Source organism: Budorcas taxicolor, chromosome 7 (genome assembly GCF_023091745.1).
Source record: "Budorcas taxicolor isolate Tak-1 chromosome 7, Takin1.1, whole genome shotgun sequence".
Classification (NCBI taxonomy): domain Eukaryota; kingdom Metazoa; phylum Chordata; class Mammalia; order Artiodactyla; family Bovidae; genus Budorcas; species Budorcas taxicolor.
Genome location: NC_068916.1, coordinates 5,103,294 through 5,175,382, shown reverse-complemented (window position 1 = coordinate 5,175,382; position 72,089 = coordinate 5,103,294). Strand labels below are relative to the sequence as shown.

Genomic DNA, 72,089 nt, shown 5'->3' with positions numbered 1-72,089 from the left:
GTTAAGTCTTCCTCTTGGATCGATCCCTTGATCATTATGTAGTGTCCTTCCTTATCTCTTGTAATATTTTTATAAGGTCTATTTTGTCTGATATGAGGATTACTACTCCAGCTTTTTTTGCTTCCCATTTGCATGGAATATATTTTCCCATCCTCTCACTTTCAGTCTGTATGTGTCTTGAGGTCTGAAGTGGGTTTCTCATAGACAGCATATGCATGGATCTTGTTTTTGTATCCGTTCAGCCAGTCTGTGTCTTTTGGTTGCAGCATTTAATCCATTTACATTTAAAGTAATTATTGATATATATGTTCCTATTGCTATTTTCTTAATTGTTTGGGGTTGATTTTGTAGATCTTTTTTCTTCTCTTGTATTTCTTGACTATATAAGTCCGTTTACCATTTGTTGTAAATCTGGTTTGATGGTATTGAAGCCTCTTAACATTTGCTTGTCTGAAAAGCTTTTTATTTCTCCATCAATTTTGAATGAGATCCTTGCCAGGTACAGTAATCTTGGTTGGAGATTTTTCCCTTTCAGTACTTTAAATATATTGTGCCATTCCCTTCTGGCCTGCAGAGTTTCTGCTGAAAGATCAGCTGTTAAATGTATGGAGTTTCCCTTGTATGTTACTTTTTGCTTCTCCTTTGCTGCTTTCAATATTTTTTCTTTGTGTTTAATCTTTGTTAGTTTGATTAGTACTTGTCTTGGTGTGTTTCTCCTTTGGATCCAGGATAATTTGAAGGGGAGACGGAATTGGCGTCCTAGGAAAAAACTTATTTAATTACATATATAGAGAGAGATTAGAAATGGATAGTGTAGTAGGAAATATTAGTGGAGAAAAAGAGGCTGAATAACTTGGTTTACGTGGAATACCAATCACCACCTACGTAGGCCACAGGTGTCTTTCCATTCTCCCAAAGGAGAGGAGGCACTGAGGCCTCCCTGGCCTGATCTTAGAAACGCAGGCAAAATTAGCAGGCTTGGTGAGTACCCACTTTCCAGATGGGAATTCAGCCAGAAGGGGAAAGAAAGAAGGACACGAGGGAATCAGTCTTTCCAGAAACTGATCCCATTTCTTTATTTTTCAGGTTTGTTTATATACTTTTTGTTATACATAGGGATGAATACAGAGTGACGCGGGGGTCAGCAGACCTGACCCTTGTCAAAACCAGGTGCTTCATATAAAATTATACAACGGTCTTAGGGGTTTTGCATCATCTTCTGGCCATGAGGCCTGCTGACATTTTATGGCCCTTTTTGATAATGGTCAGTCAACCAGAAAACTTATTTTTCCCAGGGGTGATTTTTTTTCTTAAACCAGGCGCCACCCTCCAAATCAAGTTGCATCCCTATAGGGTGAGGGTGTAGTGGGTTATGATCAAGAAAGGAATTTACTTAGCCTAAGGTTTAACATGGTTAATCTTAAAGGTTAATACTTATTTTTCCTATCTGCTAGTTATATTCATTATAAGGGCAGGGAATATGAAAATTTAGCAGCAAATATTTGCTCAACAAACGAAAAACCCTTCACCAATATAATTTCTAATCAATCTACTATACTATACTAATAATTTTCTAACTTCTCAAAAGAGTCTGTATTTAGAAAGTTTTAAAGCATCTCGTGCCTCGCATGGTTGAGAGGCTGTAAACAATCACATGTGGCCAGAGTAACGCACTCAGGCAGGCTAGAGAACCTTCAGAGGAGTTTGTAAGTTGAAACACTTTTGTCACACCCAGGAATTTTTATTAACTGGAGCTGCAAGTTAGCTCCTTCTCTGAGAGAAATGGTGATGGGGGAGAGCCTTCCTTAAAGTCAGAGGTGTAGGTGAGAGCATAAGTAAAGTAGGCAGACTCTGGTTTGGGGGGTAGATGCTCGGGAACAGGGGGTTTCCTGTGGCTCAATCCCGCCTTTGAGTATGCCGAAGCCTCCTTCCTCATGACCTTTGCCATGGGCAGAGTTCCTCATGTTGGCTCCCGGCAGGTTTATCCTCTATGGACTTTTTGTGCCTCTTGGACTTGATTGACTATTTCCTTTTCCACATTGGGGAAATTTTCAAGTATAATCTCTTCAAAAATTTTCTTATACTCTTTCTTTTTCTCTTCTTCTTCTGGGACCCCTGTAATTTGAATGTTGGTGTGTTTGACATTGTCCCAGAGGTCTCTGAGGCTATCCTCAGTTCTTTTCATTCTTTTTACTTTATTCTGCTCTTCAGAAGTTATTTCCACCATTTTATCTTCCAGCTCACTGATTTGTTCTTCTGCTTCAGATATTCTGCTATTGATTCCTTCTAGAGTATTTTTAATTTCAGTAATTGTGTTGTTTGTCTCTGAATTTTTATTCCTTAATTCTTCTAGGTCTTTGTTAATTGATTCTTGCATTTTCTCCATTTTGTTTTCAAGGTTTTTGATCATCTTTACTATCATTATTCTGAATTCGTTTTCAGGTATTTAGGCTATTTCCTCTTCATTTATTTGGATTTTTGTGTTTCTAGTTTGTTCTTTCATTTGTGTAGTATTTCTCTGCCTTTTCATTAAAAGTTTTTTAACTTATTGTGTTTGAGGTCTCCTTTTCCCAGGCTTCAAATTTGAATTCTTTTTTCCTTTTGGTTTCTGCCCTCCTAAGGTTGGTCCAGTGGTTTGTGTAAGCTTCTTATAGGGTAAGATTTGTGCTGAGTTTTGTTTGTTTGTTTGTTTGTTTTTTCTCTGATGGGCAAGGTGGAGTGAGGCGGTAATCCTGTCTGCTGATGATTGGGTTTGCATTTTTGTTATGCTTGTTGTTTAGATGAGGCGTCCTGCACAGGGTGGTTGGGTGATGCTGGGTCTTGTATTCCAGTGGTTTCCTTTGTGTGAGTTCTCACTATTTGATACTGCCTAGGGTTAGTTCTCTGGTAGTCTAGGGCTTGGAGTCAGTGCGCCCACTCCAAAGGCTCAGGGCTTGATCTCTGGTCAGGAACGAAGATTCCGCAAGTGGTTTGTTATGGCGTTAAGTGAGATTAAAACAAATATCCAAGAACGAGAAACCAAAGATGAACCCCAGACAAATGGCAGTTACAAAATAAGGCAAATTATAACTAAAATAATGGAATACATACATATACATATACACCCAAAGTCAAAACAGTCCAACAAAAATAAAGTATAAGAGATTGACCCAGTGAAGAAAGGAAATAAAAATTATATTTACCATTAAGAACAAAACTAACTAAAGCACAAACTGGAAAACAAAAGTAAAGCAAGGTGCCAAATGGGGAATAAAGCAATGAAAACAAAACTAACAAATATGTTGAGAGGAGAGGGAAAAAAGGAAAGAAAGAAAGAATAGATATGCAAAGTTAAATAGAGGTAGATGAAGATTTAGATACATTAAAGATTAACTACAAGGAGAAAATAGCAGTAGGAAAGGCAAACAAAAGAATGCATGAAAAATAGAATATGTTTTAAGAAATAAAAGTTAAAATTATAAAAAAGAGAAAAGAAAAGAAAAAAAACCAGAAAAAGGGGGAAAAAAAATGAAAACTCCACCAAAATGCAAAAGCCCAATGGAGATGCAGAGGTTTATAACAACAATAAAAAGTGTGACTGAATATACACATGTACATATACACCCATAAGCAAAATCAAAACAGTCCAACAAAAATAAAGTATGAACAAAGGAACAGTGAACAAAGGAAACCAAAAATTATATCTACCAGAGCAAAACTAACTAAACCACAAACTGGAAAACCAAACTAAAGCAAGGTGACAATTGGGGAATAAAGCAGTGAAAATAAAACTAACAAATATGTTGAGAGGAAAGGAAAGAAAGAAAAGAAAGAATAGATCAGTTCAGTTCAGTTCGGTCACTCAGTCGTGTCTGACTCTTTGCGACCCCATGAATCGCAGCACGCCAGGCCTCCCTGTCCATCACCATCTCCCGGAGTTCACTCAGACTCACATCCATCGAGTCGGTGATGCCATCCAGCCATCTCATCCTCGGTCGTCCCCTTCTTCTCCTGCCCTCAATCCCTCCCAGCATCAGAGTCTTTTCCAATGAGTCAGCTCTTCGCAAGAGGTGGCCAAAGTACTGGAGTTTCAGCTTTAGCATCATTCCTTCCAAAGAAATCCCAGGGTTGATCTCCTTCAGAATGGACTGGTTGGATCTCCTTGCAGTCCAAGGGACTCTCAAGAGTCTTCTCCAACACCACAGTTCAAAAGCATCAATCCTTTGGCGCTCAGCTTTCTTCACAGTCCAACTCTCACATCCATACATGACCACAGGAAAAACCATAGCCTTGACTAGACGGACCTTAGTCGGCAAAGTAATGTCTCTGCTTTTGAATATACTATCTAGGTTGGTCATAACTTTTCTTCCAAGGAGTAAGCGTCTTTTAATTTCATGGCTGCAATCACCATCTGCAGTGATTTTGGAGCCCCCCGAAAATAAAGTCTGACACCGTTTCCACTGTTTCCCCATCTATTTCCCATGAAGTGATGGGACCGGATGCCACGATCTTCATTTTCTGAATGTTGAGCTTTAAGCCAACTTTTTCGCTCTCCTCTTTCACTTTCATCAAGAGGCTTTTTATCTCCTCTTCACTTTCTGCCATAAGGCTGGTGTCATCTGCATATCTGAGGTTATTGATATTTCTCCCGGAAATCTTGATTCCAGCTTGTGCTTCTTCCAAGTCCAGCGTTTCTCATGATGTACTCTGCATAGAAGTTAAATAAGCAGGGTGACAAGATACAGCCTTGACGTACTCCTTTTCCTATTTGGAACCAGCCTGTTGTTCCATGTCCAGTTCGAACTGTTGCTTCTTGACCTGCATACAGATTTCTCAAGAGGCAGGTTAGATGGTCTGGTATTCACATCTCTTTCAGAATTTTCAACAGTTTATTGTGATCCACACAGTCAGAGGCTTTGGCATAGTCAATAAAGCAGAAATAGATGTTTTTCTGGAACTCTCTTGCTTTTCCCATGATCCAGTGGATGTTGGCAATTTGATCTCTGGTTCCTTGGCCTTTTCTAAAGCCAGCTTGAACATCAGGGAGTTCACGGTTCACGTATTGCTGAAGCTAGAGGTAGACGCAAACTTATATACATTAAAGATTAACTGCAAGGGGAAAAGAACAGTAGAAAGGCAAACAAAGGAATAAATGTAGAAAAAATATAATAGGTTTAAAAAATTAAAATTATAAAAAAGAGAAAAGAGAAAAAAAAGGAAGAAGAAAAGAGAAAAGGAAAACTCCACAGAATTGCAAAGGCTCAATTTAGAGGCAGAGGTTTATAACAACAATAAAATATGTGAATATACACATATACATGGACACTGATAAACAAAATAAAAACAGTCTAACAGAAATAAAGTACAATGGACTGATCCAGTGAACAAAAGGAACCAAAAATTATGTCTACCAGAACACTAACTAAAGCACAAACTGGAAAACAAAACTAAAGCAAGGTGCCAATTGGGGAATAAAACAATGAAAGTGAAACTAACAAATACATTGAGATTAAAGGAAAGAAGGAAAAGAAAGAAAGAATAGATATGCAAAGTTAAATAGTGGTAGATAAAGAAGATTTATATATAACAAAGATGGACTGCAAGGGGAAGAGAACAGTAGGAAAAGCAAAGGAATAAATGTAAAACAAAACAAAACAATAGGTTAAAAATATATAATTTAAAAAGAGAGAGAGAGAGAGAGAGAGAGAAAAAACCTCCCCAGAACTGCAAAAGCCCAACATAGAGGCAGAGGTTTATAACAACAATAAAAAATGTGACTGAGAAAAAAAAGGAAAAAAAAAAAAAGCTCAAAAGCTTAATTAGATTTCATAGTGCCAATAAAATCAACAACTACAACGGGGGTGGGGGGAAGGGAAAAAAAGAAAGAAAATCCATAAGAATCTACAGAACAAGTCAAAACATAATAATAATAACTGTTTTTCTTGAGTCACTGTTGTCAGAGACCTCTCCCTCCTTGGGAGTCACAGTCCACCTTACCTCCCTAGGATGCCTTCCAACACGGTGCTGACCTCTGGACCTGTTGTGGGAACGGTTCAGATTTTGATCTGGTCCTACTCCTGTGTGTTCTTGCCTCCAATGTCCACAGCTATCAGAACTAGTGCGTTTTCTTTTGTGGGAGCTCTCAGTAACCTTTTATATATTCCATAGACACAGAATTCGCCTAGTTGATCATGTGGATTTAACCTGCAGCTTGTACAGCTGGTGGGAAGGTTTTGGGTCTTCTTCCCTAGCCACACTACCCCCGGTTTTCAGCTGTGGTTTTATTTCCACCTCTGCATGTGGGTCGTCCACTGGGGTTTGCTCCCAGGGCTGCCCTGGAGGACTTGGGTTTGCCCCAGTGAGGGCCAGGTGTGGAGGTGGTGCAGCTGCTTGGGTTGCAGGGGTTCTGGCAACACCAGGTACTCAGGGGGGTTGGCAGCTAGGGCAGCAGGAAATATAGTGCTCCAGTAAGGTATGGCAACCAATATTGGCCAATACACTCCAGTATTCTTGCCTGGAGAACTCCCCTCCGTGACAGAGAAGCCTGGCAGGCCACAGTCTACAGAGTTGCAGAGTCGGACACGATGGAAGTGATCCTGCACGCATAGACACAAGACTATTTTTGCCTGTGGCAGCTCAACAGTGAGAGTTGAGTGTGAAGCTGCTTGGCTTGCGGGGACCCTGGCAGCCCCAAGTGTGCAGGGACACAGACTGCCTCCACCAGAGGAGTTAGGGCCCTATCAGAGTCTTTTTTTGAAACTCTTGTAGCTGGTGATCAGAAGGCCTCTTTGGCCAGTCTTTCTCCATACCTCCACCTGTTCAGGCACTTAGAGGGCTTTTTTGCCTGGGGTCCTTCTCTGTTGTTTGGGGCATCTGGGTGGGGTCCTACTCTGTAGTTCAGTGCATCAGGCATTTGATGGGCCAGCCTCTCTATTGTTCAGCTGCCAATGCTGGCAAGTGGGGGGGAGAGAGGCTATGGTGATGGCTCCATCCCCTACGCATGACTCAGCAGTATCGCCTTGCTTCCATGGCTCCTCAGCTTTCCTCCACAGGCATTTCCAACCACAATCTCCTCCCTCACATCCCCTCCATCACTCTTTCCACAGTCAAAAACAGCCCTTGCCCTGGGATTGCTCCCTAATCCCTAAACTACAGCTCCCAGCCACTGCACTGTCTGGGGTATGTATGGCTGTGGCAAGGACTGTCTGATTCTCATTCCATTTAGGCTGCCACAGATAAGCTGTTTCACTCTCAGCCTTAAATGGTTCTCCTCTGACTCAGACAATTACCCTGATGTGGGGATCGGACCCCTGCTTCAGTTCCCCCACCCACCGAGGGCAGGTCCATTCTTACTAACACTGCTGTTTTTTTCCCCTAGTTCCTTCCTCCTACCAAGTTTTGCATGGGTCTATATATTCTTTTCTGCTGGTCAGTTACTCCTGTCCACTCTTAGCTGGTGTTCTACATGCACTTCTGTGTCTGAAGATGTATCTGTGGAGAGAGATGTACTCCACGTCCATCTACTCCTCTGCCATTTTGTTCTCCCTCTTTTTTTATTTAACTATAAAGTCACATTTTTATAGAAATAGCTATTATAAAAAAGTAAAACAAAATTTATATCAATGACTAAACTAGGACCAAATATTAAAAAAAATTAAATATCAGATATAAAGCATTATTATTTAGTTCTACTATGTAAACTGAAATTTTGTTATTTCACTGTGTGGTACATACTATATTAAAATTTTTTTCTTTTCCTTAAAATTGACTCAAAAAACAATACAAAATATGAATACATCTGCAACAAATAAAGAGATTGAATTAGTAGAAACTTCATAAAGAGTCAGACACAACTGAGCAACAAACACTTTCACTTTCAATAAATGTCCAGGCCCCAAAGACTTCAATGGTAAATTCTGTCAGAGATAAAAATCAAGACCTGTACTCAGAAAACTTAAGATACTGATTTTTGTTGTTCAGTCACTCAGTCATGTCCAAATCTTTGTGACCCCCATGGAATGTTTAGGATCAATTTCCTTTAGGATTGACTGGTTTGATCTCCTAGCAGTCTAAGGGACTCTCAAGAGTCTTCTCCAATACCATACCTCAAAAGCATCGATGTTTCTGCAGTCAGCCTTCTTTATGGTCCACTCCCACATCCATACATGACTACTCGAAAAACCATAGCTTTGACTAGACAACCTTTGTTGGCAAAGTAATGTCTCTGCTTTTTGATACGCTGCCTTTTAATACGCTGTCTGGTTGGTCATAACTTTCTTCCAAGGAGCAAGTGTCTTTTAATCTCATGGCTGCAGTCACCATCTGCCGTGATCTTGGAGCCCAAAAAGTCTGCCACTGTTTCCATTGTTTCCCCATCTATTTGCCATGAAGTGATAGAATGGAATGCTATGATCTTCGTTTTGCTTTTTTTTTTTTTACACTTTATTTTATTTTTACTTTACAATATTGTATTGGTTTTGCCATACATTGACATGAATCCACCACGGATGCACACGTGTTCCCCATCCTGATCTTCGTTTTTTGAGTGTTGAGTTTTAAGTCAGCTTTCTCACACTTCTCCTTCACCTTCATCAAAAATACTGATTAAAGAAATATAAAAAATGATACAAAAAAATGGAGAGATATACTGTGTTTTTGGACTGGAAAAATCAATACTGTGAAATATACTACCAAAGCAATCTATAGATTCAATGCAGTCCTTATTAAATTACCAATGGCCTTTTTCATAGATTTAGAACAAAAATTTTACAATTTGAGTGAAAACACAAAAGACAAGAATAACCAAAGCCTTCTTGAGAAAGAGGAACAGGGCTGGAGGAATCAGGCTCCCTGACTTCAGACTATGCTACTAAGCTACAGCAATCAAAACAGTGTGATAGTGTCACAAAAACAGAAATATAGATCAACAGAGCAGGACAGAAAGCCCAGAGATAAGCCCACACACCTGTGGTCACCTAATCTGACAAAAGAGGCAATAATACACAGTGGAGAGAAGACAATCTCTTTAGGAAGCTGTGCTGGGAGAACTAAACACTGTATGTAAAAGAATGAAGTAATTAGAACACTCCCTAACACTAGACACAAAAATACTCAACATGGATTAAAGACCTACGTGTAAGACTAGATACTATAAAAACTATTAGAGGAAAATATAGGCGAGCGCTCTCGGACATAGATCACAGAAAGATCTTTTTCAATGCACCACCTAGAGTAATGAAAATAAAAACAAAAATAAACAAGTAGGACCTAACTAAACTTAAAAGCTTTTGCACAGCAAAGGAGCCATGAACAAAACAAAAGAGAGGCTAAAGAATGGGGGGAAATTTTTCAAATGAAGCAATTGACAAGACATTAATCTCCAAAAGATACGAACAGTTCGTGCAGCTCAGTATATATATATATATATATAAGCAACAAACAACCCAATGAAAAAATAGGTGAAAGAGCTAAATAGACATTTCTCCAAAGAAGAATACAGATGGCTAAAAAGCACATGAAGAGATGATCTAACATCTCTAACATCCCTAACTGTTAGAGAAATGCAAATTAAAACTGCAATGTGATATCACATCACCTCACACTGGTGAGGTCCATCATCAAAAAAAAATCTGTAAACAATAAATGCTGGCCAGGGTGTGGAGAAAAGGGAACTCTCCTACACTGTTGGTGGGAATATAAATTGGGACATCCACTGTGGACAACAGTATGGAGGTTTCTAAAAAAACTAAAAATAAGGCTACCATCAGTTCAGCTCAGTTCAGTCACTCAGTCGCATCCGACTCTTTGTGACCCCATGAATCGCAGCACGCCAGGCCTCCCTGTCCATCACCATCTCCCGGAGTTCACTCAGACTCACATCCATCGAGCCAGTGATGCCATCCAGCCATCTCATCCTCTATCGTTCCCTTCTCCTCCTGCCCTCAATCCCTCCCAGCATCAGAGTCTTTTCCAATGAGTCAACTCTTCGCATGAGGTGGCCAAAGTACTGGAGTTTCAGTTTCAGCATCATTCCCGCCAAAGATATACCAGGGCTGATTTCCTTCAGAATGGACTGGTTGGATCTCTTTGCAGTCCAAGGGACTCTTAAGAGTCTTCTCCAACACCACAGTTCAAAAGCATCAATTCTTCGGCGCTCAGCTTTCTTCACAGTAAAACTCTCACATCCCTACATGACCACTAGAAAAACCATAGCCTTGACAAGATGGACCTTTGTTGGCAAAGTAATGTCTCTGCTTTTGAATATACTATCTAGGTTGGTCATAACTTTTCTTCCAAGGAGTAAGCGTCTTTTAATTTCATGGCTGCAGTCACCATCTGCAGTGATTTTGGAGCCCCCCAAAATAAAGTCTGACACTGTTTCCACTGTTTCCTCATCTATTTCCCATGAAGTGATGGGACCGGATGCCATGATCTTCGTTTTCTGAATGGTGAGCCTTAAGCCAACTTTTTCACTCTCCTCTTTCACTTTCATCAAGAGGCTTTGTAGTTCCTCTTCACTTTCTGCCATAAGGGTGGTGTCATCTGCATTTCTGAGGTTATTGATATTTCTCCTAGCAATCTTGATTCCAGCTTTTGCTTCTTCCAGCCCAGCGTTTCTCATGATGTACTCTGCATATAAGTTAAATAAGCAGGGTGACAATATACAGCCTTGACGTACTCCTTTTCCTATTTGGAACCAGTCTGTTGTTCCATGTCCAGTTCTAACTGTTGCTTCCTGACATGCATACAGATTTCTCAAGAGGCAGGTCAGGTAGTCTGCTTTCCCATCTCTCAGAGTTTTCCACAGTTTATTGTGATCCACACAGTCAAAGACTTTGGCATAGTTAATAAAGCAGATGTAGATGTTTTCTGGAACTCTCTTGCTTTCTCGATGACCCAGCAGGTGTTGGAAATTTGATCTCTGGTTCCTCTGCCTTTTCCAAAACCAGCTTGAACATCTGGTAGTTTACGGTTCACATATTGCTGAAGCCTGGCTTGGAGTAGTTTGAGCATTACTTTAGTAGTGTGTGAGATGAGTGCAATTGTGCAGTAGTTTGAGCATTCTTTGGCATTGCCTTTCTTTGGGATTGGAATGAAAACTGACCTTTTCCAGTCCTGTGGCCACTGCTGAGTTTTCCAAATTTGCTGGCATACTGAGTGCAGCACTTTCACAGCATCATCTTTCAGGATTTGAAATAGCTCTACTGGAATTCCATCACCTCCACTAACTTTGTTTGTAGTGATGCTTTACAAGGCCCACTTGACTTCACATTCCAGGATGTCTGGCTCTAGGTGAGTGATCACACCATCATGATTATCTGGGTCGTAAAGATCTTTTTTGTACAGTTCTTCTGTGTATTCTTGCCACCTCTTCTTAATATCTTCTGCTTCTGTTAGGTCCATACCACTTCTGTCCTTTATCGAGCCCATCTTTGTATGAAATATTCCCTTGGTGTCTCTAATTTTCTTGAAGAGATCTCTAGTCTTTCCCATTCTGTTGTTTTCCTCTATTTCTTTGCATTGATCGCTGAGGAAGGCTTTCTTATCTCTTCTTGCTATTCTCTGGAACTCTGCATTCAGATGCTTATATCTTTCCTTTTCTCCTTTGCTTTTCACTTCTCTTCTTTTCACAGCTATTTGTAAGGCCTCCCCAGACAGTCATTTTGCTTTTTTGCAAACCCCATGCATAGTATGAAAAGGCAAAATGATAGGATACTGAAAGAGGAACTCCCCAGGTCAGTATGTGCCCAATATGCTACTGGAGATCAGTGGAGAAATAACTCCAGAAAGAATGAAGGGATGGAGCCAAAGAAAAAACAATACCCAGTAGTGGATGTGACTGGTGATAGAAGCAAGGTCTGATGCTGCAAAGAGCAATGTTGCATAGGAACCTGGAATGTTAGGTCCATGAATCAAGGCAAATTGGAAGTGGTCAAACAGGAGATGGCAAGAGTGAATGTCACCATTCTAGGAATCAGTGAACTAAAATGGACTGGAATGGGTGAATTTAACTCAGATGACCATTATATCTACTACTGCAGGCAGGAATCCCTCAGAAGAAATGGAGTTGGCATCATGGTCAACAAAAGAGTCTGAAATGCAGTACTTGGATGCAATCTCAAACACGACAGAATGATCTCTGTTTGTCTCCAAGGCAAACCATTCAATATCACAGTAATCCAAGTCTATGCCCCAACCAGTAATGCTGAAGAAGCTGAAGTTGAACGGTTCTATGAAGACCTCCAAGACCTTTTAGAACTAACACCCAAAAAAGATGTCCTTTTCATTATAGGGGACTGGAATGCAAAAGTAGGAAGTCAAGAAACACCTGGAGTAACAGGCAAATTTGGCCTTGGAATGCAGAATGAAGCAGGGCAAAGACTAATAGAGTTTAGCCAAGAAAATGCACTGGTCATAGCAAACACCCTCGTCCAACAACACAAGAGAAGACTCTACACATGGACATCACCAGATGGTCCACACCGAAATCAGACTGATTATGTTCTTTGCAGCCAAAGATTGAGAAGCTCTATACAGTCAACAAAGACAAAACCAGGAGCTGACTGTGGCTCAGATCATGAACTCCTTATTTCCAAATTCAGACTTAAATTGAAGAAAGTAGGGAAAGCCACTAGACCATTCAGGTATGACCTAAATCAAATCCCTTATGATTATACAGTGGAAGTGAGAAATAGATTTAAGGGCCTAGATCTGATAGATAGACTGCCTGATGAACTATGGATGGAGGTTCGTGACATTGTACAGGAGACAGGGATCAAGACCATCCCCATGGAAAAGAAATGCGAAAAAGCAAAATGGCTGTCTGGGGAGGCCTTACAAATAGGTGTGAAAAGAAGGCTACCATATGATCCAGCAATCACACTCCTGGGCATATGTCTGGAGAAAACCATAATTCAAAAAGATGCATGCATCTAATGTTCACTGCAGCACTATTTACGATAGCCAGGACATGAAAGAAACATATATATCCATCCACAGCGGAATGGGTAAAGAAAATGTGGTACATGTATACAGTAAAATATTACTCAGCCATAAAAAGAATGAAATAATGCCACTTGCAGCGAAATGGATGGACCTAGAGATTGTCATACTGAGTGAAGTAAGTCAGGAAGTAGAGAAGGAAGAATATCATCTGACATCCCTGATATGTGGACTCTACAAAGAAAGGATACAAATGAACTTACTTACAAAACAGAGACTCAGTGTCTTATAAAATGAATTTATGGCTGCCTGGGGGAAGCATGGAGGGAAGGGATAGTTAGGGAGCTTGAGATAGACAGGTACACACTCTATATTTAAAATTGGTAACCAACTAGGACTCACTGTATAGCACACGGAACTCTGCTCAACGTTATGTGGCAGCCTGGATGGGAGGGGAGTCTGTATGGCTGAGTACCTTCGCTGTTCCCCTGAAACTATCACAACATTGTTAATCGGCTATACCCCAATACGAAATAAAATTTTTTAAAAAAACAATGAAATGATGCTATTTATTGTTTCTAGATATTTATTATGTCTAATAACATGGATAGACCTAGAGATTGTCATACTGAGTGAAGTAAGTCAGAGAAAAACAAATATTGTATGATATCACTTACATGTGGAATCTAAAAAAGGGTACAAATAAACTTATTTACAAAAGAGAAATAGAGTTACAGATGTAGAGAACAAGCTTAGTCAGTGAAGGGGTAAGAGGGATAGAGAGAAACTGGGAGATTGAGATTGACATATACACACTATTATATGTAACAGATAACTAATAAGGACTTAATAGCACAGGGAACCCTACTCAATACTCTGTAATGGCCTATATGGGAAAAGAGTCTATGAAAGAGTGGCTATATGTATAACTAATTCACTTTTCTGTGCACCTGAAACACAAATTACAAATCAACTATACTCCAATAAAAATTTCTAAAAAATCAACATCAGTGCTTCAGAAACTCTTTAAAAATAGAAGAGGAGGGAACACCTATAAACTCATTCGTTGAGGCTAGAATTTCTCTCACATCAAAATCAGATATAAACATCACAAGAAGACACAAAAATTCTCAACCAAATGCTATTAAACTGAATTCAGCAACTTAGTAATGGGATTATACACCATGACCAAGTGAGATTTGTCCTGGAAATGCAAGGTTAGGTTAATATCCAACAACTAACTAATATAATACAAACAGGTTAATAGAAAAAAGGCCAAAAACCCACATGATTATCTTATACGTGTAGAAAAAGTATTTCACAAAATCCAGCGCCCTTTCATGATTTAAAAATCTCAACAAAGTAAGAATGTAAGGGAATTTTCTCAACTTGATAAAGGGCATCTAGGAAAAACTTATAGCTAACACCATAGTTAATGATGAAAGACTAGAAGCTTCCCCCAATATGAAAAAAAGAAATGAAAGACAGTTAAATTTTTAATCCAGATTGGAAAGGAAGAAGTAAAATCATCTACACTTAGAGATAACATGATCTTATGTATACAAAAATCCTAAAGAAGCCACTAAAATCTGTTATAACAATAATAGCTGTAAGACATAAAATCAATGGACAGAAATCGATTGTATTTCTGTACATTAGCAACAAATAATCCAAAAATGACATTAGGAAGATAACTCAATTTATAATTGCACTGAAAAGAATAAAATATTAAGGAACAAATGTAATGAAAGAAATGTAAGATGGGAGAAATCTTGAAAGAAATTAAAGATCTAAATAAATTAAAAGTTGATCATATTCATGGGTCAGATTTAATATTATTAAGATTGTGTATTACCTTCATAATCCTGATCTATGAGTCTTAGTTCCACGGAGAGAGATGCTTCCATAAGGAAACACAGCAGTGATGCCATTGAACTGGAATTTAAGACTGCCACCCAGCTAGGTTTTGCTCCTCATGTTTCTGAATCAATAGGCAAACGGAGGAGTTATTGTGCTAGCTGGGGTGATTCAGCCTGATTACCTAAGGGAAATTGGACCACTACTTCACAATGGAAGTAAGGAAGACTATGTCTGAACCCAGAAAATCTCTACAGTATCTCTCTGTATTACTATGCTGTGATTAAAAATCAATGAGAAACTACAGCAATCCAATTCACGTAGGACTAGTAATGGCCCAGACCCTTCAGGAATGAACATTTGAGTCATCTATGGCCTATGAAGTAAAGAAGCATAACCATCTCAGGGCGCCTGCAGAGGGCAAAGGAAATATGGGATGAGTAGTAGAAGAGGGAAGTTATAAACACCAGCTAGGACCATGTGACCATGTACAGAAGTAGGACTGTAGGTATTATGAGTATTTTTACTTTATTTTGGTGTGTGTGTGTGTGTGTGTGTGTGTGTGTGTGTACCTTTCAGGATGCCAAAGAGAAGAGCCAACATCACTCAAGGACTTTGTATTCTCTCCTGGGAAAAGAGTTTCTGCATTTTCAGCTGTACTCAGGATGAATGCATCATGTTAGAAGTATAACTTTGCTGTTGTCTTTATTTGGGGGTTAATATGGTTGTGCATGGGCTTCCCAGGTGGCACTGGTGGTAAAGAACCTGCCTGCCCATGCAGGAGATACAGGAGACGCAGGTTCAATCCCTTGGGTTGGGAAGATTCCCTGGAGGAGGGGATGGAAACCCACTCCAGTATTCTTGCCTGGGAATCCCATGGACAGAGGAGCCTGGCAGGCTACAGTCCATAGGGTTGCAAAGAGTTGGACACCACTGAAGTGCCTGAGCTTGCATACACAGGGATATGTATGGGTGCCAAGTTGACAAAGGAGGACTGTCACAGTTAATTTTATGTGTCAACTTATTCAAGTTATGATGCCTAATTGTTTCTTCAAATGCTGTTGAAATGTTTCTGTGAAGGTATTTTGTAGATATAATTAATATTTATAATCAATTGACTTTAAATAAAGGAGATTACCTTTGATATGTGAGTGGGCATCATCTGGTCAATTGAAGGCCTAAAGAGCAAAAATCTGAGATTTCCTAGAAAAGGAGTTCTGTCTCAAGATGATAACATATAAATCCTATCTGAGTTTCCAGCCTGCTGACCTCCCCTACAGATTTCAGAGTCAAGAAGATAGCTCCAGCTCTTGCCAGACTCTCCAAGCTACTGCTTGCCCTGTAGACTTTGGCCTTGCCAGATCTACTCCTATTACCAAAATCTACATCAGTTTCCAATGGCTGCCATGACAAAGCACCACATGCTTGATGGCTTAAAACAATTGAAATGTATTCCATCACAGTTCTGGAGGCCAGAAGTCTGAAACCAAGGTGTCAATAAAATTGGCTCCTACTGAGGTCTCTGAGGGAGTATCAGTTCCATATGTTTTTCCTAGTTTTTGGTGACTGCCAGCAATGCTTGGCATTCCTTTGCTTTTAGGTGCATCACTCCAATTTCGGTATCCATCTTCACACTGCTTTCTCTGTGTGTCTCTGTGTGTTCACATGGCTATTTTCTCCCTACATGCCTCTCTCTTTGCTTCTTACAAAGACAACAGTTATATTGGATTAAGGTCCCATCCTACTCCTGTTTGACCTCATCCTAACTGTAATTACATCTGCAATAACCCTATTTCCAAATGAAGTCACATTCTGAGATACTGGGTGTAGGATATATTTATCCAGGGATACAATTCAACCCACAATAGATGGTAATACTCTCCAAGTTGATCTACAGATTGACTGAATCCTTATCAAAATTTCAGAAGAATCTGCTACATAAATTAACAAGCTGACCCTAAAATTCATATGGAAAATGACTCAGACTAATCAAAAAAAAATCTTGAAAAAGAAAAAAGAAAGTCAGAGGAGTTAAAGTTTAATAATTACAAACTTACAAGACTACAGTAATTGTGACAGTGTATAACTGGCATAAGGATAGAAATATATGGGGGGAAACTCCTTACATTTATTGTCAATTGTTTTTTAGCAAGGATCCAAGAAAACCAGTGAGAAAAGATGAGTTGGTTCAACAAATGATGTTGCATGAGTCGGTTCAACTCATGCAAAAAAATAAAGTTGGACCCCCAACCTCTCATCATAATACAAAATGTATCTCACAATCAATCTCAGACCTAAAAGTAAGAGTTAAAATGATAAACTTCTTATAAGAAAACATAGCAGAAAAAAAACAGAAGCAGAAGATATTAAGAAGAAGTGGCAAGAATACACAGAAGAACTATACAAAAAAGATCTTCACGACCCAGATAATCACAATGGTGTGATCACTCACCTAGAGCCAGACATCCTGGAATGTGAAGTAAAGTGGGCCTTAGAAAGCATCACTACGAACAAAGCTAGTGGAGGTGATGGAATTCCAGTTGAGCTGTTTCAAATCCTAAAAGATGATGCTGTGAAAGGGCTGCACTCAATATGTCAGCAAATGTGGAAAACTCAGCAGTGGCCACAGGACTGGAAAAGGTCAGTTTTCATTCCAATCCCAAAGAAAGGCAATGCCAAAGAATGCTCAAACTGCCCCACAATTGCACTCATCTCACATGCTAGTAAAGTAATGCTCAAAATTCTCCAAGCCAGGCTTCAGCAACACATGAACTGTGAACTTCCAGATGTTCAAGCTGGTTTTAGAAAAGGTAGAGGAACCAGAGATCAAATTGCCAACATCCACTGGATCATAGAAAAAGCAAGAGAGTTCCAGAAAAACATCTATTTCTGCTTTATTGACTATGCCAAAGCCTTTGACTGTGTGGGTCACAATAAACTGTGGAAAATTCTGAAAGAGATGGGAAGACCAGACCGCCTGACCTGCCTCTTGAGAAACCTATATACAGGTCAGGAAGCAACAGTTAGAACTGGACATGGAACAACAGACTGGTTCCAAATAGAAAAAGGAGTACATCAAGGCTGTATATTGTCACCCTGCTTATTTAACTTCTATGCAGACTACATTATGAGAAACACTGAGCTGGATGAAGCAGAAGCTGGAATCAAGACTGCTGAGAGAAACATCAATAACCTCAGATATGCAGATGACACCACTCTTATGGCAGAAAGTGAAAAAGAACTAAAGAGCCTCTTGATGAAAGTGAAAGAAGAGAGTGAAAAAGTTGGCTTAAAGCTCAACATTCAGAAAACTAAGATCATGGCATCTGGTCCCATCACTTCACGGCAAATAGATGGAGAAACAGTGGAAACAGTTTGCAGATGGTGATTGCAGCCATGAAATTAAAAGACGCTTACTCCTTGGAAGGAAAGTTATGACCAACCTAGATAGCATATTCAAAAACAGAGACATTACTTTGTCGGCAAAGGTCCATCTAGTCAAGGCTATGGTTTTTCCAGTGGTCATGTATGGATGTGAGAGTTGGACTATAAAGAAAGTTGAGCACTGAAGAGTTGATGCTTTTGAACTGTGGTGTTGGAGAAGGCTCTTGAGAGTCTCTTGGACTGCAAGGAGATCCAACCAGTCCATCCTAAAGGAAATCAGTCCTGGGTGTTCATTGGAAGGACTGATATTGAAGCTGAAATTCCAATATTTTGGCCACCTGATGCGAAGAGTTGACTCACTGGAAAAGACTGATGCTGGGAGGGATGAGGGGCAGGAGGAGAAGGGGACGACAGAGGATGAGATGGCTGGATGGCATCACTGACTCAATGGACATGAGTTTGGGTAAACTCCAGGAGTTGGTGATGGACAGGGAGGCCTGGCATGCTGAGATTCATGAGATCGCAAAGAGTCAGACACGACTGGACAACTGAACTGAACTGATTGAAGAAAACATAGGAATAAATCTTTATGACCTTAGTTTAAGCAATGGTTTCCTAGGTATGACACAAAAAGCACAAATGGCAAAAGAAAATACAGAAGTTGGACTTCTTTAAAATTAAAATCTTAGTGTGTCATAAAGCACATTCAAGACAGTGAAAACACAGTCCACCTACCGTGAGAAGATATTTGCAAACCATATATCTGATGAGATGTATCAATAATTTATAAAGCACTCTTACAACTAAATAACAAAAAAAGTATCAATGTGAAACTATCACAAACTGAAAGAATATTCAGTAAAGTAGAATACAAAAACCCAATAGCCTGCATATGTAAAATAATAACATTAAGGAATTTCTGGGTGCTCCAGTGGTTAGGACTAGGCACTTTCACTGACGAAGCCTGGGTTCAATACCTGGTCAGGAAGCTAAGATCCCACAGGCTGTGCAGCAGAGCCAAACAAATAAAATAAAATAAAAATATGTTAGAAGATACCAATATCAGGAACAAAGATGAGTGATTACTATGGGCATTGAAAGAATAATAAGGAAATATTTACTAACTTTATAGCCATAAATTCAATAATTCAAGTGAAACGGACAGCTTCCTTAAAAGATAAAAAGTACCGAAACTCATTCAAGAAGAAACAAACCACTGGAATAGTCCTACATGTATTACAGAAGTTGAATTCATAGTTAAAAACCCTTCAGAAAAGAAAATTCTAGATTCAGTGATTTTACTAGCCATCACATGGATAAATCTCGAATGCATTATGCTAAGTAGAGGAAGTCAGACTTAAAAGACTACATATATGATATTCTAGAAAAGGCCAAACTATGTGGATGGAAAAGTAGCTTAGTGGTTTAAAGGGGCTGGGGGGAAAAGGAAGGCTTGACAATAAAGGTGCACAGGGAAACTGGTGGTAGGGTTGAGGGGTACAAAGGAATTCTATAACTTGGTGGTGGTGGTAACAGGATTGTATTTATTTGTCAAGACTTGCATGATTGGATACAATTACTATTTGTATATTATATCTTAATCAAAAAGGTTTTGACAAGTGGATGGCAGATCTATACATAGTGATTTACTTTAAAAAATTGAGTGGGCTATGAAGAAAGGCAAAACCATAATGATCTATAACACAGAATTTTCAAAAAGAAACAGTGTGTCTAGATCTGACTAGGAAGGAAAGAATATTGGAGGGAAAGCTGTTTTAGACAGCTATATCCCTAAATCTCCCTATTCCATATCTCTAGGCTAATATACCTTACTGACTATTGCAAAAATCTGAAGTTTTGTTTTCTGCTGGGAGTAAAACAAGTAATTCACATAGAGGAGTCTCAGGCCAGTTCAGGGCCCTTAGATGCCAAAATTGGAGGATTAGGAGATGGCTTACTTAATGAAGAGTACGCCACCTTTGACCTGAGTTGCCAGAACCCTGAAGTAAGACTCCCATCATTTAAGAAGGAGTTTGGGGTCCTCTGGAGAAGCTGACAAGCCCAAGAAATATGTCCTAAAGATACTGACATCAGCATCTCTCCCATGACTCATCCAGTTCTCTCCCTAGCAAGTTCAAAGTAAACAAGCTAGGTCCACATCCCAGAGTTTCCAATCATTTTTTATTCCAACACTCATAATTTCAAATAGAAGGCCAGACATCCAAGGAAAGTCTCTAAACACAGAAAATAAGCATCAAATCAATCAAGTTGAAAACAGCAATTTGTAGGAAACAAACTCAGCTGGGAGAAGAAAACAAAAGTCATTAAGGATTTCGAGTTCTTTAAAGTTTAGAAAAAATGAATACATTTCACTTTATTCCTCTCAGTGACCACAATGCCACAAGCCACTTATCATTAGATTCTGAAAGGTGGACAAAAGGAGGCAAATTAGCTAGGGACCTCAGGACTCAAATAACAACCCAGTGGGGAGTTTCCTGGGGTTTTCTTTCCTCCCATGCATCCAACTTGAGGTTAGGGAAGTCTGAAATCTGGAAATACCAACCTGAAAATCACACACATACACATGCCTTAAGAAAAGCTGAAGGTCCAGAAAAGTTTTGCCTACCATGACAAAACCCTTTTCACCACCCTGTTGTGGCAAACATGAGGAGAGCTGCAATTCCCAAACAGGCATTGCAGACACTGAATTCACTGGTAAGAGGCTATGTTCCAACCTCTTTTTCCTTTAGTAAGGTGGTCCTCATGAAGCCTGTGAGCCAAGATATCTCATACTCAGCATTATTGACATTTGGGGCTGGGAAAGCCTTTGCTCTGGAAGGATATACTGTGCACTATAGGATATACAGCAGTATCCCTGTATAACCCACCAGATGCCAATAGCACACTCCCCAAGTTCCTATAATCAAAAATATATACAGATATTACCAAATGTGCTCTTGGAACATCACCCCTGATTGAGAACCAGAGCTCTCTGACTTCACAACCCCTTGCAGGAAGGATAGGACATGCAAATCAGACACATTGTAGAGCCTGTCTTCTCTCCTCACCTGCAGTAGGAGGTAATACCCTTCCCCATCTCAAGCCAGCACTGAGAAGACTATGAGGTGGGATCCCATCATCTTGGAAGCATGCAAGTGGACAAATAAGAATAGTCCTTCAGAGACTTGATAAACTGCTGTTGGAACCACAGTTCACCAGAGTGAGCCAGGATGTGCATTCTGTACCTAAACAGATTTTCAACCTGCTAAAATAGAAGATTTAAGTGGAAGCCAGAGTCTCAAGAGTAATACTCAAAATGCATAGGACACAGTCCAAAATTATTTGTCACACTATTGAAGTCAGTCAGTTGTGTCCGACTCTCTGCGACCCCATGGACTGTAGCCCACAGGGCTCCTCTCTCCATTGGATTTTCCAGGCAAGAGTACTGAAGTGGGTTGCCATTTCCTTCTCCAGGGGAACTCCCAACCCAGGGATTGAACCTAGGTCTCCCGCATTGTAGGCAGACACTTTACCATCCATGCCACCAGGGAAGCCCTTGTCACACTAAGCCTTTGTCACACTAAGAACTAGTAAACTCTCAATTCCAATAAGAAAAGACTATTAGCCAGTCAGAATGGCTGCTATCCAAAAGTCTTCAAACAATAAATGCTGGAGAGGGTGTGGAGGAAAGGGAACCCTCTTACACTGTTGGTGGGAATGCAAACTAGTACAGTCACTATGGAGAACAGTGTGGAGATTCCTTAAAAAAACTGGAAATAGAACTGCCATATGACTCAGCAATCCTACTGCTGGGCATACACACCAAGGAAACCAGAATTGAAAGAGACACGTGTACCCCAATGTTCATCGCAGCACTGTTTATAATAGCCAGGACATGGAAGCAACCTAGATGTCCATCAGCAGATGAATGGATAAGAAAGCTGTGGTACATATACACAATGGAATATTACTCAGCCATTAAAAAGAATATATTTGAATCAGTTCTAATGAGGTGGATGAAAATGGAGCCTATTATACAGAGTGAAGTAAGTCAGAAAGAAAAACACCAATACAGTATATTAATGCATATATATGGAATTTAGAAAGACGGTAATGATAACCCTATATGCAAGACAGCAAAAGAGACACAGATGTAAAGAACTGTCTTTTGGACTCTGGGAGAAGGCGAGGGTGGGATGATTTGAGAGAATAGCATTGAAACATGTATATTATTATATGTGAAATGAATCGCCAGTCCAGGTTCGATGAATGAGACAGGGTGCTCAGGGCTGGTGCACTGGGATGACCCAGGGGGATGGGATGGGAAGGGAGGTGGGAGGGGGGGTCAGGATGGGGAACACATGTACAGCCATGGCTGATTCATGTCAACGTATGGCAAAAACCACTACAATATTGTAAAGTAATTAGCCTCCAATTAAAATAAATTAATTAAAAAAAAGACTATAAATGAGCATCAACATCAAGCTCACATAGCTATTGAATTACTGGGCAAGGAGCAACCATTATAAAAGTTCTCCATTGAACAATTATGAACACACTTGAAACATATTAAAGAACAAGAAAAATTGAAAAAATAGAAATTTCTGGCAATATATATAAAGACAAGGGGTTAATATCAAGAAATAGAGTGTACAGAGATTTCCCAATACCTCCTATGCTGATACATGCATTGACTCCCCATTAACAACCTCTGTACCTTCTGTCTACTTTTGCTGTGAACCTAAAACTGCTATAAAAAATAAAATCTATGTTGAAAAAAAAGAAATATAAGAAACAGAGCAGAGGTTGGCAAACTACTTACTTCTGTACATCTGAACTAATGTACATTTGTACATTCTTATCTAAGAACAGTTTACACATTTTTATTGCTTGGGGTTAAAACAAAATATTTTATGAGATGCAAAAATTAAATAAAATTCCAATTTCACTGTCTGTAAATGCAGTTTGTTGGAACATAGTCCTGTTCATTTGTTTATGTATTGTCACAACAACAGAGTTCTGACGTTTCCAGAGAGGGGGCTTAAGTACTATAGTGCATTTTTCCAACCCCTTTTCCCCCAACATCTGTATAGCTTGCTTTATTCAAAGGTACATTTGCAAATATGATCAAAAAGAGGTGTGAAAAGTGCTTGTACATTTCTGAAATGCTGCAACTGAGACGTGACCAAATCTAAGCTTGCTGGCTGGATGTTGGGAGACTCAGGAGGAAACTATTCCCATTGCATCAACCAACAGCCAGGCAGCTAAGGAGGGAGAGAGACCACCACCGTCCAGGGAGCAAGACCACCCAGAGTCTAACTGAGCACCCTCCAGGGAGTGAAACCACAGAGAGCCAGCCATGGTGAGGATGGGGGAGGTGGGTTGTGGAGGGGGGCCCCCTGAGAGCTGGCTCCTGGCTGAGGAGCGAGACAGCCGGTGTTGGTGCTGCGGCCCCTTCGTACTATCGTGTGCCTGGACACTGTCGCATGTTTATGGCGTCACAGGTTGTGCGCTCCAGCCCTGACGTCCTTGAGACCCGCCCACATGGCCGCGGCACTGACTGGCTCTCGCACTGGGCCTGGAGAGTCCTGGCCCATGACCCCGAGCCTCCTCCTGCTCCTGTTTCTCCTGCCTCCCACCCAGGTTGCAGCCACAGCCCACAGGCACCCTGCCAGTGAGGAGGTCGCCTTTACCCGTGATGTGGGTAGGACCCCTCCAAGCCCAGGTTGGCGGTGGTCCTGGCGGTGAATCCGGTGAATCCTGGGCGTCTGACTCCCCAGGGTGGAGACCCAGCCTTGCCCGGTCCTTTCCTTTTTCCACGCCTCCCACTCTCTCTCCCTTCACTTTGCACGTGGCCAGGCCCACCCTGGTGCCGCTGCTGCTCACACCGTTTGTCATTCTTCCTTCAGCCTGTGGCCAGCGTCATGTGCAAGGGAAGATACTGGGAGGCGTGGATGCCCTTGAGACAAAGTGGCCCTGGCAGGCCAGTGTGCACTATGCAGGTTTCCACATCTGCGGGGGGTCCATCGTTGATGAGTACTGGATCCTGTCGGCTGCCCACTGCTTTGACAGGTGAGTGGGCGGTGATGGATACCCTTCCCTTGGAGGCCTAGGGCTGCAGGAGGAACCACATGGACCACATAGGACTGGGACTTCTTGGAGTTGGGGAGAGAGTGGGACCCAGCACACAGCTCCATTCACTACAGCTTCTTGCACAGGACTGAGGACTCCTTTAAGGCCATCAGCTCTTCCAGATAGGTGTGGAACAAAATAATAGGATGAGAGGTGAGGTGAGGAGTCACATCTTAGGATGATAAGATGAGAGGTGATGAAAGACTCATCCTCATTGGCAGCTCACTGTACCTCTGACAAGCTCACCATCCAGCAGATACTGGTGAGTCCTTGAATCCTCCACGTACTCAGGTCAGGACTTCTTTGGGGGCAATTCTGCCAGTCAGGTCCCTACTGTGCTGGAACGGCTCACTTCCCACATTCTGGCTGAGAGCTTGGATACCCAGGCCCCCATGTTCCAGGACTCCTTGGGCCTGTGAGCTCATGGAAGCTCATCTTCCCATGTGTCAGGTGCTTGAACCACTGTACTTTTGTTCTCTGTCTCTATAGGAATAAGAACATTGAGGCATTTGATATGTATGTGGGTCTTGTGGACCTCAAGGTTGCAGGCAATCACACACAGTGGTTTGAGGTGAATAGGGTGATCATACACCCCACATATGGATTGTATCACCCTATTGGAGGCGACATCGCTCTGGTGCAGCTGAAAACCCGCATCGTTTTTTCCGACTCTGTGCTTCCCATCTGTATTGCACCCCCAGACTTGACTCTTTCAAACCTTTCTTGCTGGGCTACAGGATGGGGATCCATCTCTCAACAAGGTAAGAAACAAAGTGCAGGGTGGATCCCTTTATTGGAGCTTGTGGAAGGGATGATGGCGTTATGACATTACCGGAGAGAACACGTTCTGTCCGTTAAGGGGCTGCAAATATCTGAGGACTGGAATCTTTATACGTCAATCACTATACGTTTCTCTGTCAATGTGGAGTTGTACTTTATTCCTGGCTGGCTTTGTTGTATACAGAGAAGTAGTTACCTCTATTTTGAGTGTGAAACTAATGTTTTGTATACCAAGAGCACAAATTTCCAGCATAGTTCTTAAAATTTTTAATTCAATTTATAATCTTTTTTAACCTATGAAAAAACATATTAGTTATTCTAGTTATCTATAAAAACCTTGTACTTGCTTTCTAGGTTTAAATCTTTGTATTTTAGGATTTCTATGGTTATATAAAAGATTATTTTTATTTTTAATTTTTATTAAATTTTTTACTTTATTATTTTTAATATAAATTCATTTATTTTAATTGGAGGTTAGTTACTTTACAATATCATATTGGTTTTGCCATACATCAACATAAATCCGCCACAGGTATACACGTGTTCCCCATCCTGAACCCCCTTCCCTCCTCCCTCCCCATACCATCCCTCTGGGTCGTCTCAGTGCACCAGCCCCAAGCATCTTGTATCATGCATCGAACCTGGACTGGCGATTCATTTCATATATGATATTATACATGTTTCAATGCCATTCTCCCAAATCATCCCACCCTCTCCCTCTCCCAGAGTCTAAAAGACTATTCTAGACATCTGTGTCTCTTTTGCTGTCTCACATACAGGGTTATCATTACCATCTTTCTAAATTCCATATATATGTGTTAGTATACTGTATTGGTGTTTTTCTTTCTGACTTACTTCACTCTGTATAATAGGCTCCAGTTTCATCCACCTCATTAGAACTGATTAAAATGTATTCTTTTTAATGGCTGAGTAATACTCCATTGTGTATATGTACCACCGCTTTCTTATCCATTCATCTGCTGATGGACATCTAGGTTGCTTCCATGTCCTGGCTATTATAAACAGTGCTGCGATGATTGCATTTGCTAATCAGACATAGCTGTTGATTTCTGTGTATTGATAATATTTCCACCCACCATATAGGACTAATTTTTAATAGTTTGTCAGTTGATTATTTAGTTGTTCTAGATTTTTAAATATATTTTCTTCAGATAAAGCTTGTTTCATCACTTCCTTTTCTATATCTTATCCTTAATTAATTTTTCTTATCTTATTGCAATGACTAGAACCTCTAGTAGAAATGTTGCTAGGTCTCTTTTTCTTGTTTTTTATTTTAATTGAAATGCTTCTAATAGCTTACTATTGCATCTGTGACTTGATTTGGAAATTTCAAATTGATATCTTATATCAGTTTAAGAAAGTTTAACGTCTGCTTTACTTAATTAAAAAAACTCTTATTGAAGTTAAACTGATATAAATTCAAATTAGAATGTTAAAACTTTAGAATGTTAAATGTAATCCCCATGGCAAACATGAAAGGAAATTAAGAGGGAATTTAAATATTTCACTACAAAAAATCAACTAAATGATAAGAAGACAAGAATGCAAGAAAATGAGGCAAGGGGGAAGCTCTAAGGCATGTAGAAAGCAAGTAGTAAAATGACAGAAGTAAGTTGCTCCTTACCAATAATTACTTTGAATGTAGATGGTTGAACTCTCAAATCAAAAAACAGAAACTGGAATTAGGGAGATAAAGCCAAGATGGCAGAGTACACCTCCTCTCACTGGAACACATAAATTACAGTCATTGATAAAACAAATATTGATGAGAAAGACTGGAATCCACCAGAGAAGATTTTCTACAACTAAAGGTGGGAACCATGAAGAGATGGGTAGGAAGGGCAAAATCATAGTATAGTCAAGACCTATACGCTTGGGTGGATGACCCACAAATAGGAGGATAATTACAAATATGGAGCTTCTCCCCAAGGAATAAAGGGTCTGAACCTCACATTGGGCTCCCCGGTCCTGGGGTCCTATACCAGGAATATTTGGTTTTGGAGGCCAACAGGCGTTACTTTTGGGACACCCAGAAAGCTTTGAGAAATAAAGACTCCACTCTTCAGAGGCTCATATAAAATCTCACATGCTCCAGGACCTAGAGCAGAGTAGTAATTTGAAAAGAGCCTGGGTCAGATCCACCTGCTTATCTTGGAGAGTCTCCCCGAGAGGTAGGAAGCAACTGGAGCTCATCCCGCAGACATAGACACTGGTGGCACCATTTAAAGAGGACTTCCCTGGTGGCTCAGGTGGTAAAGTGTCTGCCTACAATGCAGGAGACATGGGTTCGATCCCTAGTTTGGGAAAATCTCCTGGAGAAGGAAATGGCAACCCACTCCAGTACTCTTGCCTGGAAAATCCCATGGACAGAGGAGCCTGGTAGGCTACAGTCCATGGTGTTGCAAAGAGTTGGACACGACCATTTAGGGGAGCTCATTCTATCACATGGACACTGGTGTTGACAAGCACTATTTTAAAATCCTCTGTCTAGTTTATTGGGCTTCCCCAGTGTAAAGGACAGAGAAGGCAATGGCATCCCACTCCAGTACTCTTGCCTGGAAAATCCCATGGACGGAGGAGCCTTGTAGGCTGCAGTCCATGGGGTTGCTAAGAGTCGGACACAACTGTGTGACTTCACTTTCACTTTTCACTTTCATGCATTGGAGAGGGAAATGGCAACCCACTCCAGTGTTCTTGCCTGGAGAATCCCAGGGACGGGGGAGCCTGGTGGGCTGCCATCTATGGGGTCGCACAGAGTTGGACACGACTGAAGTGACTTAGCAGTATCAGCAGCAGTGTAAAGGATCTGCCTGCAATGCAGGAGACCCAGGTTCAATCCCTGGGTCAGGAAGATCCCCTGCGGAAGGGAATGATTACCAACTCCAGTACTCTTGCCTGGAGAATTCCATGGAGAGAGTAGCCTGATGGGCTACAGTCCATGGGATTGCAAAGAGTCGGACATGACTCAGTTCACCACAGACCCACCTGGGAAGCCCACATTACATCCCTAGTACTTATTTATCTTGTAACTGCTGGAAGTTTATAACCTTTGACTACCTTCAACCAATTCCATCCTCAACACTCCCCTGCCACTGGTAATCACAAAACTAATCTCTTTTTCTATAAGTTTGTCTTTGAAGTCTAATTGATATGCTAGTTCCAGTTACACGACATAGTGATTTGGTATTTCTCTACAGCTCAAAATTATCACCATAAGTCTAATTACAACATGTCACCATACAAGTATATTACATAATTTTTTATTTTATTCCACACACTGTACATTTCATACCTGTGACTCATTTATTTTACAACTGGAAGTTTGTACCTGTTAATCTTCCTCACCCATTTCTTTCCTTACCCCAGCCCCTCACCTCTGGCAACCACCTGTTTTTTCTCTGTATCTATAACTCTGTCCTGTTTGTTCATTTGTTTTCTTTAGATTCCACACATAAGTGAAATCATACAATATTTGGGCTTCTTTGGTGGCTCAGATGGTAAAGAATCTGCCTGCAGTGCGGGAGACTTGGGTTCAGTCACTGGGTTGGGAAAATTCCCTGGAGAAGGGCATGGCACCCAACTCCAGTGTTCTTGCCTGGAGAATTCCATGGGATAGAGGAGCCTGGTGGGCTATATAGTCCATGGAGTTGCAAAGAGTCAGACATGACTAAGCAACACACACACACACACACACACACACACACACACACACAATATTTGTCTTTTTCTGTCTGACTTATTTCATTTAGCACAATATCTTCAAGATCCATCCATGTTGTTGCAAATGGTAAGATTTCATTCTTTTTTGTGGCTGGTTAATGTTCCATTATATATATGTACCACATCTTCTTCAGTTCAGTTCAGTTCATTTCAGTTGCTCAGTCGTGTCTGACTCTTTGCTACCCCATGGATCACAGCACGCCAGGCCTCCCTGTCCATCACCAACTCCTGGAGTTCACTCAGACTCACATCCATCGAGTCAGTGATGCCATCCAGCCATCTCATCCTCTGTCATCCCCTTCTCCTCCTGCCCCCAATCCCTCCCAGCATCAGGGTCTTTTCCAATGAGTCAGCTCTTCGCAACCACTCATCTATTAATGGGCACTTATGTTAGTTTAGATCTGAAGTGAGTCTCTTGTAGGCTCTTATATATGGGTCTTATATTTGCATCCATTTAATGTCATTTGATTGGAGAATTTGATTAGTTCATTTATATCTAAAGTAGGTGTTAACTACTGCTGTTTTGTTCATTGGCTTGGGATTGCTTTCATAGCTCTTTTTTGTTCCTTTCTTCTTCCTTTGTTCTATTTCCTCATGATTTGAAGACTATGTGTAGCATTTTGCTTGGATTCCTTTCTTTTTCTGTGTGTCTATCTATCTATTATAGATTTTCTTTGTGGTTGCCATGAGGTTTATATAATTCTTCTATAATACCTATGATTATTTTACATTGCTGATCTTTTATTTTCAAATGTATTTTTAACAACACTGCATATTTACTCCCCTTTCTTCAAGATTATTGTTTTTATGTATTTACTTCTTTTTGATCATGTATTTCTTAACTACTTATTGTGGATATAGTTTTGGCATTTTGTCTTTTAACCTTTTTATTGGCTTTGTATGTGTTTGATTTACTATCTTCACTATGTATTTGCTTTTACCAATGAGCTTCCTCCTTTCATAATTCTCATGTTCTAGTTGTGGTTTTTTTTCACTTGGAGAAGTCCCTTTAATATTTCTTGTAAAGTTGGTTTGGTGGTGCTGAACTCTTTTTTTCTTTTTTTCCTCATCTGTAAAACTTTCAATCTCTCCATCAACTCTGAATGAAAACTTTGCTAGGTAGATTATTCTTGGTTGTAGGTTTTTCCCTTTCACCCCTTTAAGTTAATCATGCCATTCCCTTCTGGCCTGCAGAGTTTCTGCTGAAAAGTCAACTGATAACCTTATGGGAGTTCCCTGTATGTAACTTGATGCTTTTCCCTTGCTGCTTTCAATATTCTCTCTTTGTCCTTAATCTTTGCCATTTTAATCACAGTGTGTCTTGGTGTGGTCCTTTTCGGTTGATCCTGTGTGGACCAACTCTCTGATGTCTGTTTCCTTTCCCAGGTTAGGAAATTTTTCAGTGATTATATCTTCAGATATGTTCTCTGCCCCCTTTTCTGTCTCTTCTCACTGTGGGATCCCTGTTATGCTGGTGCGTTTAATCTTGTCCCAGGGATCTCTGAGGCTATCCTCAGTTCTTTTAATTCTTTTTACTTTTTCTGCTCTTCAGCAGTTATTTCCACCATTTTATCTTCCAGCTTACTGATCCATTCTTCTGCTTCAGATATTCTGCTATTGGTTCCTTCTAGAGTGTTTTTAATTTCAGTAATTGTATTGTTTGTATGTTTATTCTTTAATTCTTCTAGGTCTTTGTTAATTGATTCTTACATTTTCTCCATTCTATTTTCAAGGTTTTTGATCATCTTTACTATCATTATTCTGAATTCTTTTAGAGGGGAGGAGAGGGTGAGATGTATGGAGAGAGTAACATGGAAACTTACATTCAGTTCAGTTCAGTTCAGTCTCTCAGTCATGTCTGACTCTTTGTGACCCCATGAATCAAAGCACGCCAGGCCTCCCTGTCCATCACCAACTCCCAGAGTTCACCCAAACCCATGTCCATTGTGTTGGTGATGCTATCCAACCATCTCATTCTCTGTCGTCCCCTTCTCCTCCCACCTTCAATCTTTCCCAGAATCAGGGTCTTTTCCAATAAGTCAACTCTTTGCATGAGGTGGGCAAAGGATTGGAGTTTCAGCTTCAACATCAGTACTTCCAATGAACACCCAGGACTGATCTCCTTTAGAATGGACTGGTTGGATCTCCTTGCAGTCCAAGGGACTCTCAAGAGTCTTCTCCAACACCACAGTTCAAAAGCATCAATTCTTCGGTGCTCAGCTTTCTTCACCATCCAACTCTCACATATGTAAAATAAATAGTCAATGGAAATTTTCTGTATGTCCCAGGGAACTCAAGAGTGGTGGGATGGGGTGGGAGATGGGAAGGAGGTTCAAGAGGGAGGGGACATATATATACCTATGGCTGATTCATGTTGATGTTTGACAGAAAACAACAAAATTCTGTAGAGCAATTATCCTTCAATTTAAAAATAAATAAAATTTTAAAAAAGCATCAATTATTTGGTGCTCAGCTTTCTTTATGGTCCAACTCTCACATCCATACATACTGGAAAAGCCATAGTTTTTTGACTATATGGACCTTTGTCAGCAAGTAATGTCTCTGCTTTTTAGTATACTGTTGAGGTTTGTCATAGCTTTTCTTCCAAGAAGCAACCGTCTTTTAATTTCATGGCTGCAGTCACTATCTGTAGTGATTTTGGAGCCCAAGAAAATAAAGTCTATCACTATTTTCATTGTTTCCCCATCTATTTGCCATGAAATGATGGGACCAGATGCCATGATCTTCATTTTTTGAATGTTGAGTTTTAAGCCAAATTTTCCACTCTTCTCTTTTACTTTCATTAAGAGGCTCTTTAGTTCCTCTTGGTTTTCTGCAGGGATGGTGTCATCTTAAGCCATCTTTATCTATATATTTTCTTTTTTTCTGTTCTGTTCAGCTTCATTGATGGTCTTTATTAACACGATCTTGTGGATGATAGCCATTCTGACAGGTGTGAGGTGGTATTTCACTGTGGTTTTGCTTTGCATTTCTCTGATGATTAGCTATGTTGAGCATTTTTTCATGTGCTTGTTGGCCATTTGTGTGTCTCCTCAGGGAAAATGTCAGTTCAGGTCTTCTGTCCATTCTGAAATTGAACTTAGATAGATAGGAGATATGCATATAGATAGATACAGATATAAACTTATAGAGAGTTGTATAAGCTACGATATATTTTGAATAGTAACACTTATAGGACATATTACTTGCAAATATTTTCTCTCATTCAGTAGGATGTCTTTTCATTTTGTAACTTTCTTAGTGGTATCCTTTACCGTGCTAAAACTTTTGAGTTTAACTAGATTTCATTTGTTTATTTGTTTATTTTCCTTTCTTTCCTAAAGAGACAAGCCCAAAACACTATTGCTATAATTCATGTCAAAGAGTGTTCTGCGTATATTCCCTTTTAGGAGTTTTGTGGTTTCAGGTCTTATATTTATGTCTTTAATCTATTTTCAGTTTATTTTCATATGTGGTGTGAGAAAATGTTCTAATTATTTTACATGCAGATATTCCAATTTCCCAGCACCATTTATTGAAGATGGCCTTTTCCCCATTGTATATTTTTCCTTTTTTGTTGTAGATTGATTGACCATAAGTGTGTGGATTTATTTCTGGGTCCTCTATTGTTTTCCATTGATCTATGTGTCTGTTTAATGTGCCAGTACCACTCTGTTTGAGTACTGAAACTTTGTAGTATAGTCTGAAGTCAGCCACCATGATTCTTATAACTTTGTCCCCTTTTCTCAACATTGCCTTGGCCATTTGTGTGTGTGTGTGTGTGTGTGTGTGTGTGTGTGTGTGTGTGACTCCATATACATTTTAGGATTATTTGTTCCAGTTCTGTGAAAAATATCATGGGTTTTTTGGTGAGGGTTGCATTAAATCTGTAATGACTTTGGGTAGTATGACCATGTTGTGCTGTGCTTAGTCACTCAGTTGTGTCCAAATCTTTGCAACCTCATGGACTGCAGCCCTCCAGGATCCTCTGTCCATGGCAATTCTCCAGGCAAGAATACTGGCATACATTGCCATGCCCTCCTCCAGGGGATTGTCCCAGTCCAGGGATCAAACCCAGGTCTTCTGCACTGCAGGCAGGTTCTTTACTGCTGAGCCATACACACACACACACACACACACACACACACACACATTTGTTGTTGTTCAGTCACTAAGTCATCTCTGACTCTGCAGCCTCATGGACAACAGCATGCCAGGCTCTTCTGTCCTTCACTATCTCCCAGAGTTTGCTCAGATTCATGTCCATTGAGTCAGTGATACTCTCTAACCATCTCATCCTCTGCTGCCTCCTTCTCCTTTAGCCTTCAGTCTTTTCCAGTAAGTTGGCTCCTTGCATCAGGTGGCCAAAGTATTGGAGCTAAAGCTTCAGTGAATATTCAGGGTTTACTTCCTTTACAATTGACTGGTTTGATCCCCTTGCAGTCCAAGGGACTCTCAAGAGTCTTCTCCAGCACCACAGTTCAAAAGCATCAGTTCTTTAATGCTCAGCCTTCTTTATGGTCCAACTCTCACATTTGTACAAGACTACTAGAAACATGCGGATTTTGTTGGCAAAGTGATGTCTCTGCTTTTTAACATGCTGTCTAGGTTTGTCATGATTTTCCTTCCAGGGAGTAAATGTCTTAATTTCATGGCTTCAGCCACCACCCACAGAGATTTCGGAGCCCAAGAAAATAAATTCTGTCACTGCTTACACTTTATCCCTTCCATTTGCCATGAAGTGATGGGGCCAGATGCCATGATCTTAGTTTTTTTAATGCCTAGTTTCAAGAGAGCTTTCTCAGTCTCCCCTTTCTTTTTTTTAAAAAATATAAATTTATTTATTTTAATTGGAGGCTAATTACTTTACAATATTGTAGTGGTTTTGCCATACATCAGCATGAATCCACCATGGGTGTACACGTGTTCCCCATTCTGAGCACCCCCTCCCACCTCCCTCCCTATATCATCCCTCTGGGTCATCCCAGTGCACCAGCCCTGAGCATCCTGTATGATGCATCGAACCTGGACTGGTGATTCATTTCACACATGATATTATACATGTTTCAATGCCATTCTCCCAAATCATCCCTCCCTCGTCCTCTCCCACAGAGTCCATAAGACTGTTCTATACATCTGTGTCTCTTTTGCTGTCTCACATACAGGGTTATCATTACCATCTTTCTAAATTCCATATATATGCATAGGTATACTGTATTGGTGTTTTTCTTTCTGGGTACACTCTGTATAGTAGGCTCCAGTTTCATCCACCTCATTAGAACTGATGCAAATGTATTCTTTTTAATGGCTGAGTAATACTCCATTGTGTATATGTACCACAGCTTTCTTATCCATTTGTCTGCTGATGGACACCTAGGTTGCTTCACTCTCCCCTTTCACCCTCACCAAGAGACTCTTTAGTTCTTCTTTGCTTTCTGCCATTAGAGTGGTATCATCTGCATATCTGAGGTTGTTGATATTTGTCCCAGCAGTCTTGATTCCAGTTTGTGATTCATCCAGCCTGGCATTTTGCATGAGGTACTTTGCATATAAGTTAAATAAGCAGGGTGATAATATACAACCTTGTCATACTCCTTTCCCAATTTTGAATCAGTCAGTTGCCCCATGTTTAGTTCAAACTGTTGCTTCTTGACCTACATACAAGTTTCTCAGAAGACAGGTATGGTGGTCTGATACTCCCATCTCTTTAAGAATTTTCCACAGTTGTTTATATAGCCTTTGACTGTGTGGATCACAGCATATGTGTGTGTATATATATGTTTCAGTTCAGTTCAGTCGCTCAGTCGTGTCCGACTCTTTGTTACCCCATGAATCGCAGCACGCCAGGCCTCCCTGTCCATCACCAACTCCTGGAGTTCACTCAGACTCACGTCCATCGAGTCAGTGATGCCATCCAGCCATCTCATCCTCTGTCGCCCCCTTCTCCTCCTGCCCCCAATCCCTCCCAGCATCAGAGTCTTTTCCAATGAGTCAACTCTTCGCATGAGGTGGCCAAAGTACTGGAGTTTCAGTTTTAGCATCATTCCTTCAAAAGAAATCCCAGGGCTGATCTCCTTCAGAATGGACTGGTTGGTTCTCCTTGCAGTCCAAGGGACTCTCAAGAGTCTTCTCCAACACCACAGTTCCAAAGCATCAATTCTTCAGCACTCAGCCTTCTTCACAGTCCAACTCTCACATCCACAAGGCCACAGGAGAAACCATAGCCTTGACTAGACTTCCCTGGTGGCTCAGACGGTAAAGCGTCTGTCTACCATGCGGGAGACCTGGGTTTGATCCCTGGGTTGGGAAGATCCCCTGGAGAAGGAAATGGCAGTCCACTCCAGTACTATTGCCTGGAAAATCCCATGGACAGAGGAGCTTGGTAGGCTATAGTCCATGGGGTCGCAAAGAGTCGGACACGACTGAGCAACTTCACTTCACTTCACTTCACTTGACTAGGCGGACCTTAGTCAGCAAAGTAATGTCTCTGCTTTGGAATATACTGTCTAGGTTGGTCATAATTTTTCTTCCAAGGAGTAAGCGTCTTTTAATTTCATGGCTGCAATCACCATCTGCAGTGATTCTGGACCCCCCAAAAATAAAGTCTGACACTGTTTCCACTGTTTCCCCATCTATTTCCCATGAAGTGATGGGACCAGATGCCATGATCTTCGTTTTCTGAATGTTGAGCTTTAAGCCAACTTTTTCATTCTCCTCTTTCACTTTCATCAAGAGGCTTTTTAGCTCCTCTTCACTTTCTGCCATAAGGGTGGTGTCATCTGCATATCTGAGGTTGTTGATATTTCTCCCGGCAATCTTGATTCCAGCTTGTGTTTCTTCCAGTCCAGAGTTTCTCATGATGTACTCTGCATAGAAGTTAAATAAGCAGGGTGACAGTATACAACCTTGATGTACTCCTTTTCCTATTTGGAACCAGTCTGTTGTTCCATGTCCAGTTCAAACTGTTGCTTCCTGACCACATATAGGTTTCTCAAGAGGCAGGTCAGGCGGTCTGGTATTCCCATCTCTTTCAGAATTTTCCACAGTTTATTGTGATCCACACAGTCAAAGGCTTTGGCATAGTCAATAAAGCAGAAATAGATGTTTTTCTGGAACTCTCTTGCTTTTTCCATGATCCAGCAGATGTTGGAAATTTGATCTCTGGTTCCTCTGCCTTTTCTAAAACCAGCTTGAACATCTGGAAGTTCACAGTTCACGTATTGCTGAAGCCTGGCTTGGAGAATTTTGAGCATTACTTTACTAGCATGTGAGATGAATGCAATTGTGCGGTAGTTTGAGTATTCTTTGGCATTGCCTTTCTTTGGGATTGGAATGAAAACTGACCTTTTCCAGTCCTGTGGCCACTGCTGAGTTTTCCACATTTGCTGGCCTATTGAGTGCAGCACTTTCACAGCATCATCTTTCAGGATTTGAAACAGCTCAACTGGAATTCCATCACCTCCGCTAGCTTTGTTTGTAGCGATGCTTTCCAAGGTCCACTTGACTTCACATTCCAGGATGTCTGGCTCTAGGTGAGTGATCACACCATCATGATTATCTGGGTCGTGAAGATCTTTTTTGTACAGTTCTTCTGTGTATTCTTGCCACCTCTTCTTAATATCTTCTGCTTCTGTTAGGTCCATACCACTTCTGTCCTTTATCGAGCCCATCTTTGTATGAAATATTCCCTTGGTATCTCTAATTTTCTTGAAGAGATCTCTAGTCTTTCCCATTCTGTTCTTTTCCTCTATTTCTTTGCATTGATCGCTGAAGAAAGCTTATCTCTTCTTACTATTCTTTGGAACTCTGCATTCAGATGCTTATATCTTTCCTTTTCTCCTTTGCTTTTCACTTCTCTTCTTTTCACAGCTATTTGTAAGGCCTCCCCAGACAGCCATTTTGCTTTTTTGCATTTCTTTTCCATGGGCATGGTCTTGATCCCTGTCTCCTGTACAATGTCATGAACCTCATTCCATAGTTCATCAGGCACTCTATCTATCAGATCTAGGCCCTTAAATCTATTTCTCACTTCCACTGTATAATCATAAGGGATTTGATTTAGGTCATACCTGAATGGTCTAGCGGTTTTCCCTACTTTCTTCCATTTGAGTCTGAATTTGGCAATAAGGAGTTCATGATCTGAGCCACAGTCAGCTCCTGGTCTTGTTTTTGTTGACTGTATAGAGCTTTTCCATCTTTGGCTGCAAAGAATATAATCAATCTGATTTCGGTGTTGACCATCTGGGGATGTCCATGTGTAGAGTCTTCTCTTGTGTTGTTGGAAGAGGGTGTTTGCTATGACCAGTGCATTTTCTTGGCTAAACTCTATTAGTCTTTGCCCTGCTTCATTCTGTATTCCAAGGCCAAACTTGCCTGTTACTCCAGGTGTTTCTTGACTTCCTACTTTTGCATTCCAGTCCCCTATAATGAAAAGGACGTCTTTTTTGGGTGTTAGTTCTAAAAGGTCTTGTATGTCTTCATAAAACCGTTCAACTTCACCTTCTTCAGCGTTACTGGTTGGGGCATTACTCAACCACAAAAGTGAATGAAATTCTGCTATTTGCAGCAATGTGAATGGATCTAGAGAATGTTATGCTCAGTTAAATAATTTATACACAGAAAGACAAATACTATGTGAGTCATATTCCTAATTTATGGAATCTAAAAAATACTACCAATGAATACATGCAAAATGAAAAACAACTCACAGATTTAGAAAACAAACTAGTGGTTACCAAAGCGTTAGGGAAAGGGAAGTGGCAAATTAGGAGTATACGATAAAGGGATATAAAATATTACATATAAAATAGATAAGCAACGAGGATATATTGTATAGTACCAGGAATTTCAGTCACTATCTTGTAATAACTTTGAATAAAGTATAATCTGTTAAATACTGAATCACAATGCTATACACCTGAAACTAATATAGTGTAAATGAACTGTACTTTAATTTAAAAATTATTAATATGTTAAATTTTAGTGCAATTTTTTAGAAAGAAAAACAATGGATTTCTTTATATTAATCTTGTATCCTTCAGCTTTACTGAATTCCTTTATTAATTCTAATAGTTTTTGGTAGAGACATTCAGTTCAGTTCAGTCACTCAGTTGTGTCCGACTGTTTGCGACCCCATGAGTCGCAGCACTCCAGGCCTTCCTGTTCATCACCAACTCCCGGAGTTCACTCAGACTCATGTCCATCAAGTCAGTGATGCCATCCAGCCATCTCATCCTCGGTTGTCCCCTTCTCCTCCTGCGCCCAATCCCTCCCAGCATCAGGGTCTTTTCCAATGAGTCAACTCTTCGCATGAGGTGGCCAAAGTACTGGAGCTTCAGCTTCAGCATCATTCCTTCCAAAGAAATCCCAGGGTTGATCTCCTTCAGAATAGACTGGTTGGATCTCCTTGCAGTCCGAGGGACTCTCAAGAGTCTTCTCCAACACCACAGTTCAAAGGCATCAATTCTTTGGTGCTCAGCCTTCTTCACAGTCCAACTCTCACATCCATACATGACCACAGGAAAAACCATAGCCTTGACTAGACGGACCTTAGTCGGCAAAGTAATGTCTCTGCTTTTGAATATACTATCTAGGGTTTTGTATACATCATGTCATCTGAAATAGTGACCATTTTACTTCTTCCCTTCCAGTTTGGATACTTTTTATTTCTTTTTCTTGTTGGCCTCTGTAACTAGGACTTCCAGTCAGTCAGTCAGTTCAGTCGCTCAGTTGCATCCGACTCTTTGAAACCTCAGGGACTGCAGCATGTCAGGCTTCCGCGTCCATCACCAACTCCTGGAGCTTGCTCAAGTTCATGTCCATTGAGTCGGTGATGCCATCCAACCATTTCATCCTCTGTCGTGCCCTTCTCCTCCTGCCTTCAATCTTTCCCACAGGACTTCGAATACTATGTCAAACAAAAGAGGAAAGATTGGGCATCTTTGTCTTAATCCTGATTTTAGAGGAAAACCTTTCAGCTTTTCAGCATTGAGCATGGCATTAGCTGTTGGTTTCTCATAACTAGCCTTTATTATATTGAGATGTGTCCTCTATATACTAACTCTGAAGGGAGTTTTATCATAAATGGATTTTGAATTTTGTCAAATGCTTCTTTTGTGTCTATGAGATGATATTGTGATTTTTATCTTTCCTTTTGTTAATGTGGCAGGAGGGCATGGCAACCTACTCTAGTATTCTTGCCTGGAGAATCCCCATGGACAGAGGAACCTGGCAGACTACAGTCCACGGGGTTGCAAACAGTCGGACATGACTGAAGTGACTTAGCACTTGTTAATGTGGTATATCACATTGACATTGAACCATCTGCAGATATCGAACCATCTTTGCATCCCTGTAATTAATTTCTTTTGATCATGGTTTGATATTTTTTATATACTGTTGAATTCAGTTGGCTAAGACACTGAGGATTTTTGCATCTATATTCATCAGGATATTGTCCAGTAGTTTTCATTTTTATAATGTCTTTGGTTTTGATATCAGGAAAATGGTGGTCTTGCAGAATGAATTCAATAGTGTTTCCTCCTCCTCAATTTTTTTGAATAGTTGGAGAACAATAGGCATTAACTCTTCAGCTGTGAAGCTGTTCAGTCTTTGACTTTCGCATCCTGGGAGTTCTGCGTTACTGATTCAGTTTCACTACTAGTGATCAGTCTCTTCAGATTTTCTATTTCTTCTTGATTCAGTCTTGGAAGGTTGCATTTTTTTTTGCAAATTATCCACTTTTTCCTAGGGTGTCCAATTTGTTGGCATATAACTTTCATAGTGTTCTAATTTTTTTTGTATCTCTGTGATATCATTCAGAGAAGGCAATGGCACCCCACTCCAGTACTCTTGCCTGGAAAATCCCATGGATGGAGGAGCCTGGTAGGCTGCATCCGTGGGGTCGCTAAGAATTGGACACTACTGAGCAACTTCACTTTCACTTTTCACTTTCATGCATTGGAGAAGGAAATGGCAACCCACTCCAGTGTTCTTGCCTGGAGAATCCCAGGGACAGTGGAGCCTGATGGGCTGCCATTTATGGGGTCGCACAGAATTGGACACAACTGAAGTGACTTAGCAGCAGCAGTAGTGATATCATTTATAATTTTTCCTCTTTCATTTTGTTTATTTGGGTCCTCTTTCTTTTTTTTTCCCTATTGAACCTGGTTAAACACATTAATTTTCTTTATCATTTCAAAATATAGCTCTTGGTTTCATTGATCTTTTCTAATTTTTTCTATATTTTATTCTTTTCTATTCTGGCCTTTATTATTTCCTTTCTTCTGATGACTTTGGGTTTTGTTTTTCTTCTTTTTCTTATCCCTTTAGATGGTATGTAGTTTGAGATTTTTCTTGTTTCTACAGGTATAAATTTCCCTCTTGGATTTACTTCTGCTGCATACCATAGATCTTGCAAAATTGGTTTTATTTTTGTCTTGAGGTATTTTCTGATTTCATCTTTGCTTTCTTCATTTACCCATTGCTTTTTAATTGCATGTTGTTTAGTCTCCATGCGTTTGTGTTTTACTATTTTTCTTCCTGTAATTGATTTCTAGTTTCATATCTTTATGGTCAGAAAAGAGGTTTGATATAATTTCTATCCTCTTAAATTTGTTAAACTAAATCTATAAAACAAATACTAACAGACTGAAAGGGAGAAGTTGGCAATGATAAAATAATAGTAGGGGACTATAACACCCCAGGTACAACCAGACAGATATCAGTAAAGAAACAATGGCCTTTAAATGACACATTAGACCAGATGGACATAATGGCTGTCTATAGAACATTCCATCCAGAAACAGCACAGTACTATATTGGGTGCATGGACTTCCCTGGTGACTCAGACAGTAGAGTCCACCTGTGATGCTGGAGACCCAGGTTCGATTCCTGGGTTGGGAAGATCCCCTGGAGAAGAGAATGGCTACCCACTCCAATTTTCTTGCCTGGGGAATTCCGTGGACAGAAGAGCCTGAGTGGCTACAGTCTATGGGGTCACAGACCTGGACACAATTGAGCAACTGATATACATACATATTAGGTGCATGAATGTTAACAAACATTATATCCTCTTCTTGGATTGATCCCTTTATTGTATAATGCCCTTCTTGGCCTTTTGTCATAGACTCTTGTTTAAAGTCTTCTTTTTCTGTTGTCAGTACTGCCACCCCAGCGTTCTTTTTGGTTCCATTTGTGTGGAAAAACTTTTTCCACTCCCTCACTTCCAGTCTCTGTGTGTCTTTAGCTCTGAAGTGAGTTTCTTGTAGGCTAAATATAGATGAGTCTTGTTTTTCATCCAATTAGCCCCTTTCTGTCTTTTGGTGGGAACATTAGTGTATTGATATTTAAAGTGATTATTGATAGGTATGTACTTGTTGTCATTTTGTTACTTGTTTTCTTGTTGTCTTTTAGTTCTTCTCTGTTATTTTTTTTGTCTCTTCCCTTGTGGTTTGACGGTTTTCTTTAGTATTCTTTTCTCTGTAGTTTTTGTGTGTCTATTGTAGGTTTTTGATTTGTGGTTACCATTTATTTTGATCTATGACTATATTTACTGGTTCAAACTCATAGTCAATTCAATTCAAGCACATTCTAAACGATCTTTTTTTTTTTTTTTTTTACTACTTTCACCTGTGTTTTGTGTTTTTCACATCTTCATGTCTATTCCTTGTTTATTATAGTTATCAATTCAGTTCAGTCACTCAGTTGTGTCCAACTCTTTGTGACTGCATGGACTGAAGCATGCTGGGCTTCCTTGTCCATCATCAACTCCCGGAGCTTGCTCAAACTCATGTCCATCGAGTCAGTGATGCCATCCAAACATCTCATGCTCTGTCATTATAGTTGATTTAAAAATTTTTGCCTCTAAACCTTCCTATTAGTTTAAGTGTTTGATCACAGCCTTTGCTATTAATATATATTTGCCTTTACTAGTGGGATATTTTCCCCTTTCATATAAATTCTTACTTCTTGTAGTCTTTTCTTTTCCATTTAAATACCCTTTAGCGTTTCTTGTAAGATCAGTTTAGTATTATGAACTCTTCTAGTTTTTGCTTGTCTGAAAAAATCTTCAGCTCTTCTTCAGTTCTGAATGATAACCTTGGTGGTAGAGTATCCTTGGTTGTAAGTTTTTCCTTTTCAGTACTTTTTTGAATATTTATTTTTATTTACTTTTTTACTTGGCTGTGCCGGGTCTTGGTTGCAGCATCTGGGATCTTCGGTTGTGGCATGTGGAATCTTTTAGTTGTGGCGTGCTATCTCTTAGTTGCAGCACGTGGGATCTACTTCCCTGACCAGGGACTGAACCTGAGCCCCCTGCATTCAGAGTGTGGAATCTTAGCCACTGGACTACCAGGGAAGTCTTACTTTCAGTACTTTACATAAATATATCATGCCACTCCCTTCTGGCTTGCAAAATTTGTGCAGGACAACCACATATAGCCTTATAGGGAATTCCTTTATATGTGACTATTTGTATTACTTTTGCCACCTTTAAAATTCTCTCATTATCTTTAATTTTGCCAGTTTAGTTATGGTATGTCTTAGTGTGAATCTCCTTGGGTTCATCTTGTATGGGACTCTGTGCTTCCTATATCTGGAAAATATTTCCTTCTTCAGCCTCAGGAATTTTTCAGCTCTAATTTCATCAACTTCACTTCCTACCTTTTTCTCTCTCTTGTTTTGGAACCCCTAAATGCAAATATTAGTGTACTTATTAAAATTTATTTTTATTTTTCTGTTCTGATTGGATGATTTCATTAGTTCTATCTTACATTCTTCTGTATTACCTAGTCTGATGTTATTCCCTTCTTGTAAATTTTTCATTTTAGTTATTGTTTTCTTCAGCTCTAACTGGCCCTTTTTAAATTTTCTAGTTCCTTGTTAAGATTCTCACTCTGTTTATTCTTTTCCCAAGTTCACTTAGCTTATTACTATTACTTTGAACTCACCTGATGAATTATTTATCTCTGTCTCATTAGCATTTTTCTAGGGTCTTAGTCCTCGATTTTTCATTTGAAACATATTCCTATGTTTCTCATTTTAACTTTTTTGTTTCTATGAAATTAGGTGAAAACAGTTATCTATTGTAGCCTAAAGGGGTATCCTCTTAGGAGATCATCCCTATTCAATTTGCATGTGTCCAGTGCCTTTGGTAGGAGATCTGGATCTGAATTAAGCATGAGTCACCCAGGGTGTGCTGGTGGCTACCACCTTGCTGGGAGTATGGCTGGAGATGGAGGGGCTCAAACCAGAGGCAGGTGTGCGCCTGGAATTCTCCTGACCTCAGTGGCAGTCATTACCCCATGAGGAGCAGGAGCAGGGCCCAGCGTGCTGGAGCAGAGCCCCGAGGTTGGGTCCAAGATGGCTCCATTCCTTGCGTGTGCATTTCTTTGACCATCACTGCACTATATTAGTGGAGAGTAGCACTAGAGTAAGAGGAGCTGGAGTAGGTCCCCAGGAATCTGTACTTTCAAGTATACGATTTTTTTCTTTTTTTTTCCTTATAATGTCTTTAGATTTGGTATCAGGGCAATGCCAGCTTTATAGGATGAGTTAAAAAGTATTCCCTTATCTTGCATTTTTTGGGAAGTTTGAGAAGAAGGGTGTTAATTCTTTAAATGTTAGATAGAATTCACCAATGAATCCATATGGTACTAGATTTTCATTGTTAAACATTTTCACTGAACTAATCTTTCTGTTAAGAATCTGCTGAAATTTCCTATTTCTTCTTCTGTCAGATTAGGCTATTTGCATGTTTCTAGGAATTGTCTTTCATTGAAGTTATCTTATTTGTTGGAGTATAATTCCTCATAGTATTCTCTTATAATTCATTTTTATTTTTCTGAGACCAATAGTAAATTCCTCTACTTTGACTTCTGATGTATGTAATTTGTATCTTCTCTTTTTTTCTTTATCAGTCTAGCTAAAGGTTTGCCAGTTTTGTTGATATTTTCAGTGAAACTTTGGTTTGATTGATTGTACTGTTTTTCTTTCTTTTTTCTTTTGCTTTTATTTTTTTAAATATAAATTTATTTTAATTGGAGGTTAATTACTTTACAATATTGTATTGATTTTGCCATATATCTTTTTTTCTTTCTATTTTTTACTTCTTTCCTCTGCTAGCTTTGAGTTTATCATGCCTTTCTTTCTCTCAGCTTCACAAGGGGGCAAGGTTAGGTTATTGATAGAAGATTTTTCTTCTATTGTAATGCAGGAGTTATATTTTTAAATTCCCCTCTGAGCACTGTGTTTGTTGCATCTTATAAGTTTCATATGCTGTTTTCATTCATTCTTCTCTAAGTATTTGCTCTTGTGATTTCTTTGACTTATTGGTTTTTCCAGAAAGTATTGTTTAATTTCAATTTTTAAAAAGTAATCTTTCTGTTATTGATTTCTAGCTCATTCCAATGTATTCAGAGAACACAGTTTACATGATTTCAATATTTTAAAATTCATTGACTTGTTTCATGACTAACTTATATATTCTGCTCTGGACTTTGTCCCATGCCTACTTGAGAAGAATGTATATTCCACTGTTGTTGGGTGAAGTATTATATAAATGTCTGTCAGGTCCAGTTGGTTTATAGTGTTCTTCAAGTCCTCTATTTTCTTATAATGTTCTTGTTCCACATGTTATTGAAAGTGTGTTATTGGATCTACAACCACTACTATGGGACTGTCTGTTTCCCCACTTCAGTTCTGCCAATGTCTGCTTCATATTTTGTTTGATGACTATATTAATTATGAAGAAATCTTAACGAAATGATTCTTTTATCAATATATAATGCCTTTATTTGTTTCTTGTAACAGTTTTGACTTGAAGTCTATTTTGTCTGAAATTAGTATAGCCTTCCCACTTTCTTTGATATTAGTATTTGTGTAAAATATCCTTTTTTCAACCCTGTCATTTTCCATCTTTTGTATCCTTGAATCTAAAATGAGTCTCATAGACAGCATAGAGCTGGATTTTTCAAAATTAATTCTGCCACTCTCTGTCCTTTGGAGAGTTTAACTCATTTACATTTAAACTAATTACTTATAGTAAGAACTTACGTCCATCATTTGCTATTTCTTTTCAGTTTTAAATCTTTCTGTCCCTTATTTCCTCCAATACTGATTTCTTTTGTGCTTAATTAATTTTTATAGTGAGCTGTTTTAAACCCTTCACATTTAATATGTATATTTTTAGACATTTTTGTTTGTTGTTACCATGGAAATTACATTTAATATTCCACATTTATAACAATCTAGTTTGAACTGATACCAGTTTAACCTCAATAGCATACAGAAACTGTACAAGTCACATCTTTGTACACTGTGTGCCTCAAACATGTATTTTAAATTACTTTATGAATTTGTCTTTAAAATTCTGTAGAAATAAAAAGTGGAATTACAAACCAAAAAGATGACAGTAAGGAGTTTTATACTTGCCCAAATATTTACCTTTACCAGGATTTTAAAAAATTTCTTCATGTAGTTTTGAGTTACTGTCTTTGTACTTTCATTTTCACCAGAACTCCTTATAGAATTTCTCTTAGGGAAGATTTAATAGTACCAAACCGTTATCTCTTAATTATCTAAGTTCTCATTTTTTAAGGACATTGCTGCCATATATAGAGTCTCAGTGGACAGATTTTTATTTTAGCACTTTGTGTTATCCCATTGTCTTCTGACCTCCTTAGCTGTTGTTTTTAATGAGAAGCATCTGTTGCTCTTATTAAGGACAAGTTGCTTCTGTTTCGCTCCTTTCAAAATTCTGTTTCTCTTTAGCTTTTGGAACTTTAATTATAGTGTGTCTACATAGGGACCCTCTTTGATTTTATTCTACTTGGAATTTGTTGAACTTCTTGGATTAGTAGATTCAAATATTCTACCAAGTTGGGAAGTTTCAGGCTATTATCTTTCCAAATATTCTTTCTGCCTTTTTTCTCTCTGTCTTCTCCTTCTAGGCATCCAATAACAACATATAGTGATGGATTTTATACTGTTCCACAGGTCCTTTAGCATCTATTCAGTTTTTTTTTTCTTCTGTTCCTTAAATTTTTTTATACTTTCAATTGTCCTATATTTAGGTTAACTAATTTTCTCTTCTGCTTGCTAAGATTTGCTGTTTTCCACTTCCAGTGAAGTTTTATTTCAACTGTTAGACTTTTCAGTGCCAACTTTTCTGTTTGGCACCTTTCAATAGTGTATAGTTTTGATAGTTTCATTCTGTTTATTGGTCATTTTCCTGATTTACTTTAATTCTTTTTGTATGTTTTCCTTTAGTTCTTTGAGAATTTTTAAGAAAGTTTTAAGCCCCCAGGGACAGTTTCTCCATTTGTTTTGTTTCCTTGAATAAGCTATACATTTCTGTTTCTTTGTATGATTTTTGTTGTTGCTGAAAACTGGAATATTGAGTTTTGTACTTTTGAGTATATAATAAATGTTATATGTGGTTGGGTATTGAGTATTTTAATGTAACTCTGAAGATAAAATTCTCTCTCTCCTCAAGACTTTCCTTTTCCTTTCTTTCTTCTTTTAACTGTCAAAGGCTGTAGTAGCTTGTTTAATGATTTTCCCATATTTTTGCTAAGGCTGTATTCCTTGTCATGTATAATCACTAATGTATCCATTCCTTAGAATCTGTGCAGCTACTGCTGTGACAGATATTTTACTCAATGTCAGTAATTAAAACAAACCAATAAAGCAAACAAATCTCTTCTTCTTGTCTTTGCTCTCTACTATGGTACTTTTTCAACACTTAGATGGGCTTGCACTGAACCTAAAGATCAGCTCATTGTGAAACCCAAGGGCCTGTCTCATGTCTTTCTTAGCATATGCCTTACCCTGGGTGTGTGTGTAGCCTTCTAAATTCCATCAAATACAGGGATGTTTTTATTTTATCACATTGTACACTTTAAGATATATATGTATACCCATGGCTGATTCATGTCAATGTATGGCCAAACCACAACAATATTGTAAAGTAATTAGCCTCCAATTAAAATAAATAAATTTTTTTTAAAAAGAGACTTTCTGTTGACGTCTCATCATGAAAAAAAGATATATATGATTTTGTCAATTATATCTTGATAAAGATGGAAAAAAGAAAAAAATAAAGGACAGCAACATCACAGCAATTTTTGAAAAAAGATGCAATATTTGCCCTCTAAAAATATTTTATATAATAGCATATTTGTAAACAGGTATATAGGCTCAAGGGAAAAGAAGGGTGTTTTCCTAATTGGCAAACTGTGTGAAGATACAGGGGACCCAGGGTGAGGCCATTCCAAACCCCACAGTTTGGGCAATGCTGAGTCTGGCTGGCAGGGCCTAAGTCCAGAACATTGTTTAGTCAGTCCGAGACGGGTACTATAAGTCAGTATTTTTTTTCTTATGCCAGAAGTTATCACTTAAAAATCTACCATAGAAGTTTACCTGTTTTCTCCTAGTTCATGTCCTATGGAGCAAGCTGCCCTGTTTGCTCTGGAAATCTCTTCGAGATTGCTCTCCTACTGTTGTCATTGCTGTCTAAAGAAGAGCCCTAAATCCTTGCACACAGCTCAGTGTTGCTCTCTGAGGCTCTCACATCATGAATGATTCGCTCATTGTCATCTGCTGCAAATTCAGTCTCTCCTTTGCTTCTTCACATATGAACTCACATTTATAGCTTCTCATGGCATATTACCTCATGAATCTATAGTTTTTCTTTCTACTGAGGCCATTCTGTTTGAACTTGTCACAAGCCTCCAATAATAAATATATTTGCCTACATGGATGCTTTTGAATGTCTTAATTTCTCTAAGAAATTCTCCTGAGCTGTTACTCCCAAATTTTAGCCAGTTTATTGAATATTTTGACAATAATCTTTTTCCCTGGACCTCCATAGACTGTTTTGCTTGGCTTACAGACTATTTGAGCAGTGCCCACCACTTTTAAAGCCTGCATTCTGAACTGGGTGAAACAGGGATGAGTGTCTATGTCAGTTCTTCAGGTAGCCCTCAGACAGATTCAGACAGACACAATAATTTGTAAGTAAGATCTGCTTTGCTCCTTCTGGAATCAAGTACCAGGGTCCTATACCTGGGATGTGGGTTTCCCTGTTCAAAGGTGCCACTATGGGGGAACCAAGATGGTGGAGAAGTAGGAGGACATGGAATGCATCTCTCTCCACAGATGCATCAGGAATGCATCTCTCTCCACAGATGCATCAGCAATGCATCTACAGACAGAACAGTTGTCGCAGAACACTGACTGAATACCAGCAGGAGTCCTTGACTACCAGAACGGATTCTGTGGCTCCATGCATGATTTGGTAGGGATGAAAGGAAGAAGCGAGAAGGAGGAGGAGGGCAAGCAGGACAGGACCACCACCCAGGGGCGGGGGAGCTGAAGCAAAGACTCCCGCATCCAGAGGAATTGGTTGGGACAGAAGGGAAGCAGTTGAGGCTGTCAGAGAGTGAACCAGCTGATCTGTGACAGTCTGAACAGACGGAGAAACACACAGACAGTCCATTCCATGGCCCTGGACCCTGGACCCCAGGCTGGGACGCATGTCCGCTGGTGTGCACGGGTGCTGGGAGCTGGAGTGTGGGGACTGGAGAGCAATTCCAGGACAAAAACTACTGAGACCAGCCTTCCCCAGTGCTGGAGTGCCTCCTGGGGAGGCTGAGGTGGATTGTGACTTGCAGTGTGCCCAAAGACAGTGACAGCTGAGACCCTAAGAAAACATTTATTATTTTTATGTTTTGATTAGTTCATTGTTGGTTCTGGGTTTGTTTTTTTTTTCTGTTTTGTTTTGCTTTCTTCTTTTTTCCCTGTTGTGGTGGTTACTGTTTTTGTTATTATTTCTGTTTAGGCTTTGGGGATTTTCAAATCATATTTTTAATTTCTTTTATGTATTGCTTCTTCTACTTTGGCTTTCTGCTGTTCTGTGTCTTCTTTTATTTTTCTGGGGGGGGTTCTTTTTCATTTTATAGTATACATGGAGCTCCAATATTTTGGCCACCTGATGTGAAGCACCAACCCATTGGAAAAGACCCTAACGCTGGGGAAGATTGAAGGCAAAAGCAGAAGAGGTGGCAGAGGACGAAATGATTAGATAGCAACACTGACTCAATGGATATGAATTTGAGCAAACTCTGGGAGTTTATATATACTATATAAATGACACCCCACTCCAGCACTCTTGCCTGGAAAATCCCATGGACGGAGGAGCCTGGTGGGCTGCAGTCCACGGGATCGCTAAGAATCGGACACAACTGAGCAACTTCACTTTCACTTTTCACTTTCATGCACTGGAGAAGGCATTGGCAACCCACTCCAGTGTTCTTGCCTGGAGAATCCCAGGGACGGGGGAGCCTAGTGGGCTGCCGTCTGTGGGGTCCCACAGAGTCGGACATGACTGAAGCGACTTAGCAGCAGCAGCATAAAACTATATATATATATAACTATACATATAAACTATACTATAAAAAATATATATATATAGTTTTATAGCTGAGAAACCAAGACAATAATATGCTCTAAAAATGTTTTAAAAAGATAAAATGAGTTTTTGTGAAAAGGTGCCTCTGTACTGGGAAGGGGGTAGGAAAAGGACACGTAAAACTGCCACAAAGCTTTCCTATCAGTTTGAAGTTGCCTTTCTCTTGCATCAGTGTTTGTTTGATTGCTGTGAACTTTTGTTTTCCCATATTTCTGACAAAGTTGGTTCTGGCTCTTTCTGCTTGATTTTCAATGTTTCTCACCTCCTGAGATTTTGACAGGGATGACATTAAATCTATAAACAAATTTGGGAACTAATTCCATTTTAATAATATTGAGTCCTCTAATCCATGAACATTGAATGGATAGCTATTGATTTAGATTGTCTTAAGCTCTGTGCTATTTTACAGTGTTTGGTTGTATAGATGTTACCCTTTCTTTGATAAATTTATTCTTAAAATTTTCATTCTTTTTGAAACTATTGTGAATGGAACTGTTTTAGTAATTTTGTTTTAAATTGTTCATTGCTATTATTAATGTATTGAAATATACTTGACATTTGTATATTTATCTTGTATTCTGAAAACTAGTTTTAATAGTTTTTGGACATTATTAGTTCCCTCATGCAATTGTCATTTTATCTTCAACAAAGTAGTTTTAATTCTAACTTTCCAGAAGAGAGTAAGAATTTTTTACTCATTGCACTGGCTACAACCTGCAATACAATGTTAAACATGTGGTAAAAGTGAGTATCTTTGCCTTGTTTCTGATCTTAAGGGGGAAAATATTTAGTCATTTATCATTAAGAATGATATTAGATGTGGAATTTTTGTAGATGCTCTTTACCGATGAGTAAACTTCCTTTTATCCCTGGTTTGTTGAGAGTTAATCATGAGCAGATGTCAGATTTTTTTAAATGCCTTTTATTATCTATGCTCATGTGGCTTTTGCCTTTTATTAATAAGGTTACTATATATATTAATTTGGGCTTCCCTTGTAGCTCAGTCAGTAAAGAATTTGCCTGCAGTGTAGAAGACCCAGGTTCGATCCCTGGGTTGGGAAGATCCCTGGAGAAGGAAATGGCAACCCACTCCAGGATCCTTGCCTGGAAAATCTCATGGACAGAGGAACCTGGTGGATTGCAGTCCATGGAGTCGCAAGGAGTCGGTACGACTGACCGACTAACACACACACACATGTATTAATTTGGGGATGTTAAATGAACTTTATATTCTTATGATTAATTCCTTTTGGTCATTGTGTATAATCATTTTTATAGGTCACTAGAATCAACTTGCCAATAATTTGTTTAAGATTTTTACATGTGTATTTATGAGAGATATTGGCTGTACTGTGATTTTTGTCTGCCTGTGGTATTGGGGTAATATTTGGTTTTGTAGTATTCCTATTGTTTCTTCTTTAAAAGTTTGATATAATTCATTAGTGAAGTCATCTGGGATTCAGTTCAGTTCAGTTGCTCAGTTGTGTCAGACTCTTTGCGACCCTATGGTTTGCAGCATGCCAGGCTTCCCTGTCCATCACCAACTCCCAGCACTTGCTCAAACTCATGTCCATTGAGTCGGTGATGCCATCCAACCATCTCATCCTCTGTCGTCCCCTTCTCCTGCCTTCAATATTTCCCAGTGTATCTTCCAATGAGTTAGTTCTTCCCATCACGTGGTCAAAGTATTGGAGCTTCAGCTTCAGCATCAGTCCTTCCAATGAATATTCATGACTGATTTCCTTTAGGACTGACTGGTTTGATCTCCTTGTGGTCCAAGGGACTCTCAAAACTCTCACATCCATACATGATCTCCTTGTAGTCCAAGGGTCTCTCAAAAGTCTCACATCCATACATGACTACTGGAAAAACCATAGCTTTGACTAGACAGACCTTTGTCAACAAAGTAATATCTTTGCTTTTTAATATGTTGTCTAGGTTGGTCACAGCTTTTCTTCCATGGAGCATGCATTTTTTAATTTCATGACTGCAGTCATCATCTGCAGTGATTTTGGAACCCAAGAAAATAAAGTCTGTCACTGTTTCCATTGTTTCCCCATCTAGTTGCCATGAAGTGATGGGACCGGATGCCATGATCTTAGTTTTTTGAATGCTGAGTTTTAAGCCAGCTTTTTCACTATCTTCTTTCACTTTCAAGAGGCTCTTAAGTTCCTCTTTACTTTCTGCCATAAGGGTGGTGTCATCTGCATATATGAAGTTATTGATATTTCTCCCAGCAACTTGATTCCAGCTTGTGTTTCTTCCAGCCCAGCATTTCTCATGATGTATTATGCATATAAGTTAAATAAGCAGGATGACAATATACAGCCTCAACATACTCCTTTCCCAATTTGGAACCAGTCTGTTGTTCCATGTCCAGTTCTAACTGTTGCTTCCTGACCTGGATACAGATTTCTGAGGAGGCAGGTCAGGTGGTCTGGTATTCCCATCTCTTTCAGAATTTTTCCACAGTTTATTGTGATCCACACAGTCAAAGGCTTTGGCAGAGTCAGTGAAGCAGAAGTAGATGTTTTTCTGGACTCTCTTGCTTTTTTGATGATCCAGCAGATGTTGGCAATTTGATTTCTGGTTCCTCTTCCTTTTCTAAATCCAGCTTATACGTCTGAAAGTTCTCAATTCATGTACTGCAGAAGCCTAGCTTGGAGAATTCTGAGCATTACTTTGTTAGCCTGTGAAATGAGTGCAATTGCATGGTAGTTTCAAAATTCTTTGGCATTGCCTTTCTTTGGGATTGGAATGAAAACTGACCTCTTCCAGTCCTGTGGCCTGGTCACTGCTGAGTTTTCCAAATTTGCTGGCATATTGAGTGCAGCACTTTCACAGCATCATCTTTGAGGATTTGAAATAGCTCAGCTGGAATTCCTTTATCTCTACTAGCTTTGTTCTTAGTGATGCTTCCTAAGGTCCATTTGACTTCACACTCCAGGATGTCTGGCTCTAGGTCAATGATCACACTATTGTGGTTATTTGGGTCACTAAGATCTTTTTTGTATAGTTCTTCTGTGTATTCTTGCCACCTCTTAATATCTTCTGCTTCTGCATCTTGCTCTACCACCATTTGTAAAGAATCATCTCCTTTCCCCACTGACCTATATTGGCCCCTTTGTCAAACATCTTGTGACCATGTGTGGGGCCTACTTCCAGACTTACTCTTCTGGATATCTCCAGAAGATATCCAGATATCTCCAGTACACTGGATATCTCCAGTACGACAGGCCTTACTTACCAGAGCTTTATGATGAGTCTGGTCTTACACATCTTCCACAGTGTTTCTCTTCTTCAAAATTATCATGGGAATGCTGAGTCCTTTGCACTTTCATATGAAGTTTAGAATTAGCTCCCTGACTTCTACAATAAAACTGCTAAGATTTTGAATTTCCATGGCACTATTCTTTGGCACTGTTCTCTGAGGACATCCTCCACCTTGGCTACTTCTTAAAAGGGCCTTGAAAAATGCCACATTGAGCAAATTTACCAGTCTCTCCTGGGGCCCAGAGTCATTGACATTTTGAACATCATGCTACCTTTTGGTCCAGACTGGCAACACTTTCACAAGTACAGGTCTGGAGCTGTGTGGTCCTGCTGGTTGTGGCTGAGCATGCCTGTGTGTCTGTGGCTGACCTGTGACAGATGGAGCTGGAGTGCTGAACTCTGATGCATGCTGACCAGGAAACAGCAGGCTGACCAGGAAACATTCACAGGCAGTGGTGGAGAAACACGTTTTCTGAAGTCTCTGCTTGCAGCAAGTCTGCTCGAATCCCATTGACAAAGCATGTCATGTGGCAAAATCCAGATCCAAGGACTGAGAATATACATGACACCTCCTGATGGGAGTAACTGCAGAGACAGAGCAAAGGGTGCATATGTAAGAAAATACGGAGAATTGAATTCATTAGTGCCATTCATTTCCCTTCAGTTTATAGTTTATCGTTAAGCAGATAAACACTTAACATAGGACAACTCCATTCAGTTCAGTTCAGTTGCTCAGTTGTGTCCGACCCTTTGTGACCCCGTGAATTGCAGCACACCAGGCCTCCCTGTCCATCAACAACTCCTGGAGTTCACTCAGACTCATGTCCATCGAGTCCGTGATGCCATCCAGCCATCTCATTCTCTGTCGTCCCCTTCTTCTCCTGCCCCCAATCCTTCCCAGCATCAGAGTCTTTTCCAATGAGTCAACTCTTCGCATGAGGTGGCCAAAGTACTGGAGTTTCAGCTTTAGCATCTGTCCTTGGTGGCTCAGAGGTTAAAGCGTCTGCCTGCAATGTGGGAAAGCTGGGTTCGATCCCTGGGTCAGGAAGATTCTCCTGGAGAAGGAAATGGCAACCCACTCCAGTATTCTTGCCTGGAGAATTGCATGGACAGAAGAGCCTGGTGTGCTACAGTCCACGGGGTCACAAAGAGTCGGACACGACTCAGTGACTTCACTTCACTTCACTTCCAAAGAACACCCAGGACTGATCTCCTTTAGAATGGACTGATTGGATCTCCTTGCAGTCCAAGGGACTCTCAAGAGTCTTCTCCAACACCACAGTTCAAACGCATCAATTCTTCAGTGCTCAGCCTTCTTCACAGTCCAACTCTCACATCCATACATGACCACTGAAAAAAACATAGCCTTGACTAGACGGACCTTTGTTGGCAAAGTAATGTCTCTGCTTTTTAATGTGCTGTCTAGGTAGGTCATAACTTTCCTTCCAAGAAGTAAGCGTCTTTTAATTTCATGGCTGCAGTCACCATCTGCAGTGATTTTGGAGCCCCCTAAAATAAAGTCTGACACTGTTTCCACTGTTTCCCCATCTATTTCCCATGAAGTGATGGGACTAGATGCCATGATCTTCATTTTCTAAATGGTGAGCTTTAAGCCAACTTTTCCACTCTCCTCTTTCACTTTCATCAAGAGGCTCTTTAGTTCCTCTTCACTTTCTGCCATAAGGGTGGTGTCATCTGCATATCTGAGGTGATTGATATTTCTCCCGGCAATCTTGATTCCAGCTTGTGCTTCTTCCAGTCCAGCATTTCTCATGATGTACTCTGCATAGAAGTTAAATAAGCAAGGTGACAATATACAGCCTTGACGTACTCCTTTTCCTATTTGGAACCAGTCTGTTGTTCCATGTCCAGTTCGAACTGTTGCTTCCTGACCTGCATATAGGTTTCTCAAGAGGCAGGTCAGGTGGTCTGGGATTCCCATCTCTTTCAGAATTTTCCACAGTTTATTGTGATCCACACAGTCAAAGGCTTTGGCATAGTCAATAAAGCAGAAATAGATGTTTTTCTTGAACTTTCTTGCTTTTTTGATGATCCAGCAGATGTTGGCAATTTGATCTCTGGTTCCTCTGCCTTTTCTAAAATCAGCTTGAACATCTGGAAGTTCACAGTTCACGTACTGCTGCAGCCTGGCTTGCAGAATTTTGAGCATTATTTTACTAGCGTGTGAGATGAGTGCAATTGTGTGGTAGTTTGAGCATATTTCTTAGTTATTTCCCTCTTCTATTCCACACCAGGAAATTCCTGAACATTACCCAAAAAAGATGTCTCTGACACTCAGCTCATAAGACCACACTGTTTTCCACTTACTCAGCTCATCACTGAATATTCTTCAGAGAGCTTCTCTGATCATTTTTCTAACTTCTGAAATTATTTCTGTTTCTATATAAAACATTCTTGAAACACTCAAATCAATACATTTAACATTTCATCACCTCAAAAAGCTCTCTTACTGCATTGCAGCCAAGCTCTTTCTTCCACAGTAGCTTTTGTTGTGATTTCTGTGATTTACCCATTAGTTTTATGTTTTTGGACTTTATATATAAATGGAATACTCTTTTACTTAATATAGTCTGTAAGAATTATTTATGTTTTGCTTGTATCTTCAGTTCCTTTTTATTTTGAGAAATATTCAGTTCAGTTCATGTCCAACTATTTGCAACCCTGTGGACTGCAGTATGCCAGGCTTCTTGTCCTTCACTATCTCCCAGAGCTTGCTCAAACTCGTGTCAGAGATACCATCCAACCATCTTTTCCTCTGCCATCCCCTTCTCCTCCTGCCTTCAATCTTTCCCAGCATCAGGGTCTTTTCCAATGAGTCAGTTCTTCCCATCAGGTGGCCAAAGTATTGGAACTTCAGCTTCAGCATCAGTCCTTCCAATGAATATTCAGGTTTGATTTCCTTTAGGATTGACTGGTTTGATCTCCTTGCAGTCCAAGGGATTCTCAAGAGTCTTCTCCAACATCACAGCTCAAAAGCATCAATTCTTCAGTGCTCAGCTTTATTTATAGTCCAACTCTTACATCCATACATGACTACTGGAAAAACCATCGCTTTGACTAGATGGACCTTTGTCAGCAAAGTAATGTTCCTGTTTTTAATATACTGTCTATGTTTGTCATAGTTTTTCTTCCAAGGAGCAAGCATCTTTTCATTTGGAGCCCAAGAAAATAAAGTCAGTCACTGTTTCCATTGTTTCCTCATCTATTTGCCATGAAGTGATGGGACTGGATGCCATGATCGTAGTTTTTTGAATGTTGAGTTTTAAGCCAACTTTTTCACTCTCTTCTTTCACTTTCATGAAGAGGCTCTTTATCTCCTTTTTGCTTTCTGCCATGAGGGTGGTGTCACCTGAATATCTAAAGTTAATTTTATCTCTCCCAGAAATCTTGATTTCAGCTTGTGTTTCATCCAGCCTGGCATTTTGCATGATGTACTCTGCATATAAGTTAAATAAGCAGGATGACAATATATAGCCTTGACATACTCCTTTCCCAATTTGGAACCAGTCCGTTGTTCCATGTCTAGTTCTAACTGTTGCTTCCTGACCTGCTTACAGATTCCTCAGGAGGCAGGTAAGGTGGTCTGGTATTCCCATCTCTTTCAGAATTTTCCACAGTTTGTTTTGATTCACAGTCAAAGGCTTTTGCATAGTCAATGAAGCAGATGTTTTTCTGGGATTCTCTTGTTTTTCCATGATCCAGTGAATCTTGGCAATTTGATCTCTGGTTCCTCTGCCTTTTCTAAAACCAGCTTGAACATCTGGAAGTTCACATACTGTTGAAGCCTAGCTTCAAGAATTTTGAGCATTACTTCACTAGTGTGTGAGATTAGTGCAATTGTGCAGTAGTTTGAGCATTCTTTGGCATTGCCTTTCTTTGGGACTGGAGTGAAAACTGACCTTTTCTAGTCCTGTGGCCACTGCTGAGTTTTCCAAATTTGCTGCCATATTGAGTGCAGCACTTTCACAGCATTATCTTTTAGGACTTGAAATAGCTCAACTGGAATTCCATCATCTCCACTAGCTTTGTTCATAGTGATGCTTCCTAAGGCCCACTTGACTTCACATTCCAGGATGTCTGGCTCTAGGTGAATGATCACACCATCATGGTTATCTGGGTCATGAAGATCTGTTTTATATAGTTCTTCTGTGTATTCTTGCCACCTCTTCTTAATATCTTCTGCTTCTGTTAGGTCCATATCATTTCTGTCCTTTATTGTGCCCATCTTTGCATGAAATGTTCCCTTAAGGTGAGGTGAGGTGAAGTCGCTCAGTCGTGTCCGACTCTTTGCGACCCCATGGACTGTAACCTACTAGGCTTCTCCGTCCATGGCAAGAATACTGGAGTGGATTTCCATTTCCTTCTCCAGGGGATCTTGGTATCTCTAATTTTCTTGAAGAGAGCTCTAGTCTTCCCATTCTATTGTTTTCCTCTATTTCTTTGCACTGATCACTGAGAAGTCTTTCTTATCTCTCCTTGCTATTCTTTGGAACTCTGCATTCAAATGGGTATATCTTTCCTTTTCTCCTTTGCCTTTAGCTTCTCTTCTTTTCTCAACTATTTGTAAGGCCTCCTCAGACAAGCATTTTGGCTTTTTTGCATTTCTTTTCCTCAGGATGGTTTGATCACCACCTCTTGTACAATGTTACAAACCCCTTTCCATAGTTCTTCACGCACTCTGTCTATCAGATCTAATCCCTTGAATCTATTTGTCATTTCCACTGTATAATTGTAAAGCATTTGATTTAGGTCATACCTGAATGGCTTAGTGGTTTTCCCTACTTTCTTCAATTTTGTCTGAAATTTGCAATAAGGAGTTCATGATCTGAGCCACAGTCAGCTCCTGGTCTTGTTTTTGCTGACTGTATAGAGCTTCTCCATCTTTGGCTGCAAAGGATATAATTGACCTGATTTTGGTGTTGACCATCTGGTGATATACATGTGTAGAGTCATCTCTTGTGTTGTTGGAAAAGGGTTTTTGCTGTGACCAGCATGTTCTCTTGGCAATACTCTGTTAGCCTTTGCTCTGCTTCATTTTGTACTCCAAGGTCAAACTTGCCTGTTACTCCAAATTTACCTTGACTTCCTACTTTTGCATTCCAGTTCCCTATGATGAAAAGGATATCTTTTTTAAAATTTATTATTTTATTGAAGATTAATTGCTTTACAGAAATTGGTTGTTTTCTGTCAAACCTCACAGCCATAGATATACATATATCCTCTCCCTTTTGAACCTCCCTCCTATCTCCCTCCCCATCTCACCCTTTTTGGTGTTAGTTCTAGAAGGTCTTATAGGTCATCATAGAACCGTTCAGCTTCTTTGGCATTAGTGGCTGGGGCATAGACTTCGATTACTGTGATATTGAATGGGTTGCCTTGGAGACAAACAGAGATCATTCTGTCGTTTTTGAGACTGCACCCAAGAACTGCATTTTGGGCTCTTTTATTGATTATCAGGGCTACTCCATTTCTTCTAAGGGATTCTTACCCACAGTAATAGATATAATGGTCATCTGAATTAAATTTACTCATTCCAGTCCATTTTTTAAAAATATTAATTTATTTACTTTAATTGGAGGTTAATTACTTTACAATATTGTATTGGTTTTGCCAAACATCAACATGAATCCACCACAGATATTCCAGTCCATTTTAGTTCACTGATTCCTAAAAATGTCGATGTTCACTCATGCCATCTCCTGTTTTACCACTTCCAATTTACCTTGATTCATGGACCTAACATTCCAGGTTCCTATGCAGTATTGTTCTTTACAGCATCAGACTTTACTTCCGTCACCAGTCATATCCACAACTGGGCACTGTTCTCACTTTGACTCCGCCTCTTCATTCTTTCTGGAGCGCTTTGTCCACTCTTCTCCAGTAGCATGTTGGGCACCTTATCGACCTGGGAAGTTCATTTTCAGTGTCATATCTTTTTGCCTTTTCATCACATAAATACCAAAGTTTATTTGTCTATCCTTCTGTTGACTGACATTTGTGTTGCTTCAGTTTTGGGGTACTGTGAATAAAACTCTTAAGAACATTCTTTTACAGCTGTCTCTATGCCCATGTATTCTCATTGCTCTTGGGTGCATACATGACAGTGAAATTACTTATTCATGTAGTTTTGAGAAACTGCAAAGGATTTTCCAAAGTGTGTGTACAATTTTACACTGTCTTCAGCAGTGAATAAGAGCTACAGGTCTGTTTGTTGGACTACAAGTCTTTATTTTGCCTTCATTTTTACAGATAATTTCCCTAGATATAGAATTCTAGGTAGACAGTTTTCTAGTTTAATTTTGTTTTGCAATAGTCTGATTCATTGTCTTCTGACTTGCATAGTTTTTAATGAAACACTTGTAACTCTTATCCTCGATCCTCTGTGTTAAATGTTTCCCACCCTCACTGCCTTAGGATTTTCCTTGGCTTCATTTCGCAGCCATTTGACTATGATCTTTCCTCCTTCCTTCCTTTTCTTTTGCTGCACTACGTGGCCAGTGGGATCCTAGTTTCCCAACCAAGAATTGAACCCATGCCCCCTGCAGTGAAAGTGTGGAGTCTCAGCCACTGGACCATCAGGGAATTCCACTGACTATGATGTTTGCTTGTTTTAGTCTGGTGTGGAGCTCTCTGAAATTCTTGAGTCTGTGATTATTGTAGTCTTTAATCTTGGAAAATTCTTGTCCTTTATATCTCCACATATTTCTTATGCTCTACACTTTCTTCTTCTGGGACAAATTCCACATATGTTACTCTGCTATTTTCCTGCATCTCTTAAGGTTTTGCTTTATTCTCCACTCTTTCTTTTGTATTTCAGCATGGATAATAGCTATTGACCTATCTTCAATTTGCTGATTCTTTCCTCATTTGTGTCCAGTCTGCTGAAGCACCTGTTGAAGAAATTTTAAAATTTTTGATAGTGTGTATTTCTGGCATTCCCAATTGACTGTTTTTTAATAGTTTCCATATCTCTACTTTAAAATTCTTCATTTTTTCATGCTTGATTACTTCTTAATTTCTTTAATGTATTAATCATAGCTACTTTAAAGTTCCTTTCAGATACTTTCAATTATCTCTGGGTCTGATTCTGTTCAATGTTACATCTCAACAGTGGGTCCAGTGTTTTATTTCCATACCTCTGTGTGTGTGTGTGTGTGTGTGTGTGTATCTTTTCATTTTTGGTTGAATGCCAGATATTAAAGAAGAACACTTAAGATAAAAGTCTCTGTACCCCAAAACAGGCATTCCTCTTCTGCTGCTAAACCATTAGGATGGGGAAGGTCTGATTCAGGCTAGTGAGAACTGGAACTGGGTTGTGGCTTCTGCTGTTGGTCTTGGCATCTGAGATTTTCCCGGGATGTGGGGCTGTTCTACTCTTCCTCCAGAATAGTGCACCTGTACGAGGCCCTGAGGACAGGAGTATGTGGTGCCTCCTGCCACACACTACCGGTAGAAGGCTTCTGCTCCATATGTGCGAGGTAAGCAAAATGTGTTCTTTCAGGTCCTTAGTGGTAGGTGGTAATCTTCTGAACACCTACACTGAGATGTTCTCTCTGTGGTCCCTTGCTCTGCCCCAAGTATATTGCATGAGCTGCTAGTGAAGGCCTAGGAGAAAGACCTACCAGTGAGTGCAGTCCTCCTCTTGTCTGATTTCTCATCATTCTGAGCTGGCACCCTGGCCCACAACTGAATAGCTCATTGAAATTATAGCTAGCTGACTTCTCGCTTCCCCTTTGTGTTACGCCTCTTCCTTTGTACTGTGCTAATCATTTTCAGAGCTCATCATTCTGGCTCTCTGTCCACCTGGTTCCACGTGGGCCTTGGCATCTGTGCAAACGTGACAGGGGTATTTTCTCCTGCCTCTACACTGTCTTCATTCAATGCCTCAGATGCTCCACGAGGCTCTTCACTCTTAACTGGTTACAGCTCAACCTTCTAGACCTGTGTGAGCTCTGGGAACGATGAAGTCACATCTGGCTACTCTGCCCTTCCTGTGGAATTGTATACTGTGTACCCATGGCTCAGGGTCCAACAGCAGACTGCAGGCACCAAGGCCTCCTGTGCTCCCTCAGGGGTCCTCTGCTCTGGAGTACCCTGATTCTGGCATCCACCTTTGCAGATTCCAGCTACCTGTGCTTCTCTTCATGGCACAGCCTGGAATGTGCCCCAAGGAGGAAGATGAGGCCCTTACAGACCTCACCTCATCTGTTCTCTTTTCTCAGGGGCCACAGCCATGCCCTCCTCATGTTGAATGGGAAATAATTGCCTTCTAGGTAAATATGTTTACTGCTAGCTTATGGTAGAGGCAAGTTCACTCCCAGTTACCCCAGTGTGAGCACAGTGAAAGGCCTCAGATAGATTTTTAGCTGGCTTAGTAGTTAAAAGTATTTTCCAACTGTATTGTACTACATTGCTTCTCCAGCATCACCAACCTTGAGTTTTTTTATTCCTTCTGTTAACCATCTAATTCTTCCATGGCGCCTCTCCTGATACTGCCTTGCCAATGCACTCAATAGAAACCACAAACACTGCTGGCATTCTGCTTCCCATCATCTTCCTTTGAGGTACACATTTGTTTACTCTAAAACTAATTCCTCTCTGCCACAGACTACACTATCCCTAAATACACCCCCCCCTCCACCAGTACCCACTCAGACCTGTCTTTAACCTGTGAGAATAACCTCTTTCTAGGAAGAACAGGATCACTTAGGTATTGGTCAAGCAAATACAGGTTTCCTAGGACCAATTACCATATCCACTGGCATAGACAAGGACACATGGAATAACAACCCACAAAACTTTTGGAGGCTACTTTCTTGCACACATTCTGTCATCCACTCACTCTCAGCTGATGGAGCTGATGGAGCTGTTTGCATTTGAGCTGCGACAATGGGAATATAATGGGATGAACCGAGTCTTGGCTCTTACATCTCTCTTAGGAAGTGTCATGTGGCACATATTTAAATTTTACTGACAAAAGCCTGGGCCTCCATTGCAGAGAAGGGAGCCATGTGGAGGATGGGAGCAAGAGAAGGAGCTCTGGTGTGAGCCACTAAGCCTTGAGGGAGCTCCAGTGTGTGCTCTGGGGAAAAGGAGTGAGAAGACCATTCACTGGGCCTGCAATGCTTTTGACAGGAGACACTTCAAACAAGCTGCAGGAGGTACGGCTGCCTCTGGTCCCATGGCAACTGTGCCGACTGCTGTATGGACAAACAGACATTCTGCCAGACATGCTGTGTGCTGGAAACTTCAGGGACATGAAGACTGCATGTGAGGTGTGACCCACTGTGGGAATGGAGGCTAAACCCAGGGATTTCAGATGTTATATATGCTTTAAGCCAGGAGCACTTCTACTGGGTGGGTCAGTGGTCCCCAACAGCCTTGTTCCTATGGGGCTCAGAAGTACATCTCCATATAGCCATGGGCTGAGTGGGAGACCACAAGGTGGCTTATGTGCAAATGCAACGCAGGCCTCAGTCAGGCCCTGTGAACCCCGGTGCTGGCCAGAGCAGCCCAGGGCTCCACGTTTTCCCAGGGGCCATGCTGACTGTCATCCCACAGCACCTACCCTCTACTTGCAGGACAGTGTAGTGAACACTGCTTGCCTGCAGCAGGGCCTTTCCATTGACAAGGTGGGGCTGCATGAGTGGCGGGACCCTGGGTCCATCCCATAGTGTTGGCATTGGGCCACCCTTATGCAGGAGGCCCCAAACTCCCAGTTCACAAGAAATTCCTCTTTTTTCCAGGGTGATTCTGGGGGCCCACTTGTCTGTGAATTCGACCGCACCTGGGTGCAAATTGGAATAGTGAGCTGGGGGCAGGGTTGCGCATACCCTATGTATCCGACAGTTTTTGCCCGAGTCTCCTTTTTCTCAAAATGGATTCATCATCACATAGAAAACACACCTTTACCTCTTCAGCCACTCCCTGCCCTCTCCTCTACTCCGGGGGCCATCATCAATGTCCTTATGGCCTCATTGGCTGTCCTGTCAATGCTCTAAGGACCAAAACCGTCACCCAGCTTCCTCACGGCTGCATGCCTCCATCCCTGCCCAGCTCCAGCCCCTCAAGCCCTCACCCACCTGAGCAAACTGAGGGCCATCAGCCAAGCTCACATGCAAGGTCTGGGAGGAGACTGATGAGGGCCACACCTAGGAAGGCAGAGGCTGGTCTCATCACAGAAGGGTGGCAGTTCATGGGAGGGCAAAGTACATTTGTTGAGTGCTCCAGGCACCTGAGATTTGAGAAGATATTAAATATTTACAAAGCAAGTGTCCCAGAAATCCTATATTTATCTTTCTACACAGAGTACAGCCTCCCTTTCACATGCAGAGTATGTTCATCACCCTGCCTTGTCAGAATGATGGGCAGAAGGGTGAGAGGATAAAACAAACTACAGCATGTCTAGAAAGGACAACCATGTAAGCACTGGTGTCTGGATATAGAATCCAGGGTGTGACCAAAGCTGGGGCAGAGGAAAATTCATCATCTTAAAAACAGACCTATCAATATCAGAGTATTAAATGCTTAAACATCTAATTTGGAAAATAGAAAACATGAGCTAAGAGTAGACACACAAAGGAAGCTTAAAAGGTAAAAGCAGAAATCAAAAGCCAAACAACAGAAAACACTAAAACTAACATTTCAGAAATACCAATTTTAACAAAAAATCAAAAAGTAGGAAAGGACATCATGAATTTAATCAAGATATGATGTGAGACTAAAAATACACAAAACAAGAAATGACGAGGATATATCCACTGAACATAAAAAATTTAAGAAATCCTAAGAGATATTATACAACTTTATGTAAATAAAGTCAAGTGAAAAGTATCACTTTTTAGGAAATAACTAATTTACTGAAGCTGATCCCAGCAGAGACAGAAGGCTAGAGGTCAAATTCCAAAGAAGAAATGGGGAAATTTAAGAAAAAAAAACTCTATCCTAGTGAAGGTCCTTAGCTGAGATGGCCTCCTTGGGAATCACATCAGGCCTTTAACCACAGGATTGTCCCAGTGCTGTCCTTTCTGCTCCAGACACAGACAAAGGAGAGTGTTGTAAAGACAAAAACTAACCACACACAGAAAACTAAGACAATCCAACCTATCAATTAACGAAAGTCCTGATGAAATATTAACAGAATTCAACATTATTTTTTAAGTAATGAATTATAATCATGTAGGAATTATTCCAGTAATGCAAAGATAATTATTAGAAAACCCATAGATATAATTCACAATATTATCATTTTTCTAAGGAAAAGGAGTACGTCAAGGCTGTATATTGTCACCTGCTTATTTAACTTATAGGCAGAGTACATCATGAGAATTGCTGGACTGGAAGAAACACAAGTTGGAATCAAGATTGCCAGGAGAAATATCAATAACCTCAGATATGCAGATGACACCACCCTTATGGCAGAAAGTGAAGAGGAACTAAAAAGCCTCTTGATGAAAGTGAAAGAGGAGAGTGAAAACGTTGGCTTAAAGCTCAACATTCAGAAAATGAAGATCATGGCATCCGGTCCCATCACTTCATGGCAAATAGATGGGCAAAACAGTGGAAATAGTGTCAGATTTTATTTGGGGGGGGCTCCAAAATCATTGCAGATGGTGACTGCAGCCATGAAATTAAAAGACGCTTACTTCTTGGAAGGAAAGTTATGACCAACCTAGGTAGCATATTCAAAAGCAGAGATATTACTTTGCCAACAAAGGTCCGTCTAGTCAAGGCTATGGTTTTTCCTGTGGTCATGTATGGATGTGAGAGTTGGACTGTGAAGAAAGCTGAGCGCCAAACAATTGATGCTTTTGAACTGTGGTGTTAGAGAAGACTCTTGAGAATCCCTTGGACTGCAAGGAGATCCAACCAGTCCATTCTGAAGGAGATCAGCCCGGGGATTTCTTTGGAAGGAATGATGCTGAAGCTGAAACTCCAGTACTTTGGCTACCTCATGCGAAGAGTTGTCTCACTGGAAAAGACTCTGATGCTGGGAGGGATTGGGGGCAGGAGGAGAAGGGGATGACAGAGGATGAGATGGCTGGATGGCATCACTGACTCGATGGCCGTGAGTTTAAACTCTGGGATATACATATATATATATATATACACACACACACACGCACACACATATATGTGTATCTCTTATTGGATATATATATATATATGTATATCTTACTGGACTTCCCTAGTGGCTCAGACACTAAACATTCTGCTTGTAATGCAGGATACCTGTGTTCAATCCCTGGGTCAGGATGATCCCCTGGAGTAGGAAATGGCAACCTACTCCAGTATTCTTGCCTGGAAAATTTGGAGAAGGCAATGGCACCCCACTCCAGTACTCCTGCCTGGAAAATCCCATGGATGGAGGAGCCTGGTGGGCTGCAGTCCATGGGGTCGCTGAGGGTCAGACACGACTGAGCGACTTCACTTTCGCTTTTTACTTTCATGCATTGGAGAAGGAAATGGCACCCCACTCCAGTACTCCTGCCTGCAGAATCCCAGGGACGGGGGAGCCTGGTGGGCTGCCATCTATGGGGTCCCACAGAGTCGGACACGACTGAAGTGACTTAGCAGCATATGTATATATACACGTCAGCCTAAAAGCTAGCACTTTCCTTAGTGAGGGAACGAGTGCCTTTATGCTGAAGTTAGGGTCACAAAAAGGTTCCTTTATCCCTTGCTCCTTAATACCATATTGGAAGATTGGCCACCACAGCCACACTAGAGAATCATCCAGGGAAATGGAAAAGGGCCTTTTAATCTATCTCCTATTTTAAAATTTAGAAGGATTTCCCTGGTGGTCCAGTGGTTAAGACTCTGTGCTTTCAATGCAGGGGGCGGGAATTCAATCTCTGGTTGGAAACAAAGATTTCACATGCCATGCAGCAAAAATTAATAAATACATGTTTAAAAAATAAATAAAAATTAAAAATGATATAAATCTGAATTTCTTTAAAAAGAAGACTTAGAGGATATCTGGAACACCCAAGGGAAAACTATGAAACTACCACAAATAGTAAGAAAGTTCAGTAAGGTCATTAGATAAAACATGACAAAATCAGGCTATATTCCCTTTAAAAGATACGTGATGAAAGACAAAAACACCAATTATAATAACAATGAAAGAGATAAGATACCTATGACCTTAACAAAAAATGTGAAAATTCATATGAGGAAATCCTTAAAATATTCCTTGGGGCGGGGGCGGGGGGGTGTGGGGGTGGGGGGGTGCGGGAACCAAAACATCATACACAAAAAGAAAAAGTAGATATGACAAGATATTCTAGATTCTTGAACAGACAACTCAAAATGTGTTTCTCTTTTCTGGAGTTAGATAAATTGATTTCAAAGTTTATAGCAAAATATAGACAGGTGAGAAAACCCAGGAATAAAACTAAATCCAAGTCATGGTAGGGACTAAGCCAGCAGAAATTAAACTATCCCCAAAAGATGCTCAGATATGCAGATGACACCACCCTTATGGCAGAAAATGAAGAGGAACTAAAAAGCCTCTTGATGAAAGTGAAAGAGGAGAGTGAAAAAGTTGGCTTAAAGCTCAACATTCAGAAAACGAAGATCATGGCATCCGGTCCCATCACTTCATGGCATCCGGTCCCATCACTTCATGGGAAATAGATGGGCAAAACAGTGGAAATAGTGTCAGATTTTATTTTGGGGGGCTCCAAAATCACTGCAGATGGTGACTGCAGCCATGAAATTAAAAGACGCTTACTCCTTGGAAGGAAAGTTATGACCAACCTAGATAGCATATTCAAAAGCAGAGACATTACTTTGCCAACAAAGGTCCATCTAGCCAAGGCTATGGTTTTTCCAGCGGTCATGTATGGATGTGAGAGTTGGACTGTGAAGAAAGCTGAGCACCAAAGAATTGATGCTTTTGAACGGTGGTGTTGGAGAAGACTCTTGAGAGTCCCTTGGACTGCAAGGAGATCCAACCAGTCCATTCTGAAGGAGATCAGCCCGGGGATTTCTTTGGAAGGAATGATGCTAAAGCTGAAACTCCAGTACTTTGGCCACTTCATGCGAAAAGTTGACTCATTGGAAAAGACTCTGATGCTGGGAGGGATTGGGGGCAGGAGGAGAAGGGGACGACAGAGGATGAGATGGCTGGATGGCATCACCGACTCCATGGATGTGAGTCTGAGTGAACTCCAGGAGTTGGTGATGGACAGGGAGGCCTGGCGTGCTGCAATTCATGGGGTCGCAAAGAGTTGGACACGACTGAGTGACTGAACTGAACTGAAAAGATGCTACAATAATAACATTCCATAGACTTGACAGTTTGTGTCTGTGCATACACACAGTGGCTAAAACACTCAGAATTGAGCCCAAATATATGTTGCTGCAGTCCATGGAGTCGCAAAGAGTTGGACACGACTTAGTGATTAAACAATATCTTGTTGGAAAATCAGTGTATGGGAAATGTGTCACTTTATTTTTTTATTTTAGTTTTTAAATAAATTTATTTATTTTAATTGGAGGTTAATTACTTTACAATATTGTATTGGTTTTGCCATACATCAGCATGAATCCGCCACAGGTATACATGTGTTCCCCATCCTGAACCCCCCTCCCTCCTCCCTCCCCGTACCATCCCTCTGGGTCATCTCAGTGCACCAGCCCCAAGCATCCAGTATCATGCATCGAACCTGGACTGGTGATTTATTTTATATATGATATTATACATGTTTCAATTCCATTTTCCCAAATGTGTCACTTTAAAACACTATAGATGTTTAAGTTTTCAAAAGTGTGATTTGACATGGTCATATAAAGTTGGTCTTAGAAACAGTATACACCCTGACCAAGTAGACTTTTTTCCCAGCAGTTTTGGAAGGCCTGATGTATTGCTGATTCTGCTGGTGATGCCAGTTGTCTCACTGTATCTCACTGTACACACTGTTCATTGAACCCAGGGTAGGTAAGGCACGAGCTAAGAGGCAGGAAGAAGACTCAAGCGGCCACAGAACTGTAGACAGATTTATTCTCTCCTGGCTGATACAGCAGTCGTAAAAGTATACACACTATATTCTCTCCTCTCGTGGCTGATCCAACAGACAGCGTGAGACAGCAGTAAAGTGCCGCCACTTTCTAAGTGAAGCTCATATATCCCTACAACACAAAGTAGCTCATGACCAAGTTAGCACCTCCTGACGCGCATGCGCAGCACTAAAAATGATCTCAACAGTTACACAGTCATTATTTACAAAACATGGGGTGAGAGAGCCTGAACATGCCAACTTGCTGTCTCCCCACACTCAATCCCTTCAGGGTCTCTTGCCTCACATTCGATGCACAGCCCATCTTCTGCGATACTCCCTTGTAGAGTAACACTGACCCTTGGATTTATATCTTGCAACAGCAGTAGCTACAACAACAAACAGTTGCATCCCTAAGACATAGCAAAACCCAACGCCAGGTATCACCTGGAACTCATGTTGCAGTTCTTGCCCTCACGGGGCTGGGAGAGCCACCCACCACATGTGCAGTGCCCTTATCTGCCACAGCCAAGTCCAGTCCACTGTCTGTCCATGTGAGATTGCAGGAAAGCCACCACAGGGACAACTCTGCCTCTGCGGAGTTTTTATATTAAGGACCCGCAAAATCGCCCACAGGCACTGGGCCCACCCCTTCAAGGAGGGGATCTTTGTGGCCATCACAGCCCATCCACATGATTCCAAAATCTTTCAACTGTTCTAAATCTGCAAGAGAATGAGAATTAGTACCACATCTTAGAACACAGCCTTTACAGTGTACTGTTCTACTAAACCTACATCACAGGACACAGCCGTTACAGTACAGTGTTCTAAACCTACATCACAGGACATAGCGTTTATAGTACACTGTTCTAGTAAACCTACACCACAGGACACAGGCGTTACACTACACTGTTCTACTAAACCTACACCACAGGACACAGCCTTTACAGTATACTCATCTAAACCTATATTACAGGACACAGCCTTTACACTATGCCTTCGCACAAATCAGCCCATATTTACATCTGCATAACCCAGATGGGGCTCATGTCAGCTCAAGCCCCCTTCAGGGTCTTTACATTTTCAAAATGGCATCTTGCCTGCCATCCCTCTACTTCTCTCAGTAAGGACCCGCAAAACCCCCCACAGGTGCCGGGCCCACCCCTGTGTCCCAGAGTCACAAAAGCCAAGCTCCAAGGTTCCCCTGGCTCTTGTCAAAACTGCTTACCCAAGTCGAGCAACTTCACCTGAGTATATGGTTGAAATGTCATGAACTCAGTCACCCTGGGGGCCCCTTGAGGATGCCTCCCCCAGGCCACACAAGGTGCTCACGCTTCACTTTCTGCTGTACCATGAATGGGCCTCACTGCCTCATTAACTTTCATCATCACCATCACTTACTGCCTTGCTGTCAGAGATGCTGGATTCATCAGAGCCATGGGGTTCTTGCTCTAACACCAATATATGATGCTCTAGTCCTTCTGGGAGAGGGCGATGGCACCCCACTCCATTACTCTTGCCTGGAGAATCCCATGGACGGAGGAGCCTGGTGGGCTGCAGTCCATGGGGTCGTGAAGAGTTGGACATGACTGAGCGACTTCCCTTTTACTTTTCACTTTCATTCTTTAGAGAGGGAAATGGCAGCCCACTCCAGTGTTCTTGCCTGGAGACTCCCAGGGACTGGGGAGCCTGGTGGGCTGCCATCTATGGGGTCACACAGAGTCTGACCCAACTGAAGAGACTTAGCAACAGCAGCAGCAGCAGCAGCAGTCCTTCCGAGCATCTCTGCACACTGTGCACCAGCACAGCATCACTGAGAGCACTGTCCATATTCGCCTTCAGGGCCACCAGGAAAATCCACCCCACAGTGCCAGGCAGTCTGTACAGCCTTGTTTGGCAAACGGGAACTCACCACCTGTATTGCCTTTCCAATGATGTCCAGTGTACTGTCCACCACCTCCTAGTCTTCCACCAGAGCCCACACTGAGAGAATCGCAGCCACATGGTACCACATGCTATATGGTGGCCACTGGCTTCCTCCATCCAGTGGAGCCTCAGGCTCCCCTACCTGCTGGGTATCCTGCCCACTACACTGGTTATATTGCTGATCATCCAGTTTGCACTGTTCGCTGAACCTAGGGTAGGCAAGGCGCTAGCTAAGAGGCAGGAGGAAGACTCGAGGAACCGTAGGAACTGCAGACAGGTTTATTCTCTCCTGGCTGATGCAGCAGCAATAAGAGTATACATGCTCTATTCTCTCCTCTTGCGGCTGATGCAACAGACACAGCCGAGAGGCGGCAGTAAAATGCTGCCGCTTTCTAAGTGAAGCTCATATATCCCTACAACACAAAGGAGTTCGTGACCTAGTGAGCACCTCCTGAAGTGCATGTGCAGTGCTACAGATGATCTCAGCTGTTAATAGTCATTATTTACAAGACGTGGGGCAAGAGAGCCTGAACATTAGAACACACAGCTGAACACTAGAATTCTTTAGTACAAAACATACCCGTATTCATTCCAGGTAAGGTAACAGTCACAGGGTATTTGTTGAGCACTGCTGGGAACCAAGCACTGTCAGGGCCTTGGAGTGACAAGAGGCACCAAAGCAATTAGTCTCTACTGTCATTGGCCTTGTGTTTTGGCATAACGCTGAGATAAAGCTGCACCCAGGGCCAGAGTGATGCATTCCCATCATTATGATCTGTGATGTTTGCAACACGAGTATTTTAACAGCAATAGGTTAAGATAAACTCTTAACTTCATTTGATATCTTTCCCTGTGTCTCCTTCATTCTCATCCAGGGCCACTGGGGATTCAGCTAAGGATGTATTCTTATTTACATTGTATACATCCTTCTGTAAAGAGGTAAGTAATTGCTAGCCATCTGGGTACAGCAATGCTGCCAGGAATACTCAGGCCCTGTATGTACGACACAAGCTAGTCTGCAAGTGAGAGTTAAGTTTTCACTACACAGGTCAAGAGGGAAGCTCTATCCTGTCAGGAACAGAGTTAATAACACAGCATGTGCAGTAGTAAACATACCAAACATCTGTTGGAATGGAAATTCATGAAATACAACTTACTCAAGTCTCTGTGTCAATCAGGCAGAAAACTGACATGGTGAAGTGGCCAATTGAAGCTGAGTGCTTCATGCATCCCAGCTGACCTTCATGCCTTAGTTCCTCTTCCTAATCTGCCTTAGCAAAGTTTTCTGGTTCCTGGTGAAACAACATACATGATGGCTGCAGATGCAACCAAACTGCCTGGAAACATATGTGCTCCAATGGCACAACTCCCGCACACATATATCAGTGCATCAGAGACCGCCACTCAGTAGAACAAAGTGGCAACTTAAAATGCATTTTGAATTGCTCTTATGGAGGCCTTAATATCAGATTAGTTTGTACATTTCTCAGTATTATTGATCATACTAAAATTCAAATAATGACCCAGGGAGTAACCCAGTGAAACAGTAACCAAGAAAAAAAAGAAGCCAAAACTGCAAATCACACGCACAAAAAGATCTCAGAGACAAAACTTGTCTTACTATCGCCAAATGAAGACAAATCTCATGTCAAAATCATGAAGGAAATAAGGATAACAGTTATGAGAACCAATTGAAAAAGAACGAAAATAACAACAGAAAAGCTGAAGCAGGTTATGAGAACCAGGACACTCCAATAACCAACTGAAGAAGCAGAAGTGACAGTGATAACATGTAGTGAAAGGGCCAGCGGGGCGGGCACAGCAGGCTGTCTTGATGAATTTGTTGACCTTGGGTAAGTCCCACGTTCTTACACTGTGAGCACAAGTTCATCAACACAGTTAATGTGAGAGAATTTGTTTTTCAGGCATGATTGCAATAATATTTACAGAGAATCGAACAGAACATGCATCTTGAAGTTTCAACCAATGTTAAAAATGGTTTTAGGGCGCTCCATACTACCAGCAAGATGGTGGAGTAGAAGGATGTGCGCTCATCTTCTCCTGCAAGAACACTAAAATTGCAACTAGCAGCTAAAAGCTTTAATCGGATTAAAGATTTCCTGAGCATGGTTCTGCCCTCCAGAGTAAGACCCAGTTTTCCCCACAGCCAGTCCCTCCCATCTGGAAGCTTGCACAAGCCTCTTATCCTCATCAATCAGAGGGCAGACAGAATGAAAACCACATTTACAGAAAACTAACCCAAATGATCACATGGATCACAGGCTTGTGTAAGGCTATGAGCCATCCTGTGTAGGGCCACCCAAGACAGATGGGTCATGGTGGAGAGTTCTAACAAAATGTGGTTCAGTGGAGAAGAGAATGGAAAACCGCTTTAGCATTCTTGCCTTGAGAATGCCATGAACTGTATGAAAAGGCAAAAAGATATGACACTGAAATATGAACCTCCCCAGGTCAGTAGGTTATGCTACTAGAGAAGAGCAGAGAAATAGCTCCAGAAGGAATGAAGAGGCTGAGCCAAAGCAGAAATGATGCCCAGATGTGTCTAGTGGTGAAAGTAAAGT

The 72,089-nt window shown here is 40.7% G+C and overlaps 1 protein-coding gene across 1 annotated transcript; it reads left to right on the top strand.

The window, feature by feature from the left end:
• Window positions 1–23,706: 23,706 nt before the first annotated feature.
• PRSS38 (serine protease 38) lies at window positions 23,707–62,580 on the top strand. Its single transcript, XM_052642617.1, has 5 exons — window positions 23,707–23,866; window positions 24,072–24,234; window positions 24,784–25,055; window positions 61,715–61,854; window positions 62,326–62,580. The coding sequence occupies exons 1-5, from the start codon at window positions 23,707–23,709 to the stop codon at window positions 62,578–62,580; spliced, it is 990 nt and encodes a 329-aa protein (XP_052498577.1).
• Window positions 62,581–72,089: the final 9,509 nt, after the last annotated feature.

Bases quoted from the DNA above. Each gene is read 5' to 3' on its own strand.
- PRSS38 (XM_052642617.1), top strand. From the start codon at position 23,707: ATGGCCGCGGCACTGACTGGCTCTCGCACTGGGCCTGGAGAGTCCTGG. The intron at 24,235-24,783 runs GTGAGTGGGCGG...CTGTCTCTATAG, and splicing joins GCTGCCCACTGCTTTGACAG to GAATAAGAACATTGAGGCAT. The intron at 61,855-62,325 runs GTGTGACCCACT...TCTTTTTTCCAG, and splicing joins ACATGAAGACTGCATGTGAG to GGTGATTCTGGGGGCCCACT.